The sequence below is a fragment of the Gouania willdenowi genome, chromosome 10, assembly GCF_900634775.1.
Source record: "Gouania willdenowi chromosome 10, fGouWil2.1, whole genome shotgun sequence".
Lineage (NCBI taxonomy): Eukaryota > Metazoa > Chordata > Actinopteri > Blenniiformes > Gobiesocidae > Gouania > Gouania willdenowi.
Genome location: NC_041053.1, coordinates 18217041 through 18289129, shown reverse-complemented (window position 1 = coordinate 18289129; position 72089 = coordinate 18217041). Strand labels below are relative to the sequence as shown.

Below are 72089 nucleotides of genomic sequence, written 5' to 3'. Positions count from 1 at the left end.
TTGCTTGGGAGATTTTAGATGCCGTCCAATAAAATCCGATATGCGTTTTCTGACTGATATTGGACCGGTATCAATATCGGATCGGGACACCCCTAGTTCCAATGCCAGCAATACATTCTGGGCAAAATAGGCTTGGTTCTAATTACTAGGGGAGGGACTCGGTGGTAAAAATACTCAGATTTGTTGATCCAACAGAGAGGTGACTCATCTTATACTTGAAATGAATTATGATTGTGGAAATCTTTAAAATTATGTAATAGAATAGAGTAAAAGCAACAAAGCAAAAATAGTCTGCATTTTGGTTGCATATCCTGAAGTTTGTCAACACAGCGCATTTTTATTAAGCAAAATAACAACGGTACATTATAAATGATATGAGCGTAGCCTTTACAAAAAAAGGCTAGCTGCACTTAGCATCATTTGGGTCTTGGTCTTGGTCTTCTTCTGCTGATTATTAGAGGTTGTAAATGAACAGATTGGCGTGCTAGCGCCCCCTCACACTGAGGTCAAAAGCTGAATAGGTTTCACTTCTGGGTAAACATGAATGTGCTATCCAGGCAAAATAAAATTTTAATTAAAATTTTGCAACACCAAATAAGTCCAAAATGATTTTAAATAACCATGAAATATTAACTTAAACAACTTTTAGCAGTACAAAAACATTTTTAATATTGACCTTTTTTAAACCCAAACTTACTGCGACACAGTGACGTCATGAACCGAAAGTATCGTGCTCAATACCGTGAGGGAGCCGAAATCTCAAAATAAAATTAAAATGAACTTTTTGCAACACCAAATCACTCCAAAAATAACGGATGCACATACTCGGGCTAAGTGCAAGCTGTTCATAAAGTTTCAGGTTGAACAGACACCGTGTCAGGGAGAAATTTGCTGCACAAACACACACATACACACACACGCAGAACTTCCTTGCTTTTATAGAGAGATAATATGTATTTGGATTACATAAATGCATATAGGAATTTGTTTCGTAGCATTTTTAATTTATTATTATTATTATGCGCCCTATGGCCACCACTGTTTACAATTATGTTCAGCATTAACCAAGGTCAACCATCAGCATGGTCACCCACTGAGGGATTGCTGGTTAATCTGCTTTTTGCGGCTCAACTTTTTTTGGACAGTGTGATGTAATAAGCGTTTTGCTTTGAAGATTAAAAAATTATCGGATGAACGATGTTCATTTCACCCAATACATAATAAGTAAGTTTCCATCTGTTCTGTGACGGATCTGTTAATGCCTGAGAGTAACCAGTATTAAATCAGTGTGAATTGATGGCATCACAGTATTAGAAATTGCTCTTAAAAGGAGGTTGAAGTCAACATGTGCAGGCATCAGCTACCAATGGTTTCTTTTCACTCCTTTTCGCTTTTAGCCTCTGTACTTTTGACTCCTTTTCCTCTGTCTTCACACTCATCCACTTCACTTTCCCATCATTCAACCTTCCACTATGCTCTCATTCTGTTCCACCTCCACTTATCACCTGCAATGTCTCCCTCAATGACCTACCACATGGTGCTTCTAAGTCTTGCTTCTATGACATAAATAACAGCCTCATAATAGCGGATTGCTGATTATTCTACTTGACCTCACACATCTTGAATTCAATGGGAAATGAGAGACCGATTTTCCATGAGAGGTTATTGTTGAGATCACCTATAGCACAGCAGTTCTCGGCATCAGCTTATATTACAGTAAGTAAATAACCAAACTGAGGAAAATCCTCAATCAAAAAAAAATTGTTTATTGAATACAATGTGTAGTTTCCTATAAATATTATAAAAGTGTATTATCACAGGCGAAACTGTAGACTGAAGTTGCATAACCTCTACTTCAAGGCTTGTTGTTTTTTCCCCATCAGGTGCATTTATTCTCAAACTATCCTCCTCTCAAGCATGAATATAAATTACTAAAAAGAAATTGATGTGCGCTAGATTAATAATTGTTGTTGTGGTTTTCTTAGGGTTGCTTAATTGTTTCAATTTATGTTTGCAATATACAGGTAGATCAACTGCATAAAAATCTCCTGGTGACCTTTAAATTTATAGAGCACTTTTACAAAAACATTTTTAAAACCTTTGATTTGTGCCCCTTTTTGAGTTCAATAATAAAAAAACAGCTCTTCTCCTACCTTTTGTTTTTGTTTCCTCTTGCCCTGCAAGCCAGAGTTGTAACGAGTAGGTGTAGCATATTTACTGTATCCTTCTTGGGGATGCAGTATGTTTCGACTGGAAGCGAAGTGCAAATTTGTTGGTGAGATGCACCATTGGATTTCAAGTGTTCTCTGTTTTCTTTGCTACTTTTTTTGTTTTTCTGTTTGTTGTAATATCAATGCATGCAAAAAAAAACAACTTGCCCTTCAAGCTTAAAAGAGTGAGCAATGAAAAACATGCACAGAATACATAGAGAGCTACAATAAATGGGGACGGGCTGGGTATCTTTCCTTTTCAGCAACTTTCACACAGTTGCATCAGTTTTTGTGCACCTACTCACATGGTGACACCACCAGACTGAAGACAATAGACGGTGATGAGTGCAATGATGCGGGGAGGGCGTGTTTTATATTTATTTTTTTAAGTAACAGATTAGTTGGTTTAACTGTGTTAATTTCAGGTTTGTGCTGCTTAAAGAGTAACTAAACCACTTTTTTTCTGATGAATACAAATGTATTTTAGTCAAACTTTCATTTTAGCCTATTTAACTGTAAAATGTCAGAGTGACTGCCCTCACAATTTTTTTTATAGTTATAATCCTGATTTTTTTACATTGCTCCTGCAGACTTTGGCTAACCATTTCTTTCTCTTCTCTGATTCGATTGGGAAGCCATACATTTTCACTCCTTTTTCAGAGCGACTGGAGCATCCCCATGCAGCACAGCAAACCATGGTGGTGACTACATGTAAGGCACAGACAAACTACATGACAAATTATTAATGTTTCTGACTTGGTACATAGGTCTATTTATATATATGTATAAACAATGTGTTTTCAATGTGTCCTTTCTGGATGTGGTGTGTTTTTTAGGGACCCCTTTTTTCAGATTTTTGCACATGCAAGCCAAATATATATTATCTGCCTTTTGCAAAACAAAAAAAAGACAGTGAAGTTATTCTGAATTTGTAAATATTATGTATTCATGTATACAGAATATAGTGTTATGAAGGACAGGGTTGCATACAAATTGTAAACAGAAATAATTAATTAAATGCTATGTGAATCAAGTCCATTTACTATTTACTTGTTGCGGCACACCTGCTCCCACAACAGCCTGCGGTGTCTCTCCGGAGACCTACATTGCCGACCAGAGCGGACCGTCTCCAGTCGGACCTGTCTGGCAGGACTTACACAGCGGCCGCTCTCTCGGTCAGAGCGCTGAATGTCCTCAACCTCCTCCCAGCCTACCAAGCCAAGCTGCGTGAGGACTTTGCAGTCTCAGGACCCAGAAAAGTTGGAAGGCCACCTTGAAACTAATGGGCAACATGGTTCTCGACCTCGCTAAGCTTTCCGAAGCAGAGAGGAGGGACATCCTGGATGTGCCCATAATCCCAGAGGGAATCTTTAGCTTTGCGCTGTCCTCCAGGCAGCGGCGTCAGCCTTGGCTGCAGCTGTGCCAGCACAGCCAGCTCACACAGGTGAAGAGGAAGAAGAAGACGGCCTGACCGCTCTCTTCTCCCCTGGTGAAGCAACTGGATGTTCCTCGCTCCCCAGCTCCACCTGTTCTGCTTTGACGCATGCATCCAGGGGCTCTACACGCCCCTGCCTCCCCACTACGTTTTATGGGAAGTTTGGCTCTTACACAGAGGTGTAACCTTGTCCCTTCCGCACTATCTCAGAGCGGTTTTTACTCCAGGTATTTTCTGGTCCCCAAACAAGGGGGTAACGGTATTTGCCCTATCCTGGATTTATGGTCTCAGGAAATACAGTTTCTGGATGCTCACGCATGCCTCCCTACTGCGTCTGGTGTGACAAGGCGATTAGTTTACATCTGTTGACCTCAGGGACATGTATTTCCACATTTCGATATATCCTCCCCACAGAAAGTACCTAAGGTTCTTTTTCCGGGGGATATGTTATGAATACCATGTGCTCCTTTTCGGCCTCTCTCTGAGCCTGAGGGTGGATGTGTGACGCACAGAGGCGGCAATAGCCCCGCTGAGAAGGTGGGGCATTCATCTGGCCATGTATCTGGACGATTGGATGCTTTTAGCCCAATTGGAGATGGAGGCCAGAGCGCACACGCATATTCTGTTCATCACCTGTTCGTGCATTTTGTTCCCTACACAGGAAATAGTTTTCCTGGAACAGTCCCTGCACTCTGTGCCTTTCACCGCACACCACACGGCGGACCAGCTAATGACGTTCAGGGCATGCCTCGAGCTGTTCCGACCGGGCAAATCTGTTCAGTTCAGATTATGTCTTCGGTTACTTGGGTTGATGGCTTTGGCCATCGTCGTGATCTGCCACATAAGGGAATTCCAGCTGTGGGTGGCCTCACATGGGCTGAGTCCTGTGCGCCATGGCGCTCGGAGAGTGTTGGTTACGCCAGAGTGCGGCATGGCTCTGCGCCACTGGCGGGCCTCTGGTTTCCTGACGCATGATGTACCTTTGGACACTGTTACGTCCAGGAAGGTGGTCTCCACAGACGCCAGCCTGACCGGCTGGGGTGGGGTTCACGAAGGCAGGTCTGTGTGGGGTTGCTGGAATGCGAACCTCCGGTGCTCTCACATAAATGCTCTCAGCGATTTTGCTCTCGCTGATTCACTTCCTTCCATCTCCTGAAGGACATCATGCCCTGGTGAGGACGGACAATACGACAACCGTGGCATACGTCAAACACCAGGGCAGGTTGTGTATTTACATGTAAGCTTTGTGGAAAAACCAGCGAGTCAGCACCCAGTGATCTGTCGGTTTATGAAAGGAGGAGCCTGCGCGCTCTAGACCACTGGTAGCACCGTGGGATCTGGCGGTGGCTCAGCTCTTCCCGGGCGATGTGAGGATGATTTTGAAGCTCGGTCTTTGTGCCAAAGGAGGGGGGGCTCATGTTCTCCCATCGACCTGTTGGCCTTTTCTGCCTCACAAGGTGGGCAGCGGCCTCACGTGTTGTGTCTGGTTTGTGCGGTTCGCACTTACATAGACATGACAAGGAGCCTCAGGAGGAGCGATCAGCTGTTTGTCTCCTGGGCTAATCCCCGTAAGGGGAAGCCTGATACTAAGCAACGCCTGTCACACTGCGTTGTGGAGCCTATTGCTTTGGCTTATATGAGTCTGGGTCTTGCCACATCCTGGGCTTTGTTCAGGGGAGTGTCTGTCCAGGACATTTGTGCAGCGGCGAGTTGGACCTCGCCCCTCACGTTTGTACGCTTTTACATGCTGGACATTCCTGTCCTAATATGTACAGACTTCTGCCCTGCAGGCTGGCCTTCGCTCGATAAGCATGTCTGCAATACTGGAGCGACCACATCCCATACTGAGACATCTCACGACATATTATGAAATAGAACTTTATGTTATTACATAACCCCAGTTCTATGAGTAATATGTCTCACCAGACAACCCTTCTTGCTTGAACGTGTGAGAAGAGGTGCTTATTTTGAATAAGGGGTGTCTGACTGCCTCCTCTTTTTATAGAAGGTGCGGGTGTCCCTGGCGGACGGACACGTTTCACCAGCCAAACCAAGATTGGCAGATTGAGAAAAATGCTTCTGAGGGCTGCAGATGGGAGTGCATCCTATAGTGAGACATCTCACTCATATTACTCATAGATCTTATATATGTCAGGCCAGGTCCAGTGGGCTGACATTACCTGTTATTTGGATGTTGACTCACTAGTCTGTCCAACACCAAGGGTCAGGTTCACAGTATTGACCTCAAGCTCAAATGTACAGAATAACTCAGTGACCATGGACAGCAGTATGAAGAGTGCGGGGATCGTGGATAAGACAGAATCTAGTTGAACTACTGCTGAGGCATGAAATCAGTCATCTGTTTGAACTACTCTAACCACATAATTTTAGGATTCCAGTCTTCTGAATGTGATGGATGACAGACCAGATTTAGATCAATGTGATTAAACATACAGAATTACAAATTAGCAGCATGTCCATTGAGCCTGGCTTTATCACATGAACATGCACTTTTTCTTTTCTTCATTGCTATCTGCCCTTTCAGAGACATCAGGGCTGCAGTAAGTCAGGGGTGAAATGTGTGATTGTCCTCTTACACCTTTCCTGAAGCTTTCTCTCTCTGGAGTCTGTCTGCCTCTGCTGGTGAAGTTTGATGGAGTGGTAAACACGGTGTTATCTGTCACCCTGCAACCAGACTCCCCATCATCCTCCTGTGGCTGTGTGGCCTGTGAGGAGAGCTATGTCGTATGCATCCCTGCAACTGATGACAAAACTTCAGGGAGTGAGGACCAGCTTTAAAGACCTAAAGAGGATGACCACTGGGGTCTGTCAGTCTTGAGAACACAGCTACAACTACAGCTGGTTATACCTAGAGACCTGTACTACAAAGCTAGATAAGTATATCCAGGATATCTCTCACCTAGCCAAACATTCTCTGTCAGATAGCCCCTATCTTACAAAGCACACTATCAACATGTTTACTTTGAGCCTGACTACATTTGCACTCCAGTGAAGGGGGGGGGGGATTGCAGGTCAGACTAATCACGAGCAGGCAAACTGTGGAGACTTGTCAGAATTGAGGAATATTTCTTTACAAATTGAAGAATTAAAATCAACAATTTAGTTAAAAATAATACTGTTACAGCAGTAAAAACAGGAAGGAAGGAATGCAGGAATCAATGACTGCAATGCTTAACTGACTCGCTGCCAATATATACATCAATTGTGTTTTTCAACAGGGGTTGCTAGGAGACAGTGTGACGGTGTTCTCCCGTGAATATCAGCCTTGTACTATGAAGTAGTGACCAACTGGTGCCATGTAGGTGGCAGCAGTGCACCTTCTGATGAGAGATTAGCCATGATGCTCACCATCAGCGGGGAGGGAGAAGCCAGGGAAGAGGCAAAAAATGGCACTACAAAGGTACAGTGTTTGAAATAACGGCATTATGTAACGGCATTTTTTATTTCAGTAACGGGGTTACAACGCCGTTATCGTTACCGAATGTTAAATGCGGTGCGTTACATGCATTGATTGAATAAACTGTTATCCGAAAGCATCCCCGGCTTCTTACTCAGCTGTAGTGAGGAGGTGAGTTAAAAACAAGGTGAGCGATAATGATTGGCTTAGGCGGCATCATGTTTCATTTCATAGTAGCCAATCAGAGCCAATGTTTTTACACCGTGCCAACATGAGGAGGTAGGTTAAAAACAAGGTGAGCAATTATGATTGGCCAAGGTGGCGTCATGTGTCATGGTAGCCAATCAGAGCCAGTGTTTTTACACATGTGACAGCACACACACACACACACACTGCAGATTTAATTGTGATCAAAGGCAAGAATGTGCATGTGAAGTGTACATTATATCCAGGAGTGAAAACTTTGTCGCCATCCGTTGTAAGCAACTCAAATTTTTTTTTTTTTTTTTTTTTTTTTTTTTTTCCTTGTCTGCACATGCTGTCGAAGGTTAACACTACAAGAAGTGCAATCTTTTAACAGCAATGCATATTTTATTATTGCAATTAAATAAATGTATTTATTTCATTGCATAATTGTGACCATCACCAGCTCTCCCTAGGGAAGGGTAAGAAATACTTTATTAAAGGGAGGATGTAAAAGAGAGAGGGCAGTGTTACACCAAGGTGAGGGGTTGGAGGGGGGTGGGGAAGTTAACAGGGAAGAGGGATACAAGATAGGATATAGAATGGGTGGGGAATATTTGTTAGGTTTTAAGTGATGCGATGTGAAATTGTGGTTGTGTATATTGTGCTTATTGTTGTGTTGTCAAGCCAGTTTGGTGACCAGTGTGCGGTTTAGGAATAATGGTGGTGGCTGTGAACAGAGGAAGAGGTGAGTGGAAATTCCATAAAACAGGTATTTGGGAACAACGTGTCTAAGGTTGAGCCCAGTATGAGTGTTATCCCACAGCCCAAGGCCAGTGCATCCATGACAAATGTATTTCCAAGAACCGCCACTGCAAAACCCAAGAGCCGCCCCCGGGCCCGAAGAAGCAGTCAGGCCAGCAGCAAGAGCAGGCAGCCTAAGGGCCCCCGGCGACCACCCCACGGCCAAGCAGCCCCCGAACGCCCTCAAGATCCCAAGCCGAGAGGCAGCCATCGCCCCCCCCATACACACCCGAGAAAGCCCCAAGGAGCCAAGGACCCAGCGCACCACGCCACCGATCCCACCCCCAACCCCCAGACCCCCCACCAGCGCCCCAGACCAACGGGAGCCCCCCAAACCCAACCCAACAGGATGGCGGGCGCAAGAGCAAAGGAGGAGGAGGGGGGGAGGACGAGACAGGGGGACAGGGAGCAGGAGGAAGGAGCGGCAGGGGAGCACGCAGGGCCCCAGCCCCAGAGACCAACCAGATGCGTATGCAAGGGGCAACAGCGCCAAATCAAACAGCCCCGGGACCTCGTGAACACCCAGAAGGAATGCACACCCGTGCCGAGGCAACAAGACACCCCGGCAACCCACCCCAGCCATCCCGGCCAAGACCACCCCAGAGGCCCAAGGCGGCCCAGGCCTACAGTTGGGCTAGTGCGTTAGTGAAGAGTGGTGCTGGCAGTCGCTTGCAGGCTAGATCATCAACTCAACTCAAATTTAATGAAGCACCTCATGACACATGCATCTAAATAAACTGAATTATTTGACATATAGCAACTTTTTTTTTCAGTAACGCAAATAGTTACACTACTTTCCTTGATAATGAGTTACTTTTATTATAGAGTAATTCAGTTACTCACTCAGTTACTTTTTGGAACAAGTAGTGAGTAACTATAACTAAATGCTTTTTTAAAGTAACGTTCCCAACACTGCAAAGGTATATTGTGAAGTATCCTCCCAACAGCTCACAACAGTTCACACTCAAGCATAGCATGTGTGGACCTAAGTGGAATATTGAGAGTGTCGCAATCGTGAGAGAAGACGATCAACAACCCAGGCTAAATAGGTTGACTCAGCATGACGGGAGGAGGAAGTTGCATGTGTGGGAACTGAGGGTGGGGGAGACTTGGAGGAAGGCCAAAACACAGTAAGGAAATATACAACTCTGACCCAGATAGCAAAATAATAACAATGTTGCCATCAAAGTGTTGTTTTATAGAAGGAAACCAATGTTGAGGTGTCACTAAAGCAAAAAAAAAAAAAAAGAAAAAATGCTTCAAAGTCACACGACAGGTTTTTTCAGAAAAAGCCTTTTTTCCCTCAGCTTTTCGTCAGAAACTGGTGTTTTGTCTGAAACTTGCCTCTATTCATCAGCTGATTACGGAACAACGAAACAAGCTAGAAAAAAAAAAATTTCTAATGAAAGTGGAGAGTCTAATCTTTCAGAATCTGGTGATTTTGGATTTTTATAGTACAAAATATTCTGTCTTTAAAAATCAGTCAAAATGCTCTAAAATGCCTGGCATTGAGGGGGTAGCTGTTCTGAAAATGGCTGGCAGTGAATGAGTTAAATTAGTGAGATTATACAGTACATTGTTCATCAAAGAAAACACTGTTAATTTTCACTTTATTAAAGCACAGACCTTGTCTGGGGATCTGATGCTGCGTTCATGCAGCTCAGCCTACATCATCAGGGGGACAATATTTGTATTTTATACAGCCTGTATTATCTTACAGGACTGAAGTACTCTCTGCGTTGCCACAGAATGCATGAATTAATTAATTAATTTATGGGTCTGAAAGCACCTGATACAGGATGGCTTTATCAGCTGACTAATGTATATCAGTCATCAGATCAAAATTTATATGTTCCCTATCGGATGTCATCGGTAGATGAAATTGATGACTACATATTCTCTCTACTGTCAACTGTTTCATCAGATTCATGCAGCAACATGTCCACAGAACAACACACCTTTTCTTGGGCAGGTCGTTTTCCAAGAGAACTGATTGGTCAGGATGCAGGACTTTCATACTCGCTCAGATTTTATCCTCTTCACAACCTGGTCCCGACCAGGGACATGGTTTAAAAGACATCTTTCAAATGGGAGAAAAAGGTCACCAAGTTCAGGTTAGCTCACACACACAATGCAAGACCTCAGTTTTTGCTGAGTCTCATCAGAGTGCACCAGCATCTTGAAACTTATTTTCCTTCATTTTCCACAGCTGCATGTCAGCTCCTAAAGAGCCTCTCCACCGTCTATAGAACAGCAAGTCCCTTCAAAGGTTTTCACACTCTCGGTTCAAAGAGAGCATCTTCCCCTCTACACATCAGCCACTTTGCTGTAATATGGCGACACCAGCAGAGGAGGGAGGGTGCTGGTGTCTCTCTTAAAAGCAAAGAGGATGGAAGTAATTACAGAAAGTGAAATCACAGTCATTATAGTCACTGCATCTTTCCCATTCTATGTGGTTTCCTCCTGCAGGTTGTGATGCTCACAGAGGCCCTGAGAGCATATGTAACCCGTCTGTGTGTGTGTGGGAGTCTGTGAGACTGTTTCCATAGATCACTGCTGAATACGCTCTCAGTGGACTCCTGTGAAATTTGTGTATGTTGGATGATGTAATCTAAAGGCCTTATGTTTGTGTGTTTGTGATTCTCCCTCTCCGTCTCATCTAATTACTATGAATCTGTTACTTTGATTCAAATTTATATTGTATTGCTGTTCATGCAGTCAGAGGAATGATGAGTAAATTGTGTAGCTGTACATCCAATAGTAAATTGGACACATTTTGATTTATTTCCAGTCTTAAACTTTTATTTTATGTACATATGTTTTGTTAATAAGTCATCAGTATTTTTTTTTTGTTTTAGACTAGTTACGTACTTCCAATTTGCTGCATTTATTTGTTCTATTCTAACTTCTGGTTAAACACTTCCTTGTGGATTTTTTAACCTCCGTCATCTTCACTTTTCTTCATGTATTTCTACTTCTGTTGTGGCTTTTGTACTGTGTTACAAGCTTTCAAGGACATCGTAATCCCCCCCTTACACCAATTTACCCGAGCACAAAATTACGCACTGACTGAATGAAGAACGTTCGGATTATTTTCATTTTTTATTTTTTTTAATTTAGCATTTTCATATTAACATTTTCCAATAGGAATGCCATGCTTTTTTGTGCACTTTTAGTCACCGTGCCTCTGTTTGCATTTGCAACGAGACTTTAGTTTTAGTCGTGTGAAATAAGTATAGTCGGCACAATCTATGACAAAGAATGTAATTGTAAACCAAATTATGACAGTGAGGTAAAATTCCATTAGAGTCTAACAATGAAATAGTGAAGTTATTAAAGCATTCTTTTAGGTACACAATATGCACAATACCAGCATCATTAACATTGGACTTTCAGTAACAACCAAAATATGTTAGCATCAATCACTCCTCATATCACACCCTAACTCCCTCTTCCCTGTTCTTCCCCACTCATCAGGATGTAACAGTGTGTGTATGTGTGTGTGTGCGTGTGTGTGTGGGTGTGTGTGTGTGTGTGTGTGTGTGCGTGTGTGTGTGTGAACTCTGAAACTGAAGTAAAGCATCATGAAATAAACTTGCAGAAGGTTAAATAGATGCTTTTAACAACAGAAAGTCCTGAAAATGCATGTGATGAATCAGCCCTCATGTATCAAAGGGTGACATCTCGTGGTGAGAGCCTGTTGCACTGCATTACCAAGTCTGCTCACATTCAGCTGTTTTCGTCACGTTCTGTAGCAAAGATCAAAGCCGAGGCTCTAAATGACCCCCCCACACTTGATAATTATAATAAATATTTCACATTCAGTGTAATCTGCGTGATTTGAGAAGGACCATCAGGTACTTTGCCAGCACTCAAGATCAAGCAAGTGGAAATAAGCCATGTGAGGATTTTCTGAGATCCTCTTATTATGCATGTTCACTCACACAGGCCACATGTTCTTTATGAGTGAGCAAAGTGTTGTCCTGAGTGAGCTGTAGTATTTAATAATCAGTCCATTTGCAGTTGTGTCATATCAGCAGAGTTCCAGCCTACCTGCCAAACAGGCTGACCTCAGACGTGTATCCTTCACTCAGAGGAGCAGAACACATTTACAGGAGACAGATGTTACTTACCAAATGGTATGACAGCTGGGAATCCAGGAGAGATAACGGCCCTGTTGGGGTGCAGATGAATGAAGTGTGGATGCTGTTGGAGCTGTTGATGGTTGCTAAGGGAGGAACATGTGAGAGTTTGTTCAACATGAAGCAGAACGAACTACAACAAGACTCATGGATGAACGTATATAGACACGTACATGTCGATGTACTTCTCTGTAAAAGCTCCAAAGCTCTTTGGGTGAAAAGCTCTCCTTGTTGATGTTAATCCCCTTTCCAGATGTGCAACACATAAAGAGGTTGCTGTCAGCACTTTATCCAAAACCGCTTGGAGGAGGTCATCATCCTGCCACTCATCCCACCTGTCAATCACAGAGCTGTGCACATCATCTGTTCCCAGTCTTAATCTCAGACTAAAGAGTGTTATGAGATACATACTTCAAGTTCTGAGCAAACTGATATATAGTGCACCATGATGGATGATGGAAAATAGGTTTAAATGCTGAAATCTTTGGCTGGTCGTGTTTGATTCCAGGTAGTACCTTGTCTCTGTTTAGCTGAACTGTTCTTCTTTGCTTTTCTTATGTACTATGTGTCCTAACAGTCATATAAAAGACATACTCAACAGATGTGGATCTTACGCCTGTGTTTTTTGAACGTCTCGTATTGAAAAAAAGTCCTTACAACACATGTTTTAGGGCCGCAAAAATGTGATTGTATCTGATCCGAGAGCCACATGATCAACATTCAAGTCAGCATTTAGAATAATGACCAATCGGTGCATTTTTTTTTCCTTTGTCTTTGTCTGTGGTTTTGATGCTTTCTCAGGTTTTAGTCAGTTTGTGTGTTTTAGGGATCATTGTGTGTGTTTTTGTCATTTATGTTCTTGTTTTAATTGCCTGTATTTTTCTGTCATTGTCTGCATTTTAAATGTTGATTTGTGCATTTTTTAGGGTCTCTTTCTGTATTTTTGTTTAGTTTATTTTGGTAGTTTTGTATATTTTCCTGTCATTTTGTCAAGTTTTGTAAGTTTGTGTCTTTGGAGCTACTCTGAAACATGTTGTTTTGTGTGTTTTGAAGTTATTTTGTTTAAGTGGTTGTTGTGTCTCTTTGTTGTCATTTTATGTTTTATGAGTCTACTTTGTGCATTTTGTTGCTGATGTGTGTGTTTTGGAAGTTATTTTGTGTATTATGTTGGGCTTCATATTCCTTCCAACTTCTTGAATTATAATTTTTGGGGATTTGCTTTGGGGGACGCAAACAATTTGACTGAGGGCCACATGTGGTCCCCAGGGCGCCTGTTGCCTATGTTTGCTCTACAAAATGAACAATTCTTTTTACATTGATTATTCAAGTATTAAAATGTGTTTTACTGCTTATAAATATTGATTCAAGCTAGCACTATGTTTAAAAAGGAGAGAAAAAGTTGTCTCCAAATTGTATTGGTTTAGAGCGGCAAGGTGAAGGATGTTGGTGGTCAAGGTAAAGAACACGGATTCAAATGTCCAAGTTTATGGTGGTTTATTTCGCTGTAGTCTGCAAAGTGATATAACCAACGTCTATCAGTATAGTAGATGCCACACATCATGTAAACTACTTTGAAATTAGCAATATCAAAGGACAACAGTATTCATTTAATATTCAACACTTATAATATTACAAAGCAAATGACATCACATGTAGCTTCATTAACACACTGGCATAACACAATGTTAGCTCCAGCACAACTTAAATAATAACATCTTCAAACTACTGACTTCAGCATTTTAACATCATCTCACTCACCTTCTGTCATTTACACTCAGTGATAAACCAAGGAGTAGAGATGAATGGAGTGAAAAGGCAAAAGAAAATACTCTCTATGGAGCTGCAACAGCTGAAACATGTCAGTTTCTTCCTCTTCTTTTTGGGTTTTATGGCAGTTGGCAAACTAAAAAGTGCATTACCGCCACCTACTGGGTTCAACGTGGACCAGATCTGGTCCACGTAGAATCCAGTAGGTGGCGGTAATGCACTTTTTAGTTTGCCTCCATTCATCTCTACTCCTTGCAAAAAATAAATAATAAAATAAAGTGAATTAACTTTTTCATGATTTTCTAATTATATGACCAGCAACTGTAAATGTAATGCAATAAACAGTAAACAATACATCAAGGGTGGGCTTTCTAACACAGCCGCCCACGACTGTCTGCACAGACAGTCGAATCCAGTGTTGAAAGGCCACTCAGACAAGTGGATCTTTGGATTCATTCGGACGAGCTACTGGCCGAATGTATGTCTGACCTTTGACTTCAATGGCAGCGGTCCAGATGCGTCCATCAGCTCCAGGGTAAGTAGCAGTCACTTTCCCAACAGACCATAAAGCTCTCAGGAGCTGAGGATCCACAATAAGCACCACTTGGTTTGATTCAAGGTGTTTCCCGTTTCTCTGCTACTTCTGTCTCCCCTGGAGGCTGGGTAAACAGTGACTGATGAATCTGGTCCAAAAGCGGGGAACAAGAACTTGGCTGTGCCTCCATCTGCCATTCCCAAGGGTGTCACAGCTTGAGGAAGTGATGCATCACAGTGTCCACACAGGTGTGATAGGATCTGGATCGACTATACCAGATGAAACGTAGCCGAGGGGCTTAGCATTTAGGATGCCTTCTTCTTCCGGGAGGACTGTCTGTAGCACGGACTCAGGTAATGTCTGCTCTTTAAGTACTACCTTGACAGCAGTCTTCACAGACCTCACTTCTGTTTCCCATGCTCCCCCAAAATGAGGAACACTGGGGGGATTGAAACAGAACTCAATCTGCTGATTTGCCATCTGTTCCTTTAAAAGAGGAGCCATGTTCTCAAAGGGAAGCTCTCGAGCCCCACCAACAAAGTTTGTGCTGTTGATGAAACGGTGGAGAGACATAAGAAAGGCAGTGGTATCAAAACACTCTAAGTGGTCTAGTTGCACACAACTGGTTGTCAGACATTTAAAGACAATGCCCCAAATCTTCTCTGTTTGACACCCCAACTTCACTGTGAAGGGCCCGAAACAATCTACACCTGTTAAATAGAAGGGTGGCGTATATAGGTGAAGACGAGCAGCCATTTTAGGGACAGAAGGATTGGCATGCCATGCCTGACACTGCATGCAATGACTTTGCTGCCTCTTGACTGCTTCCCTCCTTCGCAATATCCAAAACCGACAACAAAGTTCAGCCAGCACTCTTTCCCAACCAGGATGCAGGAGGGTTTCATCAAAATCCTGGATGATTAGATTGGTTAAGGGATGCTCTGGATCTAATAAGACCGGTGTCTAGTTCTAGCTGCTCTGCCCTTCGTAACCTCCCCCCGACTTGAATGAGCCCTGCATCCTTGTCATACTCAGGAGATCGAGAGCCCAAACGACTTGAGGTTGGCAAGGGTCGGTCAGAGATGAGCGCTTTGATCTCTTCTGGGAATGACTCCATCTGTGCTCGTTTTAGGAGGAGATTTTCAGCTTTGATGTAGTCAGTTGCTTGGTGGAGTAATTCAGAGTGTGGATCAGCCGCCCCGTGTAGGGAGTGCACTGTTGCCTGCATGAAGTCCTTCCATGTAGAGAACATGCTGATCCTGGAGTGTTGAGAACAGGAGTCGACAGTCACATGTCCACAGACGGAGGATTTCTTAAGCTCGCTATTATCCGCCTCCGGATAGGATGATGGGTTAGTTGGCCAATAATCATCAGTGTTATGTAGGAAGGCAGGACCTTGGTGTCAGCAGTGCGGTCCAGACAACTCCTTTAGGGTCTTGCCCCTATTGATGTCATCAGCAGTGTTGTTCTTAGTATCAACTTACCTCCAGTTGGCCACGTCTGTGAGACTCTGTATCTCTCCCACTTGTGTGCCCACGAAGACCTTATAGTGGCAAGATTCTGACTTGAGCCAGTGTAGAACTGTTGTGGAATCTGACCAGAGAATGGTCTTCCTGATGGGTAAGGTGATCAGTTTGAAGAAAGCTAGCTAGTTGAGCACCTGTGAGTGCAGCACTCAACTCTAGGTGTGGCATAGATAATTGCTTCTTTGGCATAACAGGAGATCTAGCATGGACAAAGGAAATGTGCACTTGTTTCTCGGCGTCTTTGGTTTGTAGATGGGCAACCAATCTCTAGGCTCTCTCAGAAGCTCTACCTGCTATACGCTTTGCTTGGGATTTCATATGAAGCCAGGAACTCAGATCAGGTAAGGAATAGGTTTGGTCAGTACCTGTTCAGAGAACACCTTGGTTCAGGCAATATTCCACAAACCCATCACAATAGCTTGGCGGCATCTTACTCAGCACTCTATCAACATGTGATCCACATCTTAGTTTGTAGCCATTCTGTCCCTCCAGGGTCCATAGAATGCCTACTAGAGTTTGGATGGACAATGCAAACTCATCAAAGGCCTCCGAGTCTCCAAACCTTAGCTCACTTCGGATGAGCTAACAAGGTTGACCATACTTGTCTTGTAAAGCCTGCATGGCTGTCATGTATGGCCTTGGATCATGCAAGTAGGCTCTGAAGAGCACTCTGTAACTTTCAAGGAGCACCTGATACTTATACTGCTCACTCAGGTGCAGATGATTATTCAGTAGGTTGTCCAGGGCCATACTCAGTAGAACAAAGTCACTTTCTTTACCACTTTCAAAGAAAGGGATCATAGGTTTTGGAATGCCAGAGTACATGATACTGGGTAGGGAACACATCAGCTACCTGTGGTTGAGGCAAAGCTAAAGTGGAGGTCCGGACAGGACGGGTGAGGGCTGGACCGGATGGGTGATACTGTGTTGGATGAACCAGATGCAAAGTTGGAGAAGAGTAGTAGTTCACTGGTGCTGGACTCGAAGGCAGGGATACTGGAGGAGGAGCAGGATTTTGTGGCTGACGCAGAGATGGATAAGGCACAGAGGGCCGAGCCACATGTGACACTGGAAGCTAAGCCTGAGGGAGAGGAGCTGCATGTTGGGCTGGAGGTACAGTCACAGGTGAGGGAGTCACTTGGTGTGCCGAAGGTGGAGGTACAGGTTCTAGAGGTGGGTCCACAATATGATCTGGTGCGCACGATGAGGATCTGGTACCATAAGAGTCCCTGGCTTTCTCTTTCAGGAAAGAAGTAACTGTTTTAGCTATTTCAAGCTCATTATCTCTTTTCTTTAGCTGCATCTCTAGCTCTCTGATTAATGTATCTTGTGTTCTGATGGTTTCCTCTTACAGCTGTTGGACCTGTCTGGCTTGAAGTCGCCGACAATCAGGTTCTATTCGTTTGTCCCCTTCTAAATTCTGATGTAACTCCTTGAGCTCCATCAACTTCACTCGCTCTTCAAGCTGTGCTTTTTCCAGTTCCGAGAGAACATTGGAGGGGAATCTACTCATGGATGAGCGAGATGACCGTGTTGACCTGGAGGCGGCACTCCTCTGAGATGAGTTTGTTCTCCCACGACATGATGGCTGATGGTAGATTACTCGTGTGGTGTGGGTTTTGTCCTTCTGAAGGGAGTGTTGCAAACACATACTCTGCCAAGTAGGCTGGGGGATGTCTCTCTCTCTCTCTGTAAAGGCACGGTGGGGTGCAGCCTCAGTCTGTACATCTGCAGGTTCCATACCTTAATTAATGCTCAATCCGGTTCAAAGGACCATACAAAGAAGAGGAAAAGTTGTCTCCAAATTGTACTGGTTTAGAGCGGCAAGGTGAAAGATGTTGGTCCTCAAGGTAAAGAACACGGCTACAGATGTCCAAGTTTATGGTGGTTTATCTTGCTGTGGTCTGCAAAGTGACATAACAAACGTCTATCAGTATAGTAGATGCCACACATCATGTAAACTACTCTAAAATTAGCAACATCAAAGTAAAACAGTATTCATTCAATATTCAACACTTACAAATCATATCACTAAGCAAATAACATCACATGTGGCTGTCAAAAAAATTAAGTAGCTTCATTAACACACGAGTATAACATAAAGTTAGCTCCAGCACAACTTGAATAATAACATCTGTACTATCTACTAACTTTAGCATTTTAACATCATCTCATTCACCTTCTGTCATTTACACACAGTGATAAACCAAGGAGTAGAGATGAATGGAGTGAAAAGGCAAGGGAAAATACTCTCTATGGAGCTGCATCAGCTGAAGCATGTCCTCTTACAACTGCATTTAGCACATTCATGCGCCAGTGATGCATTCACAATGTCGGACAACTATTGTGCTTTCAAAGAAAAACAGAGTATAAATGAATGAAACATTAAACTTATTGCAATAAACAGTAAACAATACATCAAGTGTGGGCTTTCTAAAAATGTTTATTTGAGGTTGTTAAAGCTCCAGCTAACCAGAGGAGGACACTGTGCCAAACTGTGCTAAGGGAGATCAGTTTGCATGTTATCCCTTACATGTAGGTTCACCCAGAGTATGTGAGTCTTTATTCGGACTGTAAGAGTTCATGTGTCTGTGACTGACTGACTGTCTGTCTGTCTGTATGATGACCCTGCAATAGAATCATGGCAACCTGTCCACCCCACCTTGCACCTTTAATCTAAATTGTTTTCAGCAGACCTTGCAACAAAGGGAAAGATAAATAAAGGCATTATAATAAAGTAACAAAAGTTAGAGGTGTTCAAAATTAGCGTTTTGTCAATATCCAATATTGTCCAATTAATAAAATCAGAGAAATCAGGAGGGTCCTGCACTTCATGGATTGTATTTTATGGTATAAAATAATGATATATTTATCCTTTATATGTGTTGTTGTTGTTGTTGTTGTTGTTTCTGGTTTGTTTTTTATTTTTATTTGCACCGACTACCAAATTAAATTCCTTGTACTGTTTTTAAACTGTACTTGGCAAATAAAAAAACTTTTATGATTCTGAAAAGGTGCTGTTTTAAAAAAAAAAATACATTAAACATGTTTTATGTTATATATTTCCAGCACAGGTACCTTTTTTTGATTTTTCAGTATGGATGGAAAGATCTCTGGTAGCAAGTATTGCTACTTGTGGTGATTTAGTCTGGTGGTTTATGAAAGAAAAACATGAAGATGTGTCAAGAAAAGATAGAAAAGGACAAAGTGGTTAAAAAAAAAATTGGTAAACCAGTACCAATGTCAAATACGGCAAATGTCGTCATATTATGACACTTAAGTCATCCAAGTAAAACATTGGTTTCGTCGTACTTTATCAACAATAAAACCGAATAATAAAATATTGTATTTAGTGATTTCTCTGGGGGCTGCTTACATGAATGAAATGGGAACATTTTCAGACTCCAGCACATTTCTGCTTTCCTTCTCCTGACTCTCTCCTGCATGCGTTCTCAGAAAAACTTGTAGTTGAGAAATAAATAAAGAACAATTCACTTAATGACATTGCTTTATTGTCAGTAGACATTCATCAGGTATCGTCACGTAACTAACAGCACAATGAGAAAGCTTCATCCCCACTAATGGATGTGTGTGTGTCTGTGTGTGCATGTGCGTTTAAAATCAATGCGGTGTCTTGTGTTTTTCAAACCTTATTTGCTATTAATGTTCTATAATGAAACCAATATCCACATTATTTGTTTCATATGTACATGTGTTGATCTTCATGATGACAGGACAATGATTGTTCACTTCAGCTCTTCAGTGGAGGCCGTGGGTGTCTCATCAGGAATCTCCTGGAACACACAGAGAAGAAAAGCTTGATTTTTCTAACTATAATAGAACCTCCAGGGACACCAGAAGCATGACATAATTATGGTTATTATTTTCTATCTTCAAACATCCCTGTGCACACAGCTCACCTTCACTCTCTCCAGTTCAGGCCTCCCAGGGAGTGACTTTTGGGACGCAAAGGTCTGTCGGATAAAACAGCACAAGCAGCCAAATAGGTTGGGACAAATAGGAAAAAATATGTTCTCTATAGGATGTCTGATGAAGACCTGCTCACCCTCTTTGAATGCTGTGTCTCCTCTATAGATTTGGACCTGTTCTTCAACTGCCTCTGGGGAGAGGTGGAGGTGGGAGACTGGAGAGAGAAAGACAAAGATGTCGTTAAGTTAAAGGCCTAAATGAGTCCAATAACTTTAATATGTTACTACAAGCACCTCGCTGGTCTTTTGTTCCATTGCCTCAGAGGATTCACTTTAGATGGAGATCACCTTGTGCTTGTTCAAACACCGACTGTGCAACTATTTAAAAAATGACAAACACAAAACAGCATTATATGTTTGCAGACAATATCAATGCATGAGGCTGTATCTTCTCAGAATGGTTACACTGGGAAAACCAAGCTCGGTGGGTTCATTCATACTTAATGTGTGGACAAATTTAAAACAATCCGTGGGTAATCACATCAGACCATGGTCTGACATTTAATAAGAAATCAATACAGAGCAGGTTTATGTGTAGTTATAGTTTCTTCCCAGTAGAGAGCGTATCTGACTCAGGAATACAATAAATACAGGAGCCCAGCATTCTCACAATCATATCCATTACCAGAGGTGTAAAGTACTGCTATATTCTACTCAAGTACAAGTACTGCTACTTAATTGAATTTGTACTCAAGTACAAATACAAGTAAGTCATACATAAAATACTCAAGTACAAGTAAAAAGTACCTAAATTAAAAAGTACTCAGAGTAAAAGTTACTAGTTACTTTCATCCCCCCCATGTTTATTTTTGGTAATACATTTTGTCACGGTTCCCTTGCATACAGTAAACATCTCATGTATAAACTTAAGAAGGAAGAAACCAAATCTACCACAATTGGAACTTAATGTATTTTGCACAAATGCATTTGTATAAAATAAAAGGTTTGCCAAAATGTACACTTCCTTTTTAAAGAAAACACCGATGAAGTCAATTTAAAAAAAAAAAGAAGAAGAAGAAGAAGTTGTCAGGCTCTAAGTATAGCTATTTATGGCAGTGCCACATCCAATGTGTCATGTGGGTCCCAACATAATAGGTATAAACAACAACCTGAACCAAAAAAAGGTTTTGATCAGAAATGGCATGACTAAGAACAAATGTATTATATTCAATGTGCCTTTACAAGAGACTATTAAATGTAAATAGAAGAAAAAAATAATCACAAGAAATAATAATCTACTCGGTAACCGGTTGGTGTAGAAATGTAAGAAATTACTTTACTTCTTTTAAAAACGTACTTAGGTACAATTACTGATTTAGAAATATACTCAAAAAAGTACAAGTACCCATAAAAGCAACTAAATCACTGCAGCTCGAAGTCTTTCCACAACATCTGGCAGTGTGTTATCTGAATTGTGGATCATTCATCAGTCAGACACTGATGGTCCAGGAATTGAATGTCTTTGAACAATTTTGTGTTCACTGAAGATAAGATAATGCCTTAAAGTTCCTGCACAAAACACATTTCATCAATGTTTTTATGCACAGTCAAACTGAGACAGGAATATCAAAATGGAAGGAGGATCATTTATTTAGGAAGCCTGTCAATTTGGGCCCTTACAACCAGCATATATAACTAATTTCAATAATATTTTATCAATAAAAAAAACACTGCAATGTACTATAGAAAATACACAATATACTACACACCAGATCGTTATGGTTTGTTTTTATTTTTTTAATATTCCTATTGACTTCAACAGTAAGTCTTTCCAACTTCAATATTTATTTACTTTTTTCTTTAAAAAAATAATTATATCGTAATCGCAAGCCCATTCTAGTCTGTCATATCATATTGTAAACTCAGTGTATTGTCTCACCCCTAATAGATAGATAGATAGATAGATAGATAGATAGATAGATAGATAGATAGATAGATAGATAGATAGATAGATAGATAGATAGATAGATAACAATAGTATTCACTTACTCATTATTCCAAACTCAGGATTGATTTCTTAGATTTTGACATATCATTAATTCTGGCTGTAATGGCATACAATTCTGTGACACATTCTAAAGTGAGTGAATAAATTATTGGAAACATTTGGATGTGCAGACAGTAATAAATCATGTCACCTCTGATTGGTTGAAAGCCAAAAGGCCACAGTGAATACTTGGCAGAACTCGCAGCTTGAGCCTCAGCTGGTGTCAGGAGTCCTGGTGGCCAAAGACAAAACACCTCTAGGTATGTGCCAAAGTGTCACAGAAATACTTTACAGTGCAATGAACTCAGTGCTTCGATCAATGTCTGCTTGTATTTGTCAAACCCACACATTGTGCCACAAATAACAAGGCTGAGTTTAGATTCAGGGCCGTGGTTCGCCACATTGGAATTCACCATCCATGACAAACAGCTAAGAACCTGCAAGCTTAAAGGTTGCTATTTGATTTTATATTTTGGCAAATGTTTCTTAAATTCACCTTATTTACCCACAATTTATGGACATGCAGCTTCACTCTACATTAGGATCCTTCAGAAACTAACCTGTTTACTCCAAAAGCCTTGGCTATTTTGCTACTATTTATTTTCTTTTTATAGCAGGTCAGAGACAGACTTTGGTCGCAACAGAAGCACATTCTTACAATGCACATGAAAATAAAGATGGATTAGTTGTTTTGAATCAGATTTTTTTATAAAGCGTATGAACAGCGAAGTTCATCAGAGAGCTGTACACGAGACGAAATAAAACATCTTTGGTAACACGTCACATGAAGGCTGACATTACGCTGTCATTATTATAACATTACACCTGTCATTAGTATGAACAAGAGGTCGTGAAGGCTGTCATTAAGTTTCGTTAATTACCCTAAACCAGGGGTCACCAACATGGTGACAAAATCTGGTTTACTTGTATATATATATATATATATATAATTTTTAATCTGTAAATGTTTATTTTCACTGAAACATTGTGACAAACATTTTCAAAAGTCACAGATTAGTATAAGATGGTGATTAGATGTTGTTTTTTGTTCGTTCATTTGTTTGTTTTAAAAGTGGATTTAATGGTTAAATTGTACAAACATGTTACATGTAGAAACATGATTATTTCCCATGAAACCTAATGAAAATTAAACAACTGCATAAATTAGGAGAAATTCAGTGATGCATGTTGAAACTTTAAGTGAAAATGTGATAATTTAGTATTTAATAAGTGCTTTTTAAACTGATGGTAGCCCTTTGGACTATTCACTCACTTTGAAGTAGCTCGCAGTTTCAGAAAGGTTGGTGACCTTTTCAAACAAACCATTTCAGCAATGGTTGTCATGCATACAACCTTAAGAAAACTAACCTGAACCAACCAGACAACTCTAACAGCCTTTTTTTTCTCAAAAAAAAAAAAGCTTTAAAACTAGTTTTGATTTCTAAAACTGAGCACATTCTCACCCTGAGAGACTTTATATAAATAATTCAAGTTCTTGCCCGAGAAGTCATGAATGTTCACAAAGCCAACAGAAGACTCGGTGCTGCTGAAATGTAATGGTCCATTACTCAGAGCTCCTTCTCAGCCTGCTGTTCAGGAAGCATTCAAGCCAAGACTCATAAAGAATGAATGTGAGCTGATCAATGGGGGCTTGCTGGCTGACTGTGACAGCTGACATCAGATAACATGGTAGCATCACATTTGATGCCACAAGGATATGTGATATTAACAAGGCCCAGTAGGACTGACAGGACTGAGCTTTCTGCAGCAGAGGGAGTGACCTAATGTAGTGCTCACACAAGGCCAGCAGTCATACACATGTAGGACAGTCGGGTGCAGAAGGAAGCATACACGGAGTTTGCGGGGGTGATCAAAAGTTTTCATTTAAGTTTTCCCAAAATCATTCAAAAAAAAAAAATCTTTATATAATGTATATAATATAAACATAAGTGCCAACAACACAGTGACTAGAAAATTATAATAAAATGGGGATACAAAATTCAAAGGTTTACAAAATAAAAACCAAGTAAAAAGGTTTTAAAGGACCAGCAGCTGATGAACTTTGTTTGTTTACAACATGGCGGACACTGTGGTTGATCTGTTGACCCATTATGCTGCTTTCACACCGAAATGCATCTTCTGCGGCACCGGACGCATCTTCTGCGGCACCGGACGCATCTGCCGCACAAATGTTCGCTTCATATGCGTGTTTGAAGCAAAGCACCTTCCACCAGCGACACATGGTAAATGGTAAATGGACTTGATTTATATAGCACTTTATCACCACACTGAAGCAGTCTCAAAGCGCTTTACATATCAGCTCATTCACCCAATCACTCTCACATTCACACACCAGTGGGACAGGACTGCCATGCAAGGCGCTAGTCGACCACTGGGAGCAACTTAGGGTTCGGTGTCTTGCCCAAGGACACTTCGACACATAGTCAGGTACTGGGATCGAACCCCCAACCTCTCGATCAGAAGACGACCCTCTACCACCTGAGCCACGGTCGTATCGTGAACCCAGTATCGTGAATCGAATCGTATCGGGAGTTGAGTGAATCGTTACATCCCTAATTGATACATATAATTTATTGATATTAACTATTTATAGAGCTACTTAATCTTCAACGATTTACGTTAAAAAAAAATCTTTATGCAATGATATTATGACATCCCTGTTTCAATAAAGGATTTTTACACCTAAAGAGTGTCTCGGACCTTCAGGTTTGGCTGCCGCTGCTACTTTGAATTGTTTTTTAACATACAACTAGGTGAGTTTCACTGCCTGCTGAAGCGAGGAGCTGCGCTCTTTCTTCTGCTCTCCTAAACATAAACCACCAGTGCAAAAAGCCGGTGTGATTAGCGGCTAATGCTATCCAAGCTCAGTGGTGACTTTCAAAGAAGAAAACTACAGAGAGAACTTTTATATAGTGGTGTGCTTCTTGGAAAGTACCACATGTAATAGAGTTGTAGGGGTGTTTCTTTTTGTTTTTGTCAAGGTCTTTTTATTGTTACTTTTTCAATTATACATACATATAAACAAAAACATTAACATCAATGATTTTTCAATTAAGAACAGTGAAACATCCCCCTCCCCCACCCCATAGCTCCAGCTGAGCTATTGTCATGTTTTATAAACAATAAGGGTAAATTATAGAAAGTATATAAAATATACAAAATAAATATATGCATATGTACACAATACACACATGCCCACATATATGCATACATAAACTAAAAACAAATTGAAAAAAAAAAAAAAAATGAGTGAACAACAAAATAAATGTTACCCAAAAAGTAGTGGGATCATCAGCTGTAATTTACAGTATCCTTAGCTTCCATTTTCTCTATGTATGTGAGAAATTTTATATAGTGGTGTGCTTCTTGGAAAGTACCACATGTAATAGAGTTGTAGGGGTGTTTCTCAGCAAACACCCATTGGCTCTCAGTCCTCAACCGTCAGGTCACCTTGGTCTCCAGTTCCTGCATCAGGAAGAGTGCCAATGGGTGAGTCAAGGCTGATGAGATTGGAAGACCATTGGTCCATTGGGTTAATCCCATTGCTAACGGGTAAGGCAAGAAGTGCTTTTGTTGCCATGAATCCAGCCCTGGAAACACCAAATGAGGAGTCACCACAGAAGCTATATATTCACCTCAAAGATTTGTTCTGTAAATGGGTGGACTTTAATGCTGCCAGCAAGGAGGATATCTTGGAGAAGATGGTCTTGGAGCAGTATTTCAGTCCTCAATCCAAAAGTGAAGACCTGGGTCAGGGAACACAACCATGACACAGCAGCAGAGGCAGCAGGCACAAGGGCCCAGGGATCTACCACTACGCTGGACTACTACGCCAGGGGTAAGTCTGAGGGTGTGGTCAGGGGTGGTAGCTCCTCTCCTAGCCAACCTAGACTTACCACAACAGCACCTCAGGACAGCAGTGGTAATAGGACTCAGCCAGCAGATAAGGAACAAGTTGTCTGTTATAACTGTGGTGAGGCAGGCAATACATGCCCTTTTCCCCCCTTAAAAAGCAGAAAGCCACAAGTCTCTGTTTTGTTCCACAACCAGGTTTTTCTGTTCCTCCTGTAGGGCAGTCAGCCTCCCCTCTTACTACTGTACAGTTTAATGGCAGGCCTCACACAGCCCTGTTAGATACGAGTTGTTCCCAGTCCCTTGTTCAGTCTCATCTTGTCCCTAGGGAGTTGTGGAGTGAGGGAGATACATTTCCAGTCATCTCTGTCCATGGACATGGGGAACAGGTCCCTACAGCAGAGATTTACATTGAGGCTAATTGGCAGGCTTACTTAATAAAAGTTGGAGTTGTTTCAGAGTTGCCATATCCCTTGCTCCTAGAGACAGATCTTCCTGTCCTTTTTGATCTCCTCCGCCAGGGAAAGGAAGGAATTTGTGGAGCAGTAACTCGTGCAAAAGTAAAGCAAGGTAGAGTAGACCCTGTCTCTTTGCCAAGGTCACACTTTGCAATGGAGGAAGTGTCAGAACAAATTCCTTCTCCACACACATCAGACAGTCAGACAGGTACTCTGCAGCTTATGCCATTCTATGGGGAAGAGATAACATCAGAACATGGAGCCACAGAGGAGGACAGGTTGGACAGATGCAGGCAGCAGGTGGGGGAATTTATTTTGGAGCAGTCAGAGGAGACTGACCTACCTAAGCAGCAGCGTGAAGACTCCACTCTTGAGCAGTGTTTTAAAGAAACAGAGAAAGACCCTCAGAGAGCAGTTTGCTATAGAGAACAACCTTCTTTACAGACTTAATGATTTTGGCAAGCAGCTAGTCCTTCACAAATCCTGTAGAGATGAAGTTCTGCGGTTAGGTCACACAGTTCCTTGGGCAGGTCATTGAGCCTTCATGAAAACCTTCATGTGCATTTCCAAGAGGTGTTACTGGCCAGGTATGTACAGTCAAGTGAAAGACTTTTGGAAAACCTGCTCAGAGTGCCAGCTAACAATGTATTGCTCCAGTCCCGCTTGTACTACTTCATGTCATAGGTACCTCTTTTGAACGCATAGGAGTGGATGTAGTTGATCCAGTTGAGAGGAGTCAGACAGGTAACAAGTTTATCTTGGTCATTACTGACTATGCAACCAGATATCCAGAAGCTATTCCTTTGAGAGAGGTGACAGCTAAACAGGTAGCCTCAGTCTTACTAAAACTGTTCTCTCATGTCGGAATTCCCAGAGAGGTCTTAACAGACCAAAGTCCCAACTTCATGGGTCGCACACTCTTCCAGGCCTATCAGATGTTAGGGATAAGAAGAGTAAGGACAACCCCCTACCACCCTCAGACTGATGGCTTGTGTGAATCAGATGCTGGTTGGAATGACAAGAAAATTTGTGTCTGAAACTGGAAAGGACTGGGACAAATGGTTACCATTTCTATAAATAAATACAATTTGATTGCATTTTTGGAACCTTTGACAACTTTTTGAGCTCACCCACTAGGCCATTCTTACAAACTGCCAGCAAGTCTATCCCTCCATGTTAAAGTGTATATTGCATATTAAAGCACATGTATCGAGTGTTGTATGATATATCATGAAGAACATAATAAATAATAACACTGCTTAGTTTGAGCAACCTTACTCTCTCATTCGTTAAGTTAGGTTGCTGAACATTTCAAGCTGCATTTTGGATTTATTTTGGCAGGTCCATAATACAGCTTTCAAAACCTGTTATACAGAAATGAAAAAAAATAAATAAATAAAAACAGTTAGATTGGTACATTTGTTTTCATTCCTTGTTTGTGAAGCAATATATATATATATATATATATATATATCTACTTTTTTTTTTTTTGCTGCCTATGGAAGGAAGCTGAACTCCAACATTATACTTCTGATAAGTGCACAGCACTTCAAAGGACAAAGGAGAGATGTCTCAGCGATTCACTGCATGCTGAATGATAATGGTAAAGTGCCATTGGATGGTTGAACATCACCTCACTTTGAATTTAGCCAAGTGTTTAATGTTATGTTCTGATGACCTGCATTGGTGGAAGTTGTTCCACTTTTGAAGCAAAGGTGGAAAAGCCCGGCAGCCAGTGTTGGGATCAATTCCCTTTTTCAATTACAATTACGTATTCAAATATTCATGTTCAACAACATTTTTTATGTAATTTTTCCCTGGAAGACAGGATATATGGATAGCCACTATCCATATAGTTGCCGTATCAAAATACCGACATTCTATCCGTATAGAGAAGAGATAAAACTGCACCAGTAAAACATGAACTAAATAAAAGTTGCTGAAGTTTCCAGTGCAGTTACATTATGAGAGGAAACAATATAGTGAATGTGATTTTTTTTTCACACATTATGACGTTTTGGTGATGTAGTTACTTGAAATATAATCTGGTGTTCTATTTTAAAAAGTAACCTGATATTTCATTGCAGAATACGTGCTTAATTTCCTGTTTAACTTCATTTGCTCTGTGTTGATTGATGCGTCATGCTACGGTGTCCGCCAGAAATAGAAGCCCTGCATATAACTGGCGGAGGGCACCGGACTACCGCAGCTGGGAAGGAGCAAACACGCATCACAGCGGACCCGGTGGAAATTAACACATAGACTAAAGTGAAAACCTATCAGCTCCGGTGGCGCTGCAGAGACATAATGCAGCGGCGCCACATTCAGTGGAAATTAGGGGTAAGACGATACGTACGTGTACTTCGGTAACCGTACCAATAGCACTGGGGGTTGCCGATACGGCAACCGTACAAATAGATGAGTTATTTCATCTACAATGATATACACCAGGGGTCTGCAACCTGCAGCTCTGGAGCCTCATGTGGCTCTTTGATTCTTTTGCAATGGCTTCCTGTAGCTTTAAAAAAATTATTATTATATAATTCTAATAATGAATTGTTATTTCTTACAGAGGGTATTGGTGATTAATGACACTAACTTCAAATAAAATTATGATAAAACAATTGGTTAACCTAAAAATAAATCGCGTTGTGCAATAACTCTGCCACCTTCATACTTCAACTCCTGCAACCTCTACAGACCATCAACTTTCCTTGCACTTGAGGCTAATCTTAAATTTTAAATCCCTTGAAAGATAACTAAACTAACAAAAAGACTATTCTGGAAGAAAATAGAGACTGTATTTGTATGGGGAAAGATTTATTTAATTGCCAACCTGCCACTTTAATATACATGCTTGATATATTGCAAGAAATTAGCAGTTAGCATGTGTTGACAGACATGATCTTGTGTTATCAAATTCAAGTTATTTTTTAGCTCATAAAAGTATTCGATATTATTTTAACTGTATTGAATGTTACACACTGCATTGTCTTCATTGAGATGGTATCTTTTTGATTGCGGAAGGACTTTAATCCAGTCGAGATTAGGTAAAATGGCTCTTTTGTGAGTAAAGGTTGCAGACCCCTGATATATACTATCTTTTTATATTGATACTAGGGATGTAACGATTAATCGTAAGGCAGTTAAAAATCGATTCATAGGTATCACGGTTGATATCGATTTTCTGAAAATTGAATCGCAGTACTTTTTTTAACCAGCAGAGGGCGCTATCCACAAGTGTAGGCGGCGGGCGGAGTCTGCTAATACTTTCTTTCTGGCTGCCTTCTACTCTTAAATATGTTAATAAATGATTCATTACCCCCTTAGCACTGAAAGAATATCTGTAATATTACTTGAATATCTGTAAAAGTCATGTTTTTCTATTAGCTCTGTCTGCTAGCATAGCTCTCTTCTTCACTGCAAGATATCCGCATGCCAACCGACCACTGGGTTACCAGCGCCCTCTGCTGGTCCAATCAAATATGACGTAAATTAGTGCAATCACAGTTTTTTTTTTTTTAAAGTCCAATTGTTAAGGCACAAAATACATTTTCAGTTGCACTTTTAAAAGAAAAAGAACTATTATGCAGTTTTGCATTGTTTATTATAGAACCAGAATTTAAATTAATAGGCTTCATTTTCATTTGTATTATTCCTTTATTTATTTCATTCAAGATTTATTTTTAGTTAAATTGCATTGTTTTGAATAGTTTATCAAGGAATTCTTTTGACAATGAAAAATAAAAGGAAAATAATACAGTATTTTCTCGTTTTTTTCCCCCCAAAAAAATTTGTCTACAGTCCCATTTTGTAAAATAAATCGTGAGAATGGCAAATGGACTTGATTTATATAGCGCTTTATCACCACACTGAAGCAGACCCAAAGCGCTTTACATATCAGCTCATTCACCCAATCACTCTCACATTCACACACCAGTGGGACAGGACTGCCATGCAGGGTTCAGTGTCTTGCCCAAGGACACTTCGACACATAGTCAGGTACTGGGATCGAACCCCCAACCTCTCAATCAGAAGACGACCCTCTACCACCTGAGCCACGGTCGTATCGTGAACCCAGTATCGTGAATCGAATCGTATCGGGAGTTGAGTGAATCGTTACATCCCTAATTGATACATATAATTTATTGATATTAACTATTTATAGAGCTACTTAATCTTCAACGATTTACGTTAAAAAAAATCTTTATGCAATGATATTATGACATCCCTGTTTCAATAAAGGATTTTTACACCTAAAGAGTGTCTCGGACCTTCAGGTTTGGCTGCCGCTGCTACTTTGAATTGTTTTTTAACATACTGGAGAGGCAGCCCACTGATTCCTTTCTTCAAAAGCATTATTTTTTACTCCGTAATTAAATTTTAATCGATTTTATTGAAAGATATACAGATAATTATTTCTGTGAGCGCGTCTGTTCTGAGGAAGGCAAAGTGAGATTGTTAACTGGTCCTAAGGTTTGGTGATGTTTAACAAAAGGAAAAAAAAGTATTAGATAACCTGAAAAGGTGTTACTCAGACAACTGAAGTCTAGGACAATTCACATCATAAAAAGCACTTCATCATCTTATTTTGCACCCAAGGCTCTGACCACTGTTGAAATGTCCTGGAGACGAATGATGATGTTCGGTGTTCCTTTGCAGTTCTACAAAAAATTAATGACAATGTCCGGCTGTGACCCTCTCAGCTAGAAGCCTATAGAATAGGTCAACTCACTCAATCTATCATAAAAGCCAATGCACACTCAGACAGATGTGCTCCTTTGTTGAAGCTGTGTAATTACATGGGCGGTCACAGCACAGACAGGCATGCAGAGGTGGTTGGAGCACCGAGGGGAGTGTGTGGGCAGTAACTCTACTAAAAGCTAAGCGAGGCCTTTAAAGACATCAACAGCATTCAGGACATTTTGTTCTGTAATTGGTCATCTGCTCAGCCTTGGGAAGAAGTGACATATCAAAGTGTCTGGATAGATTCAAAAACAGATCTTAACCATTTTATACAGCTCACCATTACTTGACTACACTTTGAACTGTTTTACAGTTAGGAAATACAAAAATCAAGTTGCTAAAATAAAAAGCATGTTTGGTTCAAAGTGTGAAATGCAATAAAGCTTAAAATGCATTGCAATGGGTTTTTGCTTTCCACCAAGTATACATTCCTTAGCTGAACTCTAAGGAGGCTCACTGAGCTCCCTGAAACACTTCAGACATTCATCATCTATGCTTATCTCTCTGTTGTAGGGGCAAATCCATGAAGTAAAGCTCCAAATCAACACTGAAAACTGGGATGGAGAGAAAGAAGCGGCAGTATGAAAAAGAAAAAAAAAATCATCTTTATCATAAATAAGATGATGAAGAGGTTTATCACAAGACAGCTTAAGGCACTTATCAGGTACAGTGAAGCATGATGAAAAAATGACGAGAGAGAGATAGGGGGAGTAGTAAAGCACATATTGTGAACATGCAAAGCAATACCTCCCCTAAATGACAGATCAAATGCTAGGAGTAAATGCACACATACCTTCTTCCTCCCTTTTTCCCCCTTCGTCTTCCTCCTCTGCTAGTGCAGCAAATGTGCAGCAGAGTAGATGGCACTCCTCATCTCACTGCTGCTATGGTGTCTGGGAGAGAACACCCCTCTCTACCCATTCATAGCTCACAGACGCACCGCTCACACAACCATGGAGTCACACAAACATGCAAAGGACCAGGTGTGCTGCATTTAGCTCTGTGTGCTGACAACTATGGCATTGGCAGAAGGTTGCATTATGAAGACTATGCAGTCTTTATAATGCAGCTGTTTATCCCTTTAAAACATTCAGGTTCAAGATGGATGTGTGAGATGTTTGTCTACAAGCAGCAAAAATCATCCATGTGAATGTCGACATTTTCATAACACAAAAAATTAGATTATTTTGGATTCAATGCCAGGATGAAAACAGAGAAAAAAAGCAAACCCATACCATAATATGACTGAGAGAAAAGAGAGCTATGAGTTGCATTGCTTATTAAAAATACAACCAATTTTGTCTTCAAATGTGTTAGTTTTAGTGTAGGGTAGTGTTGTAGTAGTCGAGACCGGTCTTGTCTCGAGACCAAATTTTAAAGGTCTCGTCTCGGACTCGGAAGCATTTTGACTCGGTCCTGTCTCAGACGCGGGCTGCCCGGACTCAGGATTTTCCCTCAAGACCGTTCGAGACCAGCACTAATTCCTGTTATTTTTTAAACTTTTTTATAATGTGATAATAACACGGAGAAGAACGAGATAAAACAATCCTTTATTCATTCTTTAATCCACCCCATATAATGACCGCAACCTTCCTTAATGTGACTGAGTGACGTGTGTGTGTGTGTGTGTGTGTGTGTGTGTGTGTGTGTGTGTGTGTGCGTGTGTGTGTGTGTGTGTGTGTGTGTGTGTGTGTGTGTGTGCGTGTGTGCGTGTGTGTGCGTGTGTCTGGCTAAGGTGTCAGTTTGGACCGCGGAGCGTAAGGGAGATAGAAACTAATCACCGGTAAAAATTCCAGTAAAACTCTGGAAAACAATCACCAGGAATAAATATTTGCTCCCTGGTAAAGACAGTAGCTCTAACAACTGGTAAAATGATAAACTGGTGATATTACAGTCTATACATGCAGGTCGGTGACGCATTTACTCCACCTCTGGGTCCTAGTGCCTGCCGTCCGGTGAAGCCTGTTCCGTTTACCGAGGTCCGTGTGTGTTTAATAAGTCTGTGTTTCTGTGTGAAAGTCTGCATGTTTATGCCTCCGTCCATCCACTCTTTTCATTATATCCATGTCTTTTAAGGCTTTTATTACATAGTGTCGGCTGTAGTCCGGCCCGCCACCATCTTGGATTACGTCATCACCAGCGTGTCATCGCCGCAAGACGCCCAAGCGCAGAATGACTCAAATAACTGTAAACAGCTTCTTTCTCCAGCTTATTTACCTTCATTCAAGCATTTGCACACACAAATATAAATTGGTGTGAAAAAATGTTTGCCCCTTCCTGATTTTTTACTTTTTTGCATGTTTTCCACACTTAAATGTTTCAGATCAAACAAGTTTAAACATTAATCAAAGGTAGCACAAGTAAACACAAAATGCAGTTTTTAAATTAAGGGTTTCATTAATGAGGAAGAAAAAAATCCAAAGCTACATGGCCCTGTGTGAAAAAGTGTTTGCCCCCTAAACCTAATAACTGGTTGAGCCACCCTTAGCAGCAACTACTGCAATCAAGTGTTTGCGATAACTTGCAATGAGTCTTTTATAATGCTGTGGAGGATTTTTAGCGCCCATTCATCTTTGCAGAATTGTTGTAATTTCAGTCACATTGGAGGGTTTTCGAGCATGAACCGCCTTTTTAAGGTCATGCCACAGCATCTCAATAGGATTTAGGTCAGGACTTTGATTAGGCTACTCCAAAGTCTTTATTTTGTTTTTCTTCAGCCATTCGGAGGTGGACTTGCTGGTGTGTTTTGGGTCATTGTCTTGCTGTAGAACCCAAGTTCGTTTCAGCTTGAGGTCACGAACAGATGGCCGGACATTTTCCTTCAGGATTTTTTGGTAAAAAGCAGAATTCATGCTTCCATTTATCACAGCAAGTCTTCCAGGTCCTGAAGCAGCAAAACAGCCCTAACCATCACACTGCCACCACTATATTTTACTGCTGGTATGATGTTCTTTTTCTGAAACTAATTACTTTGACGCCAGATGTAATGGGACACTGACTTTCCAAAAAGTTCCACTTTTGTCTCATCAGTCCATAGAATATTTTCACAAAAGTCTTGGGGATCATCAAGCTGTTTTCAAAAATGAGACGAGCCTTAATGTTCTTTTTGCTTAGCAGTGGTTTTTGTCTTGAACTCTGCCATGAAGGCCATTTTTGCCCAGTCTCTTTCTTATGGTGGAGTCATGAACACTGATCTTAACTGAAACAAGTGATGCCTGCAGTTCTTTAAATGTTGTTGTGGGTTCTTTTGTCACCTCTTAGATGAATCATTGCTGCATTCTTGGGGTCAGCCAGCCACTCCTAGGAAAGTTCACCACTGCTCCGTGTTTTCGCCATTTGGCTAATGGCTCTCACTGTGGTTCGCTGGAGTCTCACAGCTTTAGAAATGGCTTTATAACCTTTTCCAGACTGATAGATTTCAATTACTTTTTTGTTCCTGAATCGTTTTGAATCTCGGCATGATGTCTATAGCTTTTGAGGATCTTTTGGCCTACTTCACTCAGGTAGATCCTATTCATGTGATTTTGCGGGCCGTGCAAAATAATATAATTAGCTAAAATAGCTTAATGCCTAATTTAGTACAGCCAAACCACTTTGTGTAGTTAAAATAAAATGTGGACAGCTTTTAAGATATTTCAGTAAAATTAGAGGAACAGTTCAACTTTAAAATCTGACCTTTAAAATGCCCTAAACAGTGAACTTGACTCTGACCTGTTTGTCATTTAGCAAATAAATTACAGCAAGCATTAATTATGCAGCCTAATGTAAACCTACATAATAGCCTACTTAATATTCATCTTAGTTAAGTATACTGATAGATTCACATGCTGGAGGATACCAATGACAAACTACCGGTGGTCATCATCACGTCATATCTATTATTGATATTGGGTAGCGTCTAGCTTGTTAAGCAGGTGAGCAGTCGGTTAATTTATGCTCAGCTGTGTGGGGTTGAGACAGGCTACTTCACAACAGAGACAAATAAATGCAAGTTATAGCTTGGCAACTGAGACTTCGGGGCCAAACAACACACTCGACTCGATTCATTTATGTGTACCTGGCTGGTGGGCAGGTGTTTGGGCTGCAGCTGTGTACTGTCTGCTGCTACAATGCGCCTCCGTTTGATTAACAATCCCTCCGGTGGAGGGATTATTAATTGGGACATTATCACACACTTTTAATTGATGAGCACTTACAGATGATCATGTCAGCATTGGTCACAATAAAAAAAAAAAAACTAACTTTGAAAAGGGCACTTGCTTGGTCCAGAGGGCACAGGCCACTAGCCAATATAATGTGTATATGTCTTTGGCCTGGCTCTGTTGATTCACGTGATGTCACTCACATTGTTGCATCGCGACAAAGCAAAAACAAAAAATTCAGATGGAGGGCAGGAAGTGAAGCTTAAGAATCTGCCGTCTGAAATCATCAAAATGCCCATGTTTTGTGGAGTTTACGGCTGGTCCAATCATCTAACCGAGAAAAGGAAAAGATATTTTATAGTGAGTATCAAAGATTGTCGTTGTTAAATGCTCGTTTACTATTATTTACAACTCAGAGCAAAGTGTTTCAACCCCCCCCATTTAATACTGCCTGGCGCCGACTCTGTTTAAAACATATACCGAATATACAGTAGGTAATTTCTTCACTCCAGTGTATTTTGCCAGATCAGCATTTCTTTGTGAGAAATTGACAGGTTTCCAGATGTTTGTGTTGCAATGAAATGTTTAACCCTTGCCTGTCTGGTTGAATTGTGACATTAGAGGTTATTTTCTGTTTCAAAACAAGTTCAAATGATCTTAGGACCAAAATGTTTATTTGAGCAGATGATACCTGCATTTTATTTATTTTTCTTTCCTTGTGGTGACTCAATGAAAATGCTGTAAATTGTTTATCTTTGTTGAGAGAAAGCTGGAAGATTTCAAAATGTTTACATTGCACCACTTGATTGTCCTGTTGACTTCTGTGGGGTTTTCTGTTTAAAATGAGTCGAGGAACAAAATAATACTTGATCCTATCAGATTATGGATTTTTATTTTGTGTCTTGTCTGTGGACTTCTTCTGTAATGGCTCTATCAATGCAGTACATTTGTGTTGGCAATAAGTGTTGTTAAATAAATACTGGATGATTTGAAAGTGGTTGGTTATTTAATTTTTCTGAAAATGGAGGACACTTCCCTCTCTCTCTAATGTAGTGGGTCAATTTTGCCAGATTATACTGATGCTGATGTTTTATTTTCATAGCATCATATGTGAGTGGTTTTGACAAGACGACGTAGTGGTGCATTTGTATTTCTATGAGCATTAGCAGATCTGTACATCAAAATGCACTTGATGTCTGACATTTAGATATTGATGTATTTGTATTGTATATTTATGTATATTACTAATATTTATTCTTTTGCCATATTATAGTAATCCTGGGGTTGTCATGATGGAGCCCTTGAATATTGTTGCTCAGGGTACAGTGAATTGTTAATCTTGCCCTGGTTGGGGGGCAAACACTTTTTCACACAATGCCATGTAGCTTTGGATTTTTTTCTGCCTCATTAATAAAACCCTCCATTTAATAACTGCATTTTGTCTTTACTTGTGTTATCTTCGACTAGTGTTTGAATTTGTTCGATGATCTGAAACATTTAAGTGTGGAAAACATGCAAAAAAGTAAGAAATAAAGAAGGGGGCAAACATGTTCACACCATCACATACAATACTAACACAAATGTTTTTGTTTAAATTAAAATGAACAAATCTTATGAACATGGGATTCGGATACAAAATGTCATTCTGTCAATGCGCACAGAAATGGCATCTCCAAACAAAAATCCACCACAATGTAGGATACACTCAAAACCCAACCTGACAACACAGCTTCTGCAGCAGTTCACTCGTCTGTCACCATTGTTTTGTTGCTTTTCATAACATTTTATTTCCCCGTCAAGGAGATTTGTGTTTATTTTTTACAGATTTTTTTGGGCTCATTTATTTATTCACCATATACATAAAATAGTAAACAGTGATCATCTACAAAGGAGCACAAATGAGTATCTGGCGTAAGGCTGATCCATTAGAAGACTGTCCGGTACAATGCTGTACAAATGACCAACCTGTGACAATATACAGGTTTAGTGTGACAAAATATCCCCATAATAAAATGTCAAGATATATTGTCGATGGTACGAGGGGTCGAGGCAAGTGAAGCAGACATTTTCCATTCCTGTTACATCTGTCCCAAGCAAGCATGTCTTTCAACATCAGGAGACATAGTTAATGTTCAAAGGTCTCAACTGGTTCCATAAAATGTAGACATGCTAATATTGTTGAAAAATAACATACACATATCTTGGATCTTAGCTCTGTAAACTATTCTATGCAAAGTTAATGCAGAGAATTTTTTATCCATTTATTTAAAATCATGTCACAATTTGGTTGAAATTTTTCGTCCTATCCAATATTGTTTTGATTTTATCTTGTTCTTTTTTCTATTTAGTTGAAAAGATTATACCCAGAATATGTATATCGAAAGTTGCGACTGTACCTAAGGTTCTTGACTGCCAGAGGCGGTGGTTTAAGCACTGGATGATCATCCATGCCCATGCGCAGGTCGAGAAATTAATAACAACAGTCACGTGTGACCCCTCTGGTGTATTACGGAAGTCAATATCAGTACCTCACACCGGAGGCTCAGTCCCTAGATATCTTCTCATAAGCACAAGGATTCCGAGGGACTAAGTTCTCTGACGGTCATCCGGGATTCACCGAACCTTAGTTAAAGTCGTAACTTTCATTCTGTTCCATCCCTCCTGACCGCCAGAGGCGGTGCTTTAAGAACTGGATGACAAATATCAGCAAAGTCACGAGGAATCCAACCAGAGAAACCCCATACCATATTGTGCTGAAGATGGGTGCTGCCGGAGAACCCCTTCCAGTGGTTGTAGTGAAGCCACAATTACCCTGTAGAATCTTGCAAAGGTGTTCGGGGATATCCATGATGCCACCGCACAGATCACTTCCAAGGACACCCCATTCATAGCTGCCCACGAAGTTGAGATGACATCTCAAACCTGGTGGCAGTGGTATACATCTGTATGTGTCACTTCTCTTTGGGAAGGGAGATAGCCAAGAGGAACTCCTTGCAGCATGAAACCCTTGTTCCTCCACTGAGACAAGGACACCATGCACCGAGGAGATACAAGTACCTGGCATCTTCTGTGAACATGGCGTGTAGTGTCCAGGTGTAAGCTGTTCAGCTACATTTGAAGGGGCGTAAGGAAAGCATGCCGAGGGGAACTGCCGTCGAAGCCGCTGTCAGCTTGCCCAGCAGGCTTAGAAATGCAAAGTAAGGACGACTCCAATCTGAAATTTTTGGAGCTTATCCGGAATGTCCCTCATCTGCTTGGGTGAAAGGCGCGCTGCCATGGAGCGTGAATCGTGGACTACTTCAAGAAAGGTGGCCACTTGTGACGGTACCACACAGCTCTTTGCCAGATTCACCCGAAGGCCCAGACTGGCTATGTGCCTGAGCACAATGTGTGTATCCCGCAGAGCCTGCTCGCAGGAGGGAACACAAATGACCAAGTCATCCAAGTCGGGTAAAATCCTCTGCCCCCGTGTGTGCAGGGGGAACAGGGCTGCTGCGACGCATCTTCTGAAAACACGAGGGGACAGAGAAAGGCCGATAGGCAGAACTTTGAACTGGAAATGTTTCCCCCGAAAAGCAAAGCTAAGAAACCTCCAATATGGAGGTGCAATGGGGACATGAAAATAGGCATCCTTTAGGTCTATTGATGTAAACCAATCTCCTGGAAAGATTGCCAGGAGAACCTGTTTGACACCCAACATCTTGAATGGGAGGACCTTTAAAAACATTCAAGCCACTGAGGTCCCAAACCAGGCGCAGATCGGCAGCAGGGGGTCCACAGGAGCTATTATGCCTTTTTCCGGCAAAGTGTGAATTTCTCAAATCAGAGCCTGTGCTCTGTTCGGGTCCCGGATCACAGTCTCCTTGAACTGACCCGGAATGGGAGGCCGACGGCGGAACTGTAGTCGTTACCTTTGGAACAGGGTTTTCACAACCCAAGTATCTGGGGTTTGGGCCATCCAGTAATTGAGTTGTCCCATGGTAAAATCTCCCGCCACCGGATCCGTAGTTTCATCTGGAAGCCTCCCAACCTTTTGAGTGTTTGGGGGGGTGACGAGCATACCGCGTCACCCGCGAAGGGCGAGATCCCTGAAAGCCGGACCTTGGGAGTCTCTTCTGCTCTGCAGGGTGCTGTAGCTTACCGCGGTGGTGCTGAATACCTCCGAAAGGAAGCTTGAGGATCCTCCGTCGTAGTGCGGTGAGAGTTTTGTCTCTGAAGCCCCACCAACCACTGTCTTGTGCGGCTGGCCTGAGCCGTGCGTGCCAAGGCCTCAATTGCAGCCGAGTCAAACAGCTCTCCAGGGACAACCAGGAGACTTTTCAGGGTCCTTCTACTGGTTTTTGAGATGGGAGACTGTGCCAACCAGACTTGGCGTCGAGCCTGGACCAGTGTCGACAGTAGCCTCCCCAATTCTCTAGATTGGAGGGCGAAAGCCTGCAGAGATGCATCAATCATTCCCTGCGTAGGCTGGTCCAACGATTCAGCCTCAAGTGAAGCAGTCAGACCAAGCAACAGGTGCGACAGAGAGTTCCCGATGCAACCCATGCGGGCTCCCATGTCATTCGACTTGCAAAGCAACGCATCCGTAATACGGCACTGCAGTCGATGGTAAACGGGCGTTAATCCGCAGCATCTCCTCTGGCCGCACTACCAGCAAAGCGATTGCTGGTTCCACCACCGGCATATGCCCCAGTCCAAACCTCCCTGAGTCCTGCATTGCAGCCAGGGCCCTTCTGTTGGAAGCGAGCCTTGAAAATGCCCTGGTGTCTGTCCAACAGACATGCAGCTCTTTTATATACTCCTCTGGGGGATGAACCATAAAGGAAGACGCTGAAAACTGCCGCCAAAAGAAAGTCCAATTTCAGGCATGCTAGGGACCTACATATTGCCGTGGTGATACACTCGTACCCCTCCACTTGAGAGCTGGTTGAAGCTAAAGACCCAGGATCTGAGAAATTAGTGCTCATGCTCTCAAATTCATGCCGGAACAGGGTGTCAGAGGCCAAAGACATAACATCTTCAGGGGCCCTGTCATGATCCTGATCAACCGCCACAGCCCAGTCAGCATCAGTCTGAAGAGTCCGAATAAGAGCCCTCATTTGGACCATTTTGTGTCGTGTCCACCTTGGCAGACAGTTTCTCAGGTCCACTCTTCCCGGTTTTCTTACGTGGCCCGCCTTCATTTTTGTTAGCTGGGCACTTACGGTCCGCTGGCTTGCCAGCCAGTGATAAACTTAAGGGCCCATTGGACGTCCATCGCGAGGTCTCCCCGACAGCAGCCAAACAAGTCACGTGCACCTATTGAGCCAAAGTGGCACAATTGGGGCATGTACCATCAGAGAGGGCTTCTCATAGATAGTCTTCACCAAGGCATAAAGGGCAAAGGTCATGACCATCGTTAGGCTGAAGATGAGACACGAAGGATCGGCAATGCAAGCATCATCATTCTGATAATAGCAAGAGTTAGGTCAAGCAGTAAAGACTACTAGTGACCAGTAATTATACCATTACTCACCAGGTGAGAGAGGTGCAGAGGGATCAGGTTGAGCAGAGACACCACTAGTGACCCTGTTATTAAAGATTGCCACTCAAAGGTTAGCGCTAGTAGCAGGATCTGGTCGGACAGAGACATCACTAGCTACACAGTAAAAGTATCCATGCCAAGTGTAGCAGCAAGGTCAGGTTGAGGAAGAAGCTGAACACAGCTTTATCAAATTAATTTTGGCTTTTTAACTGAAAACAGCCAAGCACGGCTGATAAACACACACCGAAGTGGCTTAAAAACTGAAGACAAGCTGACAACTGTATAATTAGCTGAACAGGGATGATCAACATAAATCACCCGAGCGTTAAGCTACGGTGAAGACAAAACAGAAATCAGCTTGTGCAGCCCTTCGGAGGGTGAAAACTCACAGCTCCGACTGCAAGCATGGACAGGGCGACTTGCAACAAGCACGGTAGCAAAACCAATCAGTTTTATAAACAAGGTTTGCTTACCCAACCTGACATCCAACCTGCATGTGGGAGGGTACAAAGGACTGAGCCTCCGGTGTGAGGTACTAGTATAGACTTCCGTAATATAATGGAAAGGTCACATGTGACTTTATTAATTTTTTGACCTGCGCATGCGCAAGGATGAACATCCAGTGCTTAAAGCACCGCCTCTGGCGGTGAGGAGGGATGAAATAGTACCACAGTTAAAGTCAAGGTTATTTTTCAAACAGCATCTGTTTTGTCTTTCCAAAAATATTGTCTCATATTGCTATCAAGCCCTCGTATATCATCTTTTGACAGGAAGCATGTAATTGGCCGCATGCATTTTCAAAAATCAAATCACTGCATTGGATACAGTGCATGACGTTAACACACCACTGTGTTTACATTAAAACATCAACCGCATTATTGCTACAAAGACTTATAGATCACACTTGTTACCCTGCATGAGTTACATTTTAACTGTAGCTATTAAAGGAAATCATCACAAAGAGAACTCAGCAGAAAGGTCTTTGAAGGCTGAGCTGGAAAAACTTAAATCATGAACATACACGAATCTGTTTGGAAACATTTTAATTATTTTTTTAATTCATTATTTTCATACTGGCAGCATGATTTCACCACTGTCAAACTGCCGAGCTAAATTAATGCCTAAGGCTTAAAACTTGGTCTGAGGTGACAGGAAGCAGGATTTGGTCATTACAACAAACGGCATGCAGAAATACACCTTTAAACACTGCAAATAAACAATTACACAGTAACCAAAAATACAAAAAACACAAAAGTATACCAATCTATACATAGCCACCATTTCCTGTTCAGACAAGCTAAAGAGACAAAAAAAAAACAGATGGAAGTGAAATCACACTGAAGTAGAAAACAAGGAAATTCTTGCTAAGTGCAGTTTCAGATTAAATAAAGCGGAACATTCTTTGGTTAAAACATTCCCTCTTTGCATATAGTTTTCAGAAATGACACCATTTGCTATTATTATTTTTTGCATATTGCTCTGAATACATTTTAATGGTAACAAATGCTCTGCTGCCTCAGAGTTCATTCATAGACAGAAACATTTTCACTTGGTTGCCATCACACTTCACTTTTCACAGTTCAAATGTCCCCTGTAGTTTTGTCCATCTTGTGTACAAATGTCTCACACTGTGGTTTCCCTCAAGTGTTTGGACTCTGATTCAGTAGGACCACAAGGTTCCTCCACTGCTTCCCCTAATCCTGGATTTAATGACACTTTATCCTCGGACTCAACGCTGGAGTCCTCGTGGACAGAGCTGCTAGTACTGCAGTTATCTCTCTCCTGACCTGGGATCTGCTGCAGGAATGGAGGAATTTCCAGCTGCTCTTTGGTGAGTAAACCTCTCTGGTCATCAACCCTGCATCCCTGAGCTCTCGTCAGCATCTCCAGGAACCCTGTCCCAAACAGACAGAATATCAAAAGCAACTACATTGCTAAAGCCAAGATATTAAAGTGCAGTTGACAGCGTTTACACAAGATGAAAACGTTTTCAATATCTGTTACATTAGGAATTCTTACAAAGGCTTTGAAAACCAGTTTCTGCAACCGAGTTGTGACTTAAAAGGTTTGGCTGTGTTGTGTGCTGTGATAAAGGAATGCTACATCTTCTAACAAAGATTGCCTTTAATGATGGAAAATATCGACTGACTAACTATTAAGGTTGGCCTGATCCAATATTGATATCAACATTTCATTTAATTTACTGTTTATTTAACAGGGACATTGTGCAATAGTCAATTGCACCAGAGTTAGCAAATAGCTAAATTACATCTGCAGTCCCTGAGCAGGTAAACAAGAAAACAAGTGTTTCCTACTTCTCTATGTTTCCTGATGAAACAATAAAAGCATTTATGATCATTGCTGATATCGCATCGACACCACATTGGTATCGGCCAATTTTAAAGGGGACATATAATGCTAAATCCACTTTTTTAGCCCTTAAATGCATTTTGTTATACATTTAGAGTGCTTAGAAGTACAGAAAAGTTCAAATTAGTCTCTTCAGGTTCTCCGTTGATATCTTTATATTCTGTTTTGGTCATATTTTTCAATCTGTTTCGATTTTTCGATTCTCTATTACGTTTTTTGAACAATGACGTCACAGTATTTGCTGCAGAACTGCCAAATTAGGACATCAACTCCAGGCCCAACACTTCGAGCAATCCGCCATTTTTATTTCTCGCTTTTATTTTGTAGTCCAAGCTCAAAGATGCCGAAGTTACAAGAGGATAAGTCAAAATGTTTGGTTGTTGGATGTAGTAACCCACACACTTCATTACACCGTCTCCCAGCATCAGAACCTTTTCAAAGTGCCTGGTTGAGTTTTATTTTTCAAGGAAATGTACCCACATCTGTGGGTAAGGTCATTTTTGTGTGCGTGAAGCACTTCAAGGATGACTGCTTCAGCAACCTCCGCCAGTATAAAGAAGGATTTGCCAAAAGACTTTGTCTGATTGAGGGTTCAATTCCTTCTATTTTTGGAGACGACTAACAGAGCACTTCGGTAAGCTGTAAATAACGCTAAGAAGTGTGATAAGACGTCCCTGTCATTGTTTTGTTAGCATTAGCAGTTGCACCGTCTTCATATGTTAGCGCTGTGTGCTCGTTTTAGATCCTTGATGATATGGCCTACGTGATTTAATTTAAGTCTAAAGTTTTTATTAGTCATTTCATTTTACCATTTTTGTCTCCGAAAAGACTGTATTAAAATGCATTTCGTGACTTTAGCTTGGCGCTAGCGCTAGCTCGGCGCTTGTGTTAGCTCATTTGTTAACATCCATATGAAGTTCATCATCTTCATTTTCATCTCGCTCCGCTGGGTCTGACTCTGGCTCGAACATGTAAGGCTGGATGGACAAGTTTTCCGTTGTTGACATTTTGTAAATAACGTGTGAATAAAAAGTTTCTGCGCCACTACATAATCGTATCTCTTCCATCAAACTACAAACAGGGTGGAGTTGAACCGAGTGTCACCTCTGCAACCTGGAGAGGGGGCAGGGTATGAAGAGTCTCATTTGCATTTAAAGAGACGGCACCAAAACGAGTTGTTCTCAGAAGCACATCAGAAAAGGGTAGAAAAGGGGCCTGTGGAGCTATAATAAAGAGGAATTCAGACCCAAGCATTGCAGTTCCGCTTTATATAGACCACAACTGTATGATTTATATGTAAAAAGGAAGGATTTAAAAGCATGATATGTCTCCTTTAAAGACAGCAATATCTGAAGTAAAAAAAAAATAAAATAAAAAAAAAATCGGGACTACAATCAAAACTACATATGATAAAAAAAAATGAAAATTAGAAAAAAAAACTTGTTTTAACATTAATCATATGCTCGAGGTCACAACCATGAGGAGAATTGAAATACCAAGTTCAGAGCACAATCAGTGCCACTGAACTTGAAACTTGATGTAATTGTACGAGAAGATAATGACGGGCCTAGAAGTCTTACCGTCCATTTCACGATTATTCCTCCCTCGCTCTGCCTGCAGTGTAGCTCCAGTCTTCCTATCAACTCCCACCACTCTTGTCTGAAACATAAAACTGTTTAATCTGTGGGTCTTGAACATTGCATATACATTGAGATGTAAAGAGGTTATCAGATTAATGCATGTTGTCCGTGGTGATGAGAAATCTTCCTTGATGTTTTTTTTAACTATGCAGACCAACATAATGAGTATTTTGTTTTAAGTTAAAAGTTTTATTCATCAAGTGACCTTTGTCCAAGTCTGTTTTTAATCCAGAATCTTGCTGAAGGACACCATCCACCCCGGCTTTCGTCTCTAACCTGTTGCCCTCTGGCAGGTGCTTCAGGTCCATACGGGCCAGAACAAACAGACTCAGGGATGGCTTCTTCCTCAAAGCTGTCACCTTACTAAACTTGTACTAATGTATTTATTGTGTAGACTTTCATATTTTTGAGTGTGCACTTTTTTGGAGCTGCTTTTTAAATCTAATTGCACTACTGTATGTATAATGACAATGACAGGCTTTCAATTCAATTCAGTTGTTGATGGGGGTTTCATTGTCCATTTTGAGCATTATAGCCACTGTCTTTAAGTCATTAATGAATAAATCTTTAAGATGGCTAGACAGCAGCATTAAGAAAACAAAGCTGACACGTGTAGGTTGTGGGTGTCATAGAGAAATGTAATGCTGGCCTGTGAGAAGGTCGCAGCTCCCACAGAGCCTGACATTTCAGCGAAGGTTAGCTCACCTTTGTGGCTGCAGAGGATCCACTTATTCTGGAAGTGCCGCTCTGGTCTTTACCTGTATGACAACCTATTAATATATGTATTGAACACCAACAATGATAAACTGTAGTACATTCTAATTTCCTGAGATAGAACCACTGAACAAAATGTACATGCTGGTTCAAAAGTCAGAAATCGGTGCTGAGGCAGCGAGCGCTGAAGCTCGCTGCCTCAGCACCTCAGCTGAAGTGAAGTTGGCACTGGTTTCTAGCAGCAGAAGAATGATGTGAGTGAACTCAAGGTGACAGAACTCAACAAACATTCAAGTCTATGACAGGAATGAATAGGCTGGGAATGAAAGACACTCACAATCACAAAGAAACCAAAATAAAAGAAGATGCAAAGAACAGGGATGTGAAGTGGAGAGGGAAGAGACCATTTGGCTGCTGGCTATCAGAGACTGAAAACCATAACGTGCAGAACACTTTGTAAAGCCCATTTAGTTACAATGAAATGAGCAGAGAGGCCCAGGCAGTAGAGAGCAAACAAAGCATATCTGATTTATCCCAACAACATAATCGACCGACAGCTGATAAAGAGCTGAAATGTGCCTTCATCTAATTTGATTTTGTTTGCTCTAACTTGGTTTTTTTCAGCTTGTATTTGTCTGGGAGCATTCAGTGCCTCACAATAAATGCAGTAAACAGGATGGTCTTCAGTTTAAATTTAGGTAAGCAGTGAGTCTCGGGAAAGGTCAGAAATAACCTGGAGCTCTGTCCAATCTCAGTGTCTTGTTGGCCAGTCTGAACACAGTGTCGCTCAGATTCAAAGGTTCATCACTTCCAGCCTAACAAAGGAAATATTATGGAAAACATGTATGTTAGCGGAAGTACATATACCTTTGCGTAGAAAACACACAGACAGCAAGGCCTAATTAACGTGGTATAATCTAATGAGTAAAATCAATGTTTAAAGTCCGAGTAAAGCAAATTCAGCCCTTCAAGCCCATGGGCGTGGTTCCAGCGCCTCTAACTGACACGCCCCCAGCATTTTAGAGCAGAGAAAAGTGCTTCTTTTTCCATGACTGACACCTGATTTCATATACTTAGCGTTTTTTTTTTTTTTTTTTTTTTTGCTCAGTGGTCAATCACATGTTTCAGTGGTGTGACAAACTCATAACACAAATGTATTTCTGCTTCACTCGGACTTTAATTGATTTTTTGAATTATCAGTCATGATTATCATGCATGATTGTAAAGTTCCCAAAACTATAAAAACAAAGAATCTTTGTAATATATAAACGATGGAAGTTTGTTATGTAAAGCCTTGTAAATGTAAGCCGTATGAAACTAATGAATTGAAACCTATACCAGCACTATTTAGGTTCTAATCGAACTAATTTACTACATTTTTTCATTTCATGAAAAGAAAGTGAAATAGACTGGCAATACATTGATGTAATCAAAATTGAGGCAATGCTAAGAAAACATACTGAAACCCCAGATAGCGACACACTCACTAGAGTGACCAAAGTCTCCTGAGGCTTTAAATTATGTTTCAGCATCACTGCAGACAGAGCATCCTGCAGCGTCTTGCTGGACTTCACCATGATTCCCACCGTCTTTCCAACACAGGTAATCTCCAGTCTGAAACACACACACACAACTGAATAACTGGAGAGAAGCAGCAGCAGCGTTAGCAACATCATACACAACCCATCAATAATTAAACTTGTCAAACACTTGTACATTTACTCATCTGTAAAAAATCCATATCAGGCTGTATATTGCTAAAAGACTTGTGAGAAAGGTAATGTGTAGCAGGGATGTGGAGTCAAGTGATTTAAGTAACTCACGCAAACATCACTCGGAGCTCAAGAGAAACTTGTTTGTCTCTTAATATGGAGCAGTCTTGATCCAGAGATAAGGGTTGCTGCAGGGATAACAATACTGTCAAACATGGAAAAGGGATTTTTAAAAACATCAACAAGAAGACAAGGCAGCAAGATGTTGGAGGAAGATGACAGTTCCCTCTAGACTCCTTGTTGCACATCATCCAAGCATGAAAAAGTTGGTGCATGTTAGGGTTGGGACGCATCGTCATTCAGACATAGTTGATGCATACATTTCAAATTATTGTTTATTTAAACAGTAAGTTGCAGGAATTACGGTAGAAAGATATTTGAATAGGTTAAATTATATTTTAAAAGTACTAGATGCATCAAATCATAATCGAGTCGAAGTCCCTATAAACGTAGTCGAATCTTGAGGTGCCTAAATATTCCCACCTCTCGTACTCTAGTTGACCAGAGAGGATCAAACATTGTTTACTGATTAAAGTACAGAATGGTTCATTTTCATTTTAAAACAGCAGTAAGATTTAAATGCCACATAACACTAAAAGTTACTACGCAAATGTTTTACCTCACAATGAATAAACTATTTTACCAAACTCCCAAAAATATTGTGACAGCTCAACACAAACCTCATTAAAGTCTACACAGTATGATCAATAATTGGCCCACTCTGTGCCCATTGACAGCTTCAACTCCAATAGGAGTGCATTTATGAAAAGAGATTCACTGTGCAGTCCAACCTGAACAGGGCTGGGTTGTTCAGAAATGGTTTCAATACAAGTAAGAGTATGAAACTGTCCATTACTTTAATGTTAGGGTAATTTTATTACTTGATGGCAGAATTCTCTGTTGTTTAGCAGTTTCTGCTTGGTCACAATAGCCCTGAAAATTGAATGGGAAATAAAAATGTCATTCTATTCGTTACCTAGTTTTCCCCCCGTCATAAGTCTGCATATAGTATATTTTTATTTATTTTTGAATGTTTTACCAACAAAAACCCTGAATTAAAAATGTACGATTGGTTTTAATACCTTTGTTAATTTATCTTTTCTCCTGTTCAGATTCAAATCCAGATTAAGCTAATGCAGTAAAAGTAAAAGAGGCTTTTCCAACCTTTTCCTTGCCTTGAAGATAAATGATCACATCCTTTAGAGGAAAACCTCTCTTCTCACACAGACTGGTGAGCATTTCTTTGATAGGTTGGCCACTGCGTGTGGGAGCCAGAGAGGCAGTGCCATCAGGCAGGTAGACACAACAGTAACCTCCTCCCACCTCGATGCTTGCCCCACCTCCTCCTCCATGCTCTGAGGAGCAGGGACTGAACTGGTCATTCTACATCAGAGAGAAACAGAAGGTTCAAAGGGAAAGTAAACTAGTGTTGTTGGGTAGCTTTCACCTTAAAAACAAGCTTATAGTCAACATCTGATCCTCGTTTCCCCGATAATACTCTTTTTAAAGTCACAAATACACTTACATCAATCTGCCTAGAGAGGGAGCCAAGCTCCGCACTGCTGGTTGACTTAACTGACATGAGGGAGTCTTTCCGAGGCTTTGAAAAATGTACATTTGAATCTAAGGGTTGTCATAAAGAAAACATGTCAAATATTATATTCACTGTATGCTGTTGTGGAATGTGTTCACTGGTTGGCCTTACTTCCCCAGGATCCTCTTTTCTGCCACATCTGGGAGAAATTTTCACCATCCAGCATTCTGTTTGTGTCTGACTTCCTGTTCTGTCAAAATAAAGTAAGGGACACCAAGGCTGTTACTGTTAAAATACATGAATCTGCAATAATCTTGTTCTAGGTCCATTAACCTCTTGATTAGTTAGACGCCCACAGGTGACCACATCCTCCCAGGATCCCATGCAGACTGGCTCTGTAGAAAGCTGAGGTAGATGTTTGCCCCCCACACTTGCCAAAGTGCAGCTCTGGTAGAGAGGAGAGCGCACAAAGCGCCTGTAGCTGTCCATCTTCATCAGCTTAAAAATCTGTCACAAGGCAGACTCAAATGAGCACAAACTCACTGTTATTAATCTCAAACGAACAATGGGTGCCGGTGAGAAACCTGAGCTTGAGCCTTGGTAAACATGCCAGGCGAGGGCTGTTCCAGGTCCTTCTGCTCTATCCGGGCTGTGTCATCAATGTTGACAGTGTAGAAGGCACTGTCAGACAGGTAAGTGTTGTAGATGGCACATGCTGCTGTTTTAAGCTGGAAACGAGATCTCCATTAGACAATGTCATGGTGTCAGTGACACACTTGCCTGCAGGGTTTAGACATCGCCTTGCCCCAAAGCTGAGCTACTTATTGACAAAAATGTAAATGTTTTGCGGTAGTATTCCCCTAGAAAAGCATCTTTATCACAAATGATATAGCTTGCATAGTGGTACAAGTGTGAGATGATATCAAAACTAAATTAGAACGTGTGGTGGGGTGCACACTGGAAAAGTCACCATTCCATCATATCACTAACACACAATTACACTGTGTGGACCTGTTTGGAGACTACAGGTAAAGGTGCAGTCAGCAATGTTAAAAGCTAGCAGTATTTGAACTAGCAACACCTCCTCCAAACTTCCCCTCTCCTTTTTTCCATATGCTCCGTCCAAAGCCTTGAACGTGCATCTGATGTAAAAAACAAATAGTGACCTGTACAACAGAACAGTAGCAACTACTGCAGCACTTTTTAGGCCCTTCAGATGCCCCATTTGTGCTCAAATTTTCGAGGAATAGTGTCACAAGACGGGTGTGCACACAAGAGAAAGTAGGGACAGAGGGGTAAGTGGTCAGGAGGAGACACAAAGGCATCGGATCGGTTCTTTCCATTCGGACTGAATGACAGGGATTTGTAAGTGAGTTTTTATAAAATTCTAGCTGCGACAGGTATGACTCTTTTTGTTCCTTTTTCTGAATGTATTGACAACTCTCAAAATGTTAGGATCATTTCACCCACGATACCAAAATCGTTTCTGGACAGGATTGCAGACTCCACCTTTAACACTGTCTAGGGTCTTTAAAGCTGATATGCGGAGTTTCTGAGAAATCTATGTTTATTGTATGATTCTTTTGAAACGCCAAAAAATATCTAACTCGTCTTTTACTATGGTCTACTGCCGGTGGTTATACATTAATGAATATAAGTCCCTCCTTCGTCCTATAGACCCCAATACAAATGGAAACGATCACCGAGTGCACCCAGCCAATAGGCTTCGACTTCCTGTTTTTGAGACAACTGTGCATGGAAAAAAGGCAGGTAAATATGATTTTGGCTCTTACCTGACCCATAGACCTATATCAATGCAACCCGATGCAACCTTGTTATGTTCGCGTTGCACATGCAGAAAAGTAGAGGCAGGGAGAGAAAGTGGAGCTGTTGAGGGCGGGACATCGAGACATCCTCTCAGAAACTCCAAATATCACCTTTAAAGGGCCCATGTTACGCTAAATCAACTTTTCTGTGCATTAAACATCATAAAAGTGCTATATGGGCTTCATACACATGCACAAAGTGTTTTTTTCATTGATTCCCTCCATCGTTAGTTAGAGGATGATTTGCTCCTTTCTTACTGCAGGGTGAGCCGAAACACCTCGCTCCAATTTGATGACGTGTTCCCACTTTGATGACGAATTTAACGCGCCACTGAGCTGGAGAAGCTCTCTGCCGTGATTGACAAGTAAAGAGACATGCCCACAAAGGTGAGCAGTTCCTTTGCGCAGTGCTATGTATGTACCCGCGAACGCCCTGCCCCCGCTCTCTGTCTCATGTTTATAAAGCGGCATGAGCTCGGCTATGGAGTTGGTGGGAGGAGGGCGAGCCATCCTCTGGCCCTACGTCACTATGTGGGGAGAAGGAAGTGTCCCGTCTATAGACACGCCCACTAATGAATATGTATAAGTAGGACGCAAATAAGCCTGTGTAAAGTTGCTCAGAAAGTGACTTTTCAGAGGCTAAAACAGGCGAGCTTGTGAAAATAAAGCTCAAACACTATGTTTTTGGGGTTTTTAGAACAAATAAAGATGGGTGAAAAATAGCATGAAATGGGACCTTTAACTCACTCAGTGCCCCGATGAGATATCTCATCATTTCAAATCCAAACGCTCAGCACCATTGACGAGAAATTTGTCATTTGCATTTTTTCACGGGGATGACTAGAAAACACCCTGGCGGAGGTCCCTCATCAATATCAAAGCTGTGGGGTGTTGTAGTGACCAACTGTGCCCTGACGATGGCAGCGGTGCACCTTTAGATGAGAGATTAGCCACTGATGCTACCATTAGCTGGGGAGGAGAAACAGGAACGAGTGAGATTATGGCGCTACAGAGTGATATTGTGACGTATCCAGCAGCTCACAGCTCCACATACTAACACAGAACATGTGTGGACCTGAGTAGATTGATAATGTTGTGATCGTGAGATAAAACCATCAACTAACCGGGCTAAACGGGTCATTGCTGCATGTCGGGAGGAAGAGGAAGTTACGTCTGTGTGCAGACTGACGGGAGGGAACGTTAGAGGAACGCCAAAATACAGTAAGAAATCCATTCAACTCTGACATAGATAGCAAAATAATAATTTTGCCATCAAAATCCTGGTCTCAGTGGTTTTTTTAAATATGTTTTATATAAGAAAACAATGTTCAGATGTTAGAGTTGTCACTAAAACAAAAAAAATAGCTTTAAAGTCACTGACAGGGTTTTTTTTACAAAAAGGCTGTTTTCTCAGCTTTTTGCACTGAAACTGAAGATTTGTGTGGCTGATTACAAAAGAACGGAACGAGCCAGAAACAAATGGGTTTTTTTTCATGACAGTAGAGGCTTCAATCTTTCAGAATCTGGTGTCAGATTTCAGAAAGTCATAGTAGGAAATATTCGGTGGGTCTTTAAAATCAGTCAAAATGCTCAAAAACGGCTGGCACTGAGGGGGGTAGAAAATTTGAAAATGGCTGGCACTGAATGAGTTAAGGAAACTCTCATACTTGTGAAGAACAAGCTAAATACAACGTTTGAGGTCTCCAACTTATTTCAGCTAGAGGCAACATGGTAACACACGGGTATACAGTAATAAATGTGAAATCATCCAACAGCACAGGACTGAACCTTTATTTACTTTTTTGTATTTATTTACCCTGGAACAAAACTGAAGTCACCAAATGATGCATGAACCTATAATTTTCTAGCCATGAAGCAGCACTAAAGCAAGTGTATATGTATACAGTACATCCATAGTCTTAACATACCACACTACTTCTGTGTAAAGACTTTGCTGTCATACCTTATCCATGCAGGTGGGAGGAATCTTCTTGAAATTTTCACAAGCTTGCCAAAATAGCATGTTCTCCACACTAACTTCAGACTTTAAGAAAGCCTGTAGATACACATATTCCATTTGAGAGAGCATGAAAATAAACTGTGATACTTGTTCAAAAGGATTAGGCACTTCCAATATCTCAAGCCTTGTCTCACCATAAAGTACTGGACCCCAGATGGGTCCTCCAACAGCTTCTCAAAGGAAACGGCCCAGCTCAGCACACTGTTGGTAGAGCTGGCCTCCCCGCCTGGAGTTCCAGGCAGGCTGGAGCTGCTGCCTCCAGAGCTCCGTGCAGACATGTTCAACACTACAACACACAAAACACACCCATTTATCAGAACCAAAGATCACAACCAGAAACAAGACTGGCAGACTTCATTTTCATGCACAGACATGCACAAACTGAAGTGTGTGAAGTGAGGAATTAGCAGAGGTAGCGTCGACTGCTCATGCCTACCTCCATCGGACACAGCTTGACTCTGAAGAAAGAGAGAAACATGAGTCAGGAGATTTTACAAAACAAATTGAAACTGAAGGGGCTGAAAATATGACTCATTACATTTGCTTTTTGGATAAGTTGTTAGCTTTCAGTCCAAGCACGTTTTCTAAAATTTTAGGAGGTAGAATGTGGGAAATTGTGTGTTTTTCCTTCTTTTCCCTGTATACAAAACCATTTGGTGCAATCAGCCAAGCTGGATCTCACAGGAAGTGGTAAAACATTAACAGCAGCTTTTGGTCATCATTTAGAGTCACAAAATCCACAAATTCTAAATGAAATTTGTCAGTATTTAAATTTATACATTTCCTGAAACAAGCCAAGTACTTAATTTTGTATGGAGATCCATGAAGAAACTTTTTAGACCCTTTGGTTTCATACTCGGTCATTCCCGAACACATCACAAACCTTAAACTTCATCTTGAGGAGCAACTCACAAATTTGAATAAATGGATATAGATAAAACCAGTAGTTCATCAAACACCTTTTTAGATAAATTACTCCTATTATTTATGCATACCTTGCCTTTGAAACATGACCCAATCCATAAGTCCAATGAAGTACAAACTCGTTTAGAGTTGACACCAACTTCAAATGACTACAAAGTAGGGCTGGACGATTAACTGCCTTTGCAATATTAACACGATATCATAAAATGCAATTTTCTAATCGCAAAGGCTACATTTCTATTTTATTTTTTTCTTGTCCTGTCCTGTCCTGTTAAGTTCAGAGAGTGTTTAAGAAGTCCACATGTTTACATGTTTCATGAAACGTGAAGTTAGATAGATATGTTGAAGAGGTAAAGCCACAGATTTGTTTGCTTTACTGTTGTAATCTGTGATTTAAAATGTAGATTTAATATTTATTTAAAGTTTAAATAAATATGAAATTGTTTATTATGAAACAGATTGATATATTGCTTGTGTTCATTGAAAAATACATGACAAGAGGCCCTTGAAAAAATAATCGCATATCAAATCGCAATCGCAACATTGAGGGAAAAAAAATCCCAACTAGATTATTTTCCAAAAATTGTTCAGCCCTATTACAAAGCCAGTATCATTTGTGATATTTCTTGCGGAAATTATTCATTATTATGCACAGGAAATATGCGCGTTTGTTTTAATCCTCAACAGCTGCAAAGCCTGAAAGTTATTTCTAAACCACAGTAACACCCATGCCTGCCTCGCTTCCGCAAAGTACATTTATGAAATTATTTCACACCTTTAGAAGAGCTGAATCTCTACAAGCTCAGTAATGGTCCCCACACTCAACACATAGCAGCCAAGTCAGCCTACACATGACAGATTGGAGCATGGATGGTTGGATTTCTACCTCTGACTTAGAAAAGCGTGGCAAGCAACCAACTGTTTTCAAAGCACGGCCTGATAAGAAAAGAGTGAGTCTATTTAACACAATACAGTTAGGATAATTAACAGAACAGAACATGGAAGCCAGAGATGCAATCCTCGCCGTTTCATGAAGTTGGGTGTTTTACACAAGATCATCAATAAGGGAAGTTCTTGTTTAATGCCAGAGGCCTCTGGATTCAATAGTCTAACAAAGGTGGTTCTTACCATGTGGCCGCCAGGGATCCCCAAGACATTGCAGTTCTTTGCCATTTTGACCCACAATACTGACGATGTTCACATCAACTGTGGCACAAAGTGAGTGCTCCACCCAGAGCGGAAACACTTTTCTTCAGACTATCACTCAGAAACTCATCCAGGAGCTATGTCACTTCCAGGAAGTCTTGCCACAGCAACAAGTCACAGAAGAGGAAGCGTGGCTACAATGATTAAACTGTACTCCTCAGTGCATCTTGATGCAACACATGTTGCAACAGCACTCACTGTTTTTTTTTTTTTTTTAAACATACTTTTCATCTCTATATACTCACACACAGCAACACAACATAGCACTATGTAGTTATTGCAGGAATAAGCATTGGGAATTAAAATTGATATCAAATGTGCAGCTAAATGTCATTATGTTTATTGTTATCACTTTAGCCATTTATAAGGATTGTTTTTAAATATTACCTTAAAAAATGTGATCAAAGCAGCATTGGAAGTTTAATAATTGACATGGTGGTTTAAAATATAAGGCATTTATAGGAGGGGTGGTTGTTCAGCCCAATTTCACGATTCGATTCCGAATAATAAAGTCTCAATTCGATTAGATTTACAATCGATACTGGTTATTGATCTTAATTACAAGGATTACAATTTCTTTTAGCAGACACTAAACATACAACAGGAGCGGATGGGGTTAAGGGACTTGCTGAACATCCTACAGTGATGACCCAGGTTGGATTTGAACCAATGACCCTCCAAATACAAACCCACTTCCTTAACCATTACTCAACCACTGCCCAATCTGATAAATCTTGTATTTAAAAGTCAGCTGTCGAATCTTTTGACTTCTCATTTTGTTAACACTTTTCAGCACATATTGTATGAAGTACTAAATGAAATATCCAAATAGGCGTACTCGCCTGATTTTTATTACAATTTTTAAATTGTAAATAACAGATCTTTAGAAATGTAATCATCAATAATAAAATTGTGATTAATTGATTTTTTTTTTTTTTTTTTTTTTTTCGACCACCTGTTTTTATAGTACCACATTTTCCACATCACATCAAATTAGGTTTATGGCTCCACATTAGCAGTTGACCAAAGAAATGCATCCATAACATTAAAAACGTTCTAAAAATCTTATATAAATCTTAAACATAAGGTAATGTTGTTTAGGATAATGTCCAAAATTTTCAAGCAGACTTTGGAAAATGTTTAACTCAAGGCCACAAAAATATACAATCCCCTGAACAAGTACATAGGAACAGTGAGGTACATTCCTTTATTCTTATGTTCCATTGCAATAATAATTGTATCTAAGTAGTGGATCAGATCCAGACGTAAATAGAAGCTCAAATGTGAGTGTAAAATTCCTGTACATAATGTCCTTGTTTAAAACATATGTATAGTTTTCTGATTTTTAGAATGCATTATGAATCAGTCATTAGAAAATTACTGAAATGTTGGACAATATTGTAAAACTGTTTACACAAGAAAGTATGGAATACATTTTTACAATTATGCTAAATTGATAAATCAAGAAGGCCACAGGCCTTACAAACAGTTAATATAGTGACATGCCCATAAAGGAAGTAAAACCCATTATGATGGAAACGACATGAATGAAAACGTGTACATTACACAGTTTAAAAACAACTTTTGAACGTCTGAAATGATAGTTGCTCAGCTGCATAAGCACCAACTGGTAACAAAGTGGTCTTCTTACCTTTGTATCCTTCGAGTTGCAGTTGTTGTGCCATTTGTTGCGACACTTGTGTGCGACAACTTTTACTCTGCGCAAAAACCTGTGACAGAGTCCTTCAAAAGCAACCATCCTCCAAGAAAATCCTCCTCTGCATCAGTGATGGTGGAAAGACATTCAGCGCCGTTTGCCAAGTGAGAGCAGGTGCAGCAGGGCTGCTTAATGAACAGAGTAATTAAGTCTGGAGAGAAGAAAACACTGTGGAGAGAAGGTGCATATATACTTATATTTAGTTAGAGCAGACATTTCTATAACACCAAAAGGAATGACATTATGTAAGAGTCAACACAACCTACAACCAGGGTAATTGCAAAAATTACAAAAAAAAAAAAGCATTTTAGTTTTAGTCTAGGGTTTCATACAGCTCACTTACAGTCAGTGTATAGGTACAATATTTCTAAGTAATAATAAGGCTGGAAATGTTGATTCCAAAAATGTAACATCTTTGTTTCAGCATTAAATACCTTTCACATTAAAACTAATTTCTTCAGGCAGAGAACCTCCAAAAGTAACATATTTTTATACATTAGCACACAATAATGCAGGTACAGGTAAGAAAAAGTGAATTTTGTAAAAATAAAATAAAAAGTTTAATATATTTTGTCAATATATTTGTCAATCACTTCATAAAGTAAAACTAATATATTATATAGCAGTGGTCCTCAATAGGCAGCCCTGGTTCGCATCCAGCCCTTGAGTTGCACATTTGCAGCACTCAACGTTCAATAAACCAATCGCGTTCGGACTTACTCTAACCCTAACACCATATCTATTTTGTATGCCTATAGAATTATGTAATATATAAAATTATTTATATGGAACGATTTATTTATTTTGAGGTTGATTATTTTCAACATGCCGCATTGAGCTCCGCCCCTTACTGCAGACTGCTGTCATGCTGCATTCCAGATAGCATACAGATGTGGGTCACATGTGGCCATACTAGCCTGTTCTTGGCAGGTCTCGGAAGCTAAGCAGGACTGGGCCTGCTTAGTACCTGAACTGAGAATTCCAGGTGGCACAGTGGGTGGCAGTTGCTCCTGTCGTTGTGTTCTTGCACCAGAGGAATTTCGCAATCTGGTATTGACCTTATTGACATAAGGCCATGAGTGTCCAAACCTAGTCTTCAAGTCACAAATTCAGCAGATCTTAGTCATTTCCGTTCTTCAACACAGCTCAGAGGCATGTTAGGAAACCTTCAGCAGAGAGTCATGATGACACTTCATCATCAAGATTTAGAGGTGTTGGAGCAGGAAGACTGTTTGACTTGTTGGACAGGTGGCCTTCAAAGGCTACGTTAGGACGAAAGTGAACAACATTCATGGAGAGTTGCTGTTCACGACCTGCTTTCATGTGACCAAGGCACCACTGCATTGCTACAACACCGCCTTAATGCAGAGTCGTAATAGATAACCCATGCTTCAAACACTTAGGAATGGATTAGTGATAATCCAGAGAGGATTTTTGAGTGTTGTGCCATCTCACATCTCTGAACATGCAATGACTACATTCACCAAACGGTCAAAAATTGCAGGAATTTTGTAAATGGCACATGACTTCAATTATAAAGTGCTTTATACCACACATGGGGGTTTAGAAAAAAAAATTGGCCCCTGCTGATAGTGTTGAGGGTTTTTTTTTAACTTACATTAATCTTTGCAATTGCAAGATCCTGATTTTCTTGATGGACTGCTATTTGCGTGTAAATGTAAGAGCATTAACCTCATAAAAAGTAGGAAAATTAACTGGCAATGCCAGCCAATGTCATATTTAATAATCTTAGTGGCAGTTGTCAACAGACCTGCTCCTACAAGATGGACAAAAAAGATTTCCATGACTTCTTTGTGTGAAAAAAACATCATTTATTTAGGTTAACACTTGACTTATAATGTCACTTTTAGCTGGTTTTGCTGTGGCTGGAAAAATATGTATGTTTATGGGGTGTGACTGCTCTTGTCCAGATCCCAGTATATGGACAGTAGACAGTAGTGTTCTCTCATCCTAATGATGGGTTTCTTTGCTTATTCTTCCTCTTATAATTTGGAAGCATTCAGGACTAAATAATGTTTGCTTATGAAGCCAAAAGTCAAATGGTTATACACATACTCATAATCAAGATCCAAGAATCCCTCTTTTTTAACTTACTGGGGGGGGGGGGATGACATTTGTCATATGTAAAAAAAAAAAAAAATAATTAAAAAGATATATATACCTTGGAAAATATCTCACTATTTTTTTTGGATAAAAATGATAATAAATGTTTTTGTAGGGAATTATTGTGGTTATCATTCAGAACAAAATGTAGCCTCATTCTGCTAATAGATGACCACGTAATGTAAAGTAGTTTCAAAGGTGTAGGAGGGGGAACCCCAATAATAATAATGTTAAATATCATTAAATAATTATTTAGTGTCTTAGATCACTTAGATTAATTTAATCAATAATGCCGTTTTCCTACAGTGGGTTCTGATGCTAGGAGGCTAAATAGTTAAAACTTTAATAATCATGCTGGTAATTTATAGATGAATTAAATATGTATCTATATATGTATTATACAATCAAAATGTAATTGAGAAACCGTAACACTGATTTATAGAAACGGATTAATGACCAACTGGTATAATACATCATATATATATATATATATATATATATATATATATATATATATATATATATGTAGACAGGAATATGTAAATGGGGTGTGAATCTAAATGAAACTAATAAAACAAACAGAAGAAAAACTGGAGTTCGGCTTTAACTAAATTCCAATCGTTACAAATCAAATGTAAAGCATCAAAGGAGCTCTGCATTTTGTCAAAGATACACAGTTAATAATGAATTCTGAGACACAAGCAGAAGAAAGGAGCTTTCATAACAAGTCGGATGTCTTGAGTGCAGTTGTCAGGAATAGCTCAAAGTAGAGCTGTTCCTCCTCTATGCTGAGAAGAACCAGCTGTGATGAGAACATACAGTATCTTGTTCATGAGGGCTCAGCCAACTGCATCAAGATCCTGTTTATAAATAATAAATCTATTTATAATATCTGGGTGTCTTTCAGGGTGAACAAAACCAACCTCTTAATGATCTAAAATGGGATGTTTGTGTTATCTGTGCTGCACGTAATTCAAACACCAACATGAGAGGTCTAAAGAACAGAAAAAATACAGCATACAGTACAGTATATATCAGCAGCACACTCTACTGGCCACTGTGGGAACTAAGGCTTGATGTTGTGACTTTTAGATATTTGATAAACATAAACAGTCATTTATTTAATAAAACTGACTCATTTTAATGGAAATCAAATGTAAATCAACAGCAGCCTCTGGCTGATTGCATTCTTGCTTTCATTGCTGTTGTCTTATAGGTGTGTAGACCAGAATAATACTTAATAACTCATTCTGAATCACACTTTGCAGGCCCAGGTATAAGAATAAAGCTACTTTGGGAAAGCAAAACTGCCTCAGAGCTCAAAGTACGACAGTTTCACCATGATTATAATAAGCAGATATGGAACATAGATGGTTGTAAATACAAATGATTGAATGGATTTGCATCACTATCAATATGATCAGCTTGGCTGTGTGTGTGCTGATAAAAAAAAGACTGTTGGGTTACGCAAAACCAAGCAAGTCATCAAATGCCCACACGAAGTGATACTGCAGGTAAAATAAGGACATTGGATGATAGACTGGACAGAAAGGATCTGCATATTTATATCTCAACATATTTGGAATATTTTCTTCTTCAATGAATGAAGGATTAAATACTGAACTAACACGTGCTTTCTTTGTTCTCTACTCCACAGAATGACCACGAGAAATTCATGCCTCTATTTCTTTCTCATCATAGGTATTGAGAAAAGTGCAATTTTGTAGTTACAATTAAAATACATTTTCCATTTTATTCATTGCCAACTTTGCCTGGTTTTGTTCACACCTTTTTTTTCAGCTTGTGTCGATTCTACTTGTATTCCTTTCGAGTGCCTGAGGTGTAATGACAATGAAACATTAACAGGTAAAAAAAAAAAAAAAAAAAAAACATTTTTTTTTAAAACTGTTGTATCTGCAGCTCTTTAGCAGAAAAAAATCACCCTTTATTAAAGGCGCGATAGAAAATAATCTAATGTGAGGGTTTTTTTCTCGCCCACACAGAGACCTGCATGTTCTGCCTTAACAGCTCTCAGTGCATTAATGGTAAGTGCTCCATCTGATTTAATGTCTTTGCTTTGGATAAATCGAAATGAATTTCGCAGGTTGGGCTGAGCTGATTCAAACTGTAAATCAATGAAAAATTAGTAAAAAAAAAAAAAAGTAATGAAATAAAATCATAATCATAATAAAAATTTAAAAAATAAACATGAAATACAATAATAGGTAAATAAATAATAATGTTTGGAGACACATTTAGGTTTTTACCAGTATTTCTAAAGTTTTAATTAAATTAAATTTGGTATGGAAATAAATGTTCAGTGCTCCTATTTAGAACTAATACATCACTATTCAATATCAACATATCAGTGACTATATTTGTCACTTGTCCTTTGTATTCATATAAAATTTTATATTATAATAGTGTGATTAAAATGCTTTATTTTTCCTTTTCTTTGTTATGTTTTTCTTTAGAAATACTGATAAATCTTCATCCACAATGCAAAAAAGGTACATTTTCTAATTTCTATTGCTCTCAATGTGAAGATAACTAGTCCTGGTTCTTTGACCTGCATGTTTGAAGAACCTGTTCCAACACTGATGATCATGCTGGATTATTATGGTGCTTTTTCAGATACTAATGATGCCTAATTATCAAAAACAAGGCCCTCATGGGGCTTTAAAAACACAAAGCCATGTAGAAACATATTTACATAATCTCCTCTTCATCTTTTTTTTTACTCCCCAGACTTTTTGGTGTTAGTAAACAGCAGTGGATCAGTCACAGAGGAGGGCGATGACATCACTCTGACATGTGTCCATAATCTTCCTGACCCGAGTGTAACGTTTGAGTGGAGAAAAGATGGGAATAAAATCCAAGGCGGGAATGAGAGCAGGCTGACTGTGGAAGGAGTGCTGTCCTATCACTCAGGTCAATACCAGTGCTCTGTCAACAGCTCGTGTGGAGCTTACACGTCTCTGCCACATGATGTCACTGTAAACAGTACGTACATGCTTGCTTTGACATTTTCATGATGACAAAAGAGAATTAATATGAATGATTATTATTAATGAGTGTGTGTTCGTGTGGTGGCCCACTGTGCTTGTTGTGTACAGACAGCTCCGTGGTCCTGTTAGTGGTCTGTGGTGTGGCTGCTGTGGTCCTGCTGCTGATTATGGGGCTAATTATGAAATACAAATTGAAAAGAGACAATGGTGAGTGTTCGCCATTAGAGACAGAGGTGTAAAGCGTACTGCTATATCCTACTCATGTAGATTTAAGTGTCATGCACAAGCCTGCCCAGCCCATATGGCCTGACAAGTCACTGACTCAACATAAGCAATGAAACAGATGGTTACAGGCCAGTTTCACAAACATCCTGCACAAAACTTCTCATACTGGATACAAAATTGTTTGTCTTCTTTCCCACGCTTTACAAATAAACCAAACAAGAGCAAAAGTCTCTTTTCTATAAAGCCAACTCATAATCTTCCCCTCAAGCATCCAAAAAAACATCTGGGTTCGACAACTGTACGCGTTCAAATAAAACATTTCGTAAATCAAAATAAAGTGGACAATACGGGACAGAATGAGACTCCACCACCTCCAAATCACACACCTCAGGGAGGCCTTTGAACCAGCCCACCTCCACTGACAAGTTCTCATCTGGGCACTGAGGGACCACTGCTTTGTAGATACATGTAAAAGCATATATGGTTCTGTTTAAGTCCTCTTTAAAATGAATATAATGTCTTAACTTTGGTTTTGTGTATATGTCAACATTCCATTGTTTTAGGAAATCTAGAATCATCTTCTGTTTTAACCAATTTTATTTTTACTGTAATTTAATTCCATAAACATAATCATAATTTGAGAATATTATGTCTATTTCTTTGGCCCAGGGATAATTATTTGAGCAGACCCACATGAAAATCTTCAGTGAACATGTGCTCTGGCAGCTGGATGAGGCGGTTCCATAAACGTAACATTTCTACACTCTGCTTTATGAGGCATGGGTCCCATCCCATGTCGCCATCTACCGCTAATTTGGTTGTAAACTTATGCACACTTAAAAAAATTCTAATTGTCCTGCTTTGAAGAGCATTAACATTATATAATTCATTAAAACCCCACACACCAGCAGCATAACAGAGTATTGAACTGACCATAGAATCAAACAATTGTGTATATACTGAAAAACTTAAATCTGGTACAATTTTCATTTGACCGACTATAGAGCCCAAAGCTGTTGCCTGCAGACTCAAAAAAAAGCTCCTTTCCCTCTTGAAAACTCATAAAATCATTAAAGATCAAACGTAGGTACTTGTATGAACTAAGGAAGACAGGCCATACATAAATGTATTAATACTTCTCAATTCATGATTTTTTCCTAAAATGCATGATCTGCATTTTATCTTTATTTAGAGCCACTCTCCATTTTTTCCACCATGCATTTAAAATACTTAACTTATTTTGTAAATTTGCTTCCGTCTCTGCCAGAAAATGAATATCACCAGCATACAATAGAAGACTTACATTCAAGTTAGCAATACAAATACCCAGATTGACTTCCTCAATTTCATTTACCATATCATTTATATAAAGGGAAAACAAAACAGGCGACAACACATTCCATCTTGTTTTACACCAAACGGGTTGGGGAACCAACCATAGAATTTACCAGTAACGCCATAACCCAGTAATTTATACATCAAGAGATCCCTGTTGACCCAGTCAAAAGCCTTCTGGAAAGCCAGAAAGCAGGTAAATGTTGGTTTTTCCTCTAGCAGCCTGGCCATCAACACAGATGATAAAACATACATGTGGTCAATGCAGGCCATACCTTTTCTAAAGCCGTTCTGCTCATCAGCTAGGATGTTATGCATCTCCACATATTCAGGGAGTCTATTGTTAAGAATTCCTGGGTATAATTTATACACAGTACTGATGAGACTGATGTAGTTCAGTGGTACTCTAGGGTCCAGTTTATTAGATTTTGGTATAGGTTTTATAATAGATTGATAGATTTTGGTATAGGTTTTATAATAGATTGATAGATTTTGGTATAGGTTTTATAATAGATTGATAGATTTTGGTATAGGTTTTATAATAGATTGATACCAGGCTGATGGAATGATTGAATATTAAAAACAAGATTGAAAAAGACTGTGCAGCTCATTGAGCAAAGGCGGGGCCTAAAGAGCCTCATTTAGCAGCTCATCAATACCCACCGCTTTATTTGGTTTTGCTGAGCACATAACCTTTTGTACCTCGTCAATTGAAATATTAACATTTAACATGTCATTTTGCCCCAATTGTGCACTGAACATCTTAATTTCTAAAAATGTTTTCATTAAACAAATCAAAAAATAATCCATCACAGCCATAGAGCGTGCTATAATCTAGCTTCCATTTGAACACTATCAAATCAGTCTCAAAGCAAACCTGTCCATTTTTCATAAAATTCTTCATTGGAATAGATTTATTTTTCTGAGGGCCTAATTGATTCATTTCTTTCCAAAATAGTTTTGAATTTGATTGTAAATATTGCAGTTGGAGACTTTGTCATCTTCTAAACCGTCTTTTAAAAAATCTTAGCCTTTTATCAAAGTTTTGTTGATGTAGTTTATATTAATTCCTTAAAGTTATTCTTTCATTTTTCCCTTTACATTTAAGGGATTGTAGAAGTAATGTTTCTTCATTGAAATTGTACTCACACGTAAAATACTCAAGTACAAGTAAAATGTAGCTCAATTAAATAAGACTCAAAGTCTTGCCACTGTTCCCTTGCATACAGTAAACATAAACATACAGTAAACATGTATAAACTTAAAAAGGAAGAAACAAAATCTTGCAAAATTGGCACTTCATTTATTTCCCACGAAGGCATCTGTATAAAGTAAAAGGTTTGTCAACTATGTCGGCTATGATGTGATCCATTTGATTGTTGTCTGGTATTCCATTTTTTGTAGTTTCATAATGTCCGTTGATCATTTTAAAACAAAAAAATTATAATTTACTCAGTAACGGTTGGGTGTAGAAATGTACCAATTACTTTACATCTTTTAAAACATACTTAAGTACAAGTAAAACTGTGTTCATTCTATAAAGAAATATATAATGTGACCTTAAATATGTTTAGGGGAAGCGGGTTCATGTATATATTGGTATCGGTAATTGGTAATATCCGAAAGCGGGAATTAAGGGTTTATAGACAATCGATTTCGGTCTTTATGTGGATGATTTGATCTTATCTAAAATTAAAATTTGTGTTTATAAATAAACCACATTAGCCTATTTCAGCAAACCTCAGGGGTCGCTACAAAGTGGCTTTGTGAAGATTAATAGTGTATTACTGGTGCTGTTATAACTTTGCTTAATGCTAATATTTGGACTTCTCCTCCACTTCCTGTGTGTCTGCAGCCAAGCACAAAGAGAGGATGAAGCAGCGAGCAGTAGCTGCACAGAGTGCCGCTCCACCTCCATCCTGCACACCAAGAGAGTCCTAACTGAAAGCTCCTACATTCATTACTGATTATCACCTACTTCACCAAATGGTTCAATAAAGCCTTAGTTCTCCCTGTGTGTCTGAGTGCATGTGTTTGCTCAGGTGAGGCTGCAGGAAGGCCTGGTTTCATCACACAAGCCTTCGTGCAGTCATGTTCATCTGCTCGGTTCACAAAAAGAGCTTCAAAATGTTTTAATCCTGCTGTAGGATAGGCATAGATCACACTAATCCTGCTGAATGCTCTCCTTACAGGAGCCTGCATGCACAGAGCAGCTTTTAAAGTGCCTGGCATGTAATGGATATAAGGGACAACAATGATATCCACTCCTCTCCAAGAGTGGGATGCAGCCTATGATGGGATTTGAGTGTTGACAAATGAACACAGACAAACAACATTCCGTGATTCAACCACATGATATAATCCTTTGAAATGTATGATGTTAAGCTGATGTGCACTCTCGGTGCATTGACTGTCTTGTTTTTTTTTTTTTTTTTTTTAGTTTTCAGCCATATGGCAGAAACGTTTCCACTTTGTGTGTGTGAGTAGTTCAGGAAGTAGCTCCAGTGTTTCCTCCTACAGCAGGTGGCTGAGGGATAATCCAGGTTAAAGCCACTGCAAAGTGGCGATGGAGGGATGGATGGAGGAAGGGTGGGTGGAGGAGGGGAGGTACAGGGTTAGCCTTTGCATGGATGACTGAGGCTAATTCTGGCCTCCTAATCCTGGACTGTCCACCCTCCCCCTCTTCCTGATCGGCCACTGCACAGTGACTCTAAGGAGCAATTGTCCCCCAGGTAGACATTACTATCACATACACACACACACATCACTGAACACACAGGTTGACTGAGAAGGAGCAGAGGAAACTGTTGTTTCTCTCTCGGGTGTATCTCACCTGTGCGTACACCTGTGTGAGCCCCACTGGAGAATGTAGCTGCAACTGTGTAACCAAGCCATAGAAAGGACGCCAACATGGGAGAAGCTCAAAAGGTAAGCAGCCAAATGTTAGTCCCCATTAGGTCTATGATGTGTAAGAGCCTCCTCTATGTGGAATTACTCAGCCACAAAGCTTTTTACAATATTTGACGCTGCACTGATGGATTATTTCCATTCTCTGGCACACTGTAATAACTTTGATTATACTCTTGAATGGGATTGCTTTGCCGTGCAGTCACTCACATACACTGTGGTGTCCGTCATACTGCATCAAATGTTAAAAGCAGCTTCCCAGGATTGTGCAGTTCTGGTGTCCACGACTGCTTCCTCACAGACTAATCACATTAGACAGTGCACTATAATGTGAATGGAGCTCTAATCAGCGGTAGTGATTTTCTGAGTCAAGCAACAGATTATTTCTTATGGAATGAAGGTTGGCTGCTTGGCTGTAGCTCCTGAGATGGGAGTCGTGTCATATGTAAGAGGTGCTCTGACCTCGGATCAGAAAGAGGTCAGTGGATTTCATGTCGAGGCTGTCTGGCCTTTTATTTCTCGCTCTCGATACTGGCTGTTCCACAGTGTGTCAAAGTAACATTACACCCTGAGGAAAGTGCGGAAGATCTTGTTCTTTTTTCTCAATAATTAGATTTTTCAAGAACAGGATGTCAGAACTGGAGGAGGATCTTGTGTGATTTGATTTTGGTCACAGCTTTAAACAAGTTTCTATGTCATTGTCGTTATTTTCTTCTCAAAGATGAAAAATAATCACATTTTAACATCTAGTGACACATTACTTCTCACCTAAGACGAGCCTATTCTACGCTCTGTTATACTATAGTTGCCTGAGTCACTTTTGACCCATCTGTGCAGGGCTTACTCTCTGTCATAGAGAAACTGAAGGGAACCACAGAGCAGGAGGTCCGGATAGTGCTTCTGGGGTTGGACAACGCAGGCAAGACCACCCTGCTGAAAAGCCTGGCATCTGAGGATGTGAACACCATCACACCAACACAGGTGAGAGGGAGGGGCTTCCAGGAGAGTCACTAGGAAGTAATGCTGCAACACTGTTTGTCTCAGTGATGGACGTTTTCGTTCTGTGTTGGATTTATACCCTGTGGTCACATTTGAAATCCTAATGACCTTATTGTCATTATCAGGTGCAGATAAACATTGAATCTCTGTTCCAAACAATGACAAAGCTCTTCCAATGACATATTTCACTAATATTAAATCATAAATTGTCTGAGCTATCTTGTAAAACCAGCTTGAACAAGGCACAGCTCACAGTAATGGGATTCAGATGACCTTTGATTTTCTGACAAATGACTTGCTTCCTCGACACATGTGCTAATCAGTGAAACAATGAGGTGACGATGTCAAAAATTGCTGGTTTGCCATTAAATAAGCCTTTAAACTTTCCGGCCCCACACGGGTGCATAGTTTGTGTCATCCTGACACATTTTCTGTGAAGATCCTGAGCTGCTGTTTGTGATGATCTGACTCCTAATATTGTCTAACACTTTACGAGACCAAACAAGACAGGAGCAGACTCTGTGCCAGGTCTTGGACAAGGGTTGGAACTCATCAGACACGGAGCAGAGACAGACACTGTGCTTCATTAGAACATGGCAGTAGTTGCTAAATCAGACCTGACACATGAAGACATACACTTCACTTGATCCTTTTTAGCTTCATCCCCTGTTGCTCCTCAGCCTTGGGATAAAGATGTTATACAACATTGCCAACAGACACAGGTTATGAGAAACAGCTGAGGATTGACACAGTGATCCTTATTGCTTACAAACCACATGTAGCACGTCTTCAGTTATTTGGATTTCTTTGCCATTAGCTCGTGAATATGGACTTTTCCTTCTTAAGGCTATGGTTCCTAATCATCATTGTTATGATCTATCCATTTTTCTTTCAGGGCTTCAATATAAAAAGTGTTGCTTCCCATGGTATGAAACTAAATGTGTGGGACATTGGAGGGCAGAGAAAGATCAGACCCTTCTGGAAAAAGTACCTGGAAAAGACTGACCTACTGGTGAGTTTTACCTCCTACAAATGGGTGACTACTGAGAACTATGGATGCTTGGGTCCTTTCTGTGTGGAGATACTACGACTATCCAAAAAATGATTGATTGGAGTCTCTAAATTGCCCTGGACTGGCGCTCTTTCCAGGGTGTACCCCACCTAATGGCCATTGAAAGCTGGAGGTAGACACCAGCAGACCCCGCGACCCTGAAAGAATAGACAAGCTGGTCTGAAAATGGATGGATGGATGGGTATGAGCTCATGAAAAACTAATATTTCAAGGGGGAATTATTTATTGTTATTATTATTATTATTATTATTATTATTATTATTATTATTATTATTATTATTATTATTATTATTATATTATTCCCTTTCGAGCAGTGTATTTATGTTATCTACAATATTTATGTTAGTTGTGTTTATTGTGCATATCATTAGCCATGTAGGATGCAAATAGGAAAATGTATATACACATAACTAAATGTTTTTCTGTTTGTATTAAATTGCTTGAAATAGATAAATAAATTTAAAAAAACAAAACATCTTTGAACCTGTTACAAACATGCTTCACTACCTACTGATCGTTGCATGGTTTTAGCTTGGAATTTACACATGCACATCATTATGCATCCTTCTGTAATGGGAAGTTTGCGTGCTCAGAGCTCAAGTGAAAAATCATTTTCTGAAGCAAACTGTGCAAGAAGTACATGTGCATAAAGTACTAGAACTAGCATGGGTTGATGCAGTTAAAATCATACCAATGGACTCAATGAACTCCACTTAAATATATACTGTAGTGCTTTAAACTAGCACTTTACACTGCGAGCCACATGTACCCAATTTACACACATTATCAACCCACTCAGGCTCCCATTGTAACATTCACCAGCGTAAAGCACTGGGTGTCTCTTTTAATGATGCACGTTAGGAGTGAATGTAGGTCTGATCAAACAGGTGAGCTGCTGTAGCTCAAATTGCTGTAGAGGTTAATGCTTCTGATAGGACAGTGTAACATCACAAAGAGGGAATCTAGGGCCGAGTGGGGGTAATATATTGAGATTCAAGATATACTGATATAGAAAATTACAATATCGCCTATATCGATTAATATAATTTTAATAGCATATTTTGTATTAAAATACTCATTTTAGGAGTCGCTGCTTTGCCTACTTCTCAGAACAGCATGTAAAGCTCAGTGAGATGGATTGCTGAGTGCTTCCAAACACAGACCTTCCCCTAAACAAGCCACACTACAGAAGTCACTCACACGTGCTGTCCCTTAGAGGAGAAAAAGCCAGAAGTGGCACATATTGTGCGGCTGTTTGTTGATAAATAAGCCTGTGTAGCATTTTGCATCAGCAATTTTAATCAATAATTGTTTTTCTGGTCTGACTTTATTTGAATTTAAAAAATATTGAGATTCAAATTGTATATCATCATTTTGAGAAAAAATATCGAGATATGAGTTTCGGTCCATATCGTCCTAATCTTACCATATATGTATTTGTGTTTGCCAGTTCAGAATATGTTATGATTGGTCCTGTCTTTTAGATTTATGTCATCGACAGCGCAGACAAGAAGCGGTTTGAGGAGACAGGACTGGTGAGCTTATTATTCAACAACCACAGCAGTGAGGGTTTTTAAACCTTTGTAAGCTAAAAAAAAAAAGTATGGTGCATGCACATGTGCAGGAGCTGTCTGAGTTGATCGATGAGGAAAACCTAAAGGGCGTCCCAGTACTCATCTTTGCCAACAAGCAGGACCTGGCCACAGCATCACCAGCCAGTGAGATCGCAGAGGGACTCAACCTGCATACATACCGTGACCGAGAGTGGCAGATCCAGGCCTGCTCCGCAGTGTCTGGGGAGGGAGTCCAGGTCAGACCCGCCAGGGCTTTATTGATCTCTCCTATTGCTTGAACCTCATTAGCGACCCAACCTGCTCCCAGTCCCTCCCTGCACAGGATCATATAGACTCTCTGTCAGGTGTATGTTGATGGAGGGCTTTCTTTCAGCTCTTTGGCTGCCTTACACTTCGATTTGTAATCCTCAAAGTATCCTCTGACTGTTTTACTACAGGATGGCATGAACTGGATATGCAACAACATTGTGAACAAGAAGAAGAAGAAGTGAAGCAACAACCAAAGCAACACTGAAAGATACATTTCACAGCATCATCCCACAGGCTGCTCTCAGAGCTCAGCTGTTATATTGTTTTTATGATCATGGTCATTTTTATGATAATTTTGCAATTAGAGGAACTTGCACATTTCACTACTGGATATTTAGTCACTCGATATTATATGTAACGTGGTAAAAAAAAATTAATACATTTAATTTGGATGTCTTTAATACAAGATGTCCTGTCATGTGAATCTGTATTATTTTAACCAGAATGACATAGGTTTTAAACTGCTATAGTTTGTCCCTTGAGTTTAATTAGACTGAAGTGTGTGTTTGGACACAAAATAAATAGCAATTTCTGATTTTGATTTGTTTTTCTCTTAATTTTTCATCCCCACAGTGGTTCAAACTGTTTCCTCACGTGAAAAGATCCAAGGTTTGAATCCCATCCTATACCTCAAATAACCTGCAACATTAATCTGGATGCAGTGTGGCTGGTTGGTGGGTAAATCAATGGATGGATGCCGCACACATTAGACAAACATAGAGAACAATAAATTCATGATATAGTGCTTTTAGACACTTTTAGTGACACGCAGAAAGCACACAGATTTAACTGTAAATACTTCATCAAATGACAAGAAAAACAACAAGCTGATCAGCCTCTGCTCAGCTCTCATCATTATTTATTCCCTCTGCTTTTTTACAAGCATTTATGGTGTGCGCGGTGAAGGAGAGAGACCAGTGGAAAAGCAAGAGCATCGACAGAGGGGGTTACAAGTACACGCTCGATATATCAAATCTTCACGGCACAGCGGAACAAACAGCGCAGGAAATTACACGCAGAGGCAATTTTCAGCAGGGACACTTTTTTCTCTAGTGTTTTAGATGTTAATTCAGTCTATTGCCTCTTTCATCACAGAGCGTCTGTTTTATCAGGATCACTTCTTATCAATGTAGTTGTGACACGTCTCCCATCCAGCTGTGAACGCTGCATGCATTTTTAACAGAAAATGCAAATTAGTCGTCGTTGTGGGGGAAGATATTAGAAACTTAAGAAGGAGGCCTGAATCTTATAACAAGGCTTGAAAATCTTTAAAAAGAAGAATTGAAGAAAATGATCATTAAAAAATCTAAATTATTATGCAATAGACATACTGTACATCTAACAGTAGGTGGCCACATTTTTTTTTTAAATTAACACTATAAATTGAAGCCCAAGGCCATCATAGTTGAGAACGCCTATTTTAGAGTCTCAGAGAGACATTGATTTGTAGAAGCTATGCTGTATAAACCATGATTGACACGGAGCATCAAGTTCCACCCACTAACTAAGGTCATTCTTCACATATTTCTTCTCTACTGACCTTGGTGTAAAGCCAAAGCTCCCATTCCCTCTTATTGCTTTTACTGGGCTGCATTTGGACTTAATGGAGCCTTTGTTTCTATGTTTTGCAGCTGTAATTAACCATCTGAAAGCACTCTAAACCCTCGTCAGCTGGCAGGCTTTGTTCCATCTTCTCTACATTAAATTATGCAAATGAGTCGTTTCTGAGTTATGAGTAGTTTGTGTGCACTCTGGGAAAATGCTTCCTTTGTTCGTTTGTTTTCTCTGGTTTGTGATAACAGAATGAATGTTGGTTGAATAATTAGGTCTTCTCGAAAACTGACCTGGGTCCAAACACATTCTCGGCTTCCATTTGTAGCAAAAATAGATCAATCCAAAGTCAGTGTTCATTATCCAAAATCATAAATCATGAATGGGTGGATGAGGAAGAGTCTGAGCTCCTTAATTGGCAACAATGCATTAGACATTTGCAAACAAGTGATGTCACACCTTTTTTTGCTCTTGGTTGACTGAGCAGATGCTTTTTTTTCTGGCAGTGAATAAACTTCACACC

The 72089-nt window shown here is 40.3% G+C and overlaps 3 protein-coding genes and 1 long non-coding RNA gene across 5 annotated transcripts; 2 read left to right on the top strand and 2 right to left on the bottom strand.

The window, feature by feature from the left end:
- Positions 1 to 19510: 19510 nt before the first annotated feature.
- Positions 19511 to 32085, bottom strand: LOC114471374 (uncharacterized). The gene is made up of 5 exons (XR_003674964.1): positions 31867 to 32085; positions 20244 to 20327; positions 20087 to 20164; positions 19941 to 19994; positions 19511 to 19814 (listed from the first exon to the last, which is right to left on the bottom strand). It is a non-coding gene; the product is annotated as an uncharacterized LOC114471374 (long non-coding RNA).
- Positions 32086 to 41846: 9761 nt separating this feature from the next.
- Positions 41847 to 56511, bottom strand: rgs14b (regulator of G protein signaling 14b). Of its 2 annotated transcripts, none has more exons than XM_028460445.1 (15): positions 56397 to 56511; positions 53052 to 53073; positions 52750 to 52901; positions 52559 to 52651; positions 49354 to 49497; positions 49103 to 49276; positions 48941 to 49019; positions 48761 to 48858; positions 48400 to 48618; positions 47287 to 47363; positions 46951 to 47077; positions 46197 to 46278; positions 45455 to 45507; positions 44690 to 44768; positions 41847 to 42634 (listed from the first exon to the last, which is right to left on the bottom strand). In XM_028460445.1, the coding sequence occupies exons 1-15, from the start codon at positions 56502 to 56504 to the stop codon at positions 42363 to 42365; spliced, it is 1779 nt and encodes a 592-aa protein (XP_028316246.1). In that variant the 5' UTR covers positions 56505 to 56511; the 3' UTR covers positions 41847 to 42362. The 2 variants fall into 2 exon arrangements, with proteins under 2 accessions (XP_028316246.1, XP_028316247.1); XM_028460446.1 differs by lacking the exon at positions 56397 to 56511 and adding an exon at positions 54668 to 54827.
- A 3573-nt stretch (positions 56512 to 60084) lies between these two features.
- Positions 60085 to 65095, top strand: LOC114470770 (uncharacterized). Its single transcript, XM_028459102.1, has 8 exons — positions 60085 to 60100; positions 60244 to 60287; positions 60387 to 60452; positions 60590 to 60631; positions 61061 to 61096; positions 61335 to 61589; positions 61703 to 61801; positions 65010 to 65095. Exons 2-8 carry the CDS (start codon positions 60245 to 60247, stop codon positions 65093 to 65095), a joined length of 627 nt encoding a protein of 208 aa, XP_028314903.1. The 5' UTR covers positions 60085 to 60100; position 60244.
- Positions 65096 to 65914: 819 nt separating this feature from the next.
- arl3l1 (ADP ribosylation factor like GTPase 3, like 1) lies at positions 65915 to 70316 on the top strand. Its single transcript, XM_028459866.1, has 6 exons — positions 65915 to 66082; positions 66899 to 67042; positions 67956 to 68072; positions 69617 to 69667; positions 69757 to 69942; positions 70144 to 70316. Exons 1-6 carry the CDS (start codon positions 66065 to 66067, stop codon positions 70195 to 70197), a joined length of 570 nt encoding a protein of 189 aa, XP_028315667.1. The 5' UTR covers positions 65915 to 66064; the 3' UTR covers positions 70198 to 70316.
- Positions 70317 to 72089: the final 1773 nt, after the last annotated feature.

Excerpts from the sequence above, each read along its gene's own strand:
- rgs14b (XM_028460445.1), bottom strand. The coding sequence starts at position 56,504 with ATGGTTGCTTTTGAAGGACTCTGTCACAGGTTTTTGCGCAGAGTAAAA. Across the intron at positions 49,498-52,558 it reads CTCCCACCTGCATGGATAAG|CTTAAAACAGCAGCATGTGC; the intron begins GTATGACAGCAA and ends TCTCGTTTCCAG. Across the intron at positions 42,635-44,689 it reads GAATAATCGTGAAATGGACG|GGTTCCTGGAGATGCTGACG; the intron begins GTAAGACTTCTA and ends TGTTTGGGACAG.
- arl3l1 (XM_028459866.1), top strand. Across the intron at positions 68,073-69,616 it reads TGGAAAAGACTGACCTACTG|ATTTATGTCATCGACAGCGC; the intron begins GTGAGTTTTACC and ends CCTGTCTTTTAG. Across the intron at positions 69,943-70,143 it reads TGTCTGGGGAGGGAGTCCAG|GATGGCATGAACTGGATATG; the intron begins GTCAGACCCGCC and ends GTTTTACTACAG.
- LOC114470770 (XM_028459102.1), top strand. The coding sequence starts at position 60,245 with ATGACCACGAGAAATTCATGCCTCTATTTCTTTCTCATCATAG. Across the intron at positions 61,097-61,334 it reads TCATCCACAATGCAAAAAAG|ACTTTTTGGTGTTAGTAAAC; the intron begins GTACATTTTCTA and ends TTTACTCCCCAG. Across the intron at positions 61,802-65,009 it reads CAAATTGAAAAGAGACAATG|CCAAGCACAAAGAGAGGATG; the intron begins GTGAGTGTTCGC and ends GTGTGTCTGCAG.